The sequence below is a fragment of the Necator americanus genome, chromosome III (assembly GCF_031761385.1).
Source record: "Necator americanus strain Aroian chromosome III, whole genome shotgun sequence".
Lineage (NCBI taxonomy): Eukaryota > Metazoa > Nematoda > Chromadorea > Rhabditida > Ancylostomatidae > Necator > Necator americanus.
The window spans coordinates 5,043,983-5,105,182 of NC_087373.1; the positions used below are offsets into that span (position 1 = coordinate 5,043,983).

The 61,200-nt window shown below is 38.9% G+C and overlaps 1 protein-coding gene across 2 annotated transcripts; it reads left to right on the forward strand.

Moving 5' to 3' along the window:
* Positions 1 to 8,514: 8,514 nt before the first annotated feature.
* RB195_008654 (uncharacterized protein) lies at positions 8,515 to 16,285 on the forward strand (the record flags this gene model as incomplete). 2 transcript variants are annotated; one of them, XM_064195260.1, is made up of 11 exons in its annotated part: positions 8,515 to 8,666; positions 9,108 to 9,122; positions 9,203 to 9,266; positions 9,692 to 9,827; positions 12,644 to 12,752; positions 12,818 to 12,973; positions 13,051 to 13,165; positions 13,220 to 13,372; positions 14,188 to 14,263; positions 14,356 to 14,477; positions 16,151 to 16,285. In XM_064195260.1, the coding sequence occupies 11 exons, from the start codon at positions 8,515 to 8,517 to the stop codon at positions 16,283 to 16,285; spliced, it is 1,233 nt and encodes a 410-aa protein (XP_064046404.1). The 2 variants fall into 2 exon arrangements, with proteins under 2 accessions (XP_064046404.1, XP_064046405.1); XM_064195259.1 differs by lacking the exons at positions 8,515 to 8,666; positions 9,108 to 9,122 and having other exon boundaries at positions 9,219 to 9,266.
* Positions 16,286 to 61,200: the final 44,915 nt, after the last annotated feature.

Below are 61,200 nucleotides of genomic sequence, written 5' to 3' on the forward strand. Positions count from 1 at the left end.
GTTAAATGGATAAAACTTTAAAATGAACTCGCTCATTTCTCGTACAGTAATCTTCATCACTTGCACATAAGGAATTGTGAGCTTAAATTGTGTGCAATTGCGGACTTCACAGAATTTGTCTCCAAAGCTACTAAAGCCGTCAAGAGCGCTTTATCGATATTTTGGGCACACGGTCATTGTTTCTAACCACGCAAAAGGAATATTATGAGTGCGAATTAGAAATTGGGACCTAATATTGCCTCAAGTCACGGAATTCACTCATTTGCTCTTCTTAGACATTAATTCTTCACAAATTTCTTTCTTACTCCTATAAATCTAACAAAAATGAAAACTAACCAAAAATAATGAATAATAATAAAAATAATGATAATAAGATATAATAAAAATAGTAATAACAATAACCGCATTAATAATAATAGTCATAATAACAATAATAATTGTGATAGTAGTAATAATAGCACTAATAATAATAATAATAGTTATAATAATAATAATAATAATAATAATAATAATAATAATAATAATAATAATAATAATAGTAATAATAATAATAGTAATATTAATAATAATAATAATAATAATGATAATAGTAATAATAAAATAACAATCGTAATAATAGCATCAATAACGATAATAATACTAATGATAATAATAATAATAATAATAAAAATAATAAAAATAATAATAATAAAAATAAAAATAATAATAATAATAATAATAATAATAATAATAATAATAATAATAGCAGCTGACATCACTACGATTTCTTTGTTCATTCAAATTTCCTCGTATGATAGGTTTTTTTTGCCGTAAAATAGCAGTATGAGCATATCTTTATGGATTAATTGCGATAAAGGACCCGAAAATCACATAGTTGGGAATTTTTATGTTTTTATAATGTGTGCAACTTGCACACTTTTAAAATAGCCGTAATTTTTAATGGTTCTCTTCTCCGCCATTGTTCGCAAATGCGCGGGTTGAAAAACCACCGTCGCGGGGAAAAACGCAGAGCCGCCGCTCAAATGAACATAAATCTTAATAGTATGAACGCATAAATGAACGAATATTCATAAATATCATCAGAAAATAATAGTACGTAAATGCAGAATGACTTGAAAAGTGTACGTTAACGATAGGATGAAATATTTGTTATGCATGATTACCTTTTTTCCGTCGGTGGCTAAAAATCTCCGTAATTACAGGAATATTTCAATCGTTTACTTAATTCGTCACCATTTCATTCCTTCATTCATTTCGTTATCATTTATTCACTTATAATTCAATATTTATTCGTTTATTTACGTTAAAATGTCCATAACATTCGAAGAGATACAGGAAACGCGACAAATCCACAGTTTTTCCAAGGAAAAGAGAAAACTATTCTAGGAAAGAGCCCGGAATCCTCCAATTCACGTTCATCCAAAGAGGTCTTCCCTCCGCCTAAATATAACATCATGAAACCGGAAAAATTTTAATATTATAAAAAATTTTCACAACATTAAATAAATGATAAAATAAATTATTAGTTTTAATCCGGCTTTATCTCACTGTATAATCGCGAAAATATCAAATTTTTTGTTTTCTGTTCCATTCTTCTTCTTTTGTGGATTTGGTGAAATTGAAATAAATTTCCATTATGATAGCTCGTTATGATACCCATTATTGTGATCGTTGAACTAACACTAACAACCAACGGAACGATACGCATTATCCTGAATATGCAGAAAGGGGAAAAAAGAATTTAAATCGTCCTGTCTAGCTGTCATTCCTGCATTGAACATTTTCATATTGCGGTACATACGACCATTCACCTCAAATAGGCTTTGAATTTTGTATAAAATGTTATTTTTTGAGTGCCATGCCATTTCTATAGGTAAAAATTTCACTAACATTTATAAATTGCAGCAAAAGTTCCCGAAAGAAGAACTCTTCATATTTTTTGTCTACAATTATGTGCTACAAAAATCTGAAATTTAGTAACTCTAACTGTATTTGTATAATATTTGCATATAATTTTATATATTTATGTATACTTTATTCTGTTTTCAGTCTTTTATGTATTACATATTGTACATACTTATTGTATTATTTATGTTTTATGTATTGTATTTTATGTATATTTATCTACATTTGTTCCTTTTATATATTATAATATTTTTTTAAATTTATTTTTAATCAACTTTATTATCACTACAAATAATCCTGAAAACTTCGTGGAAGAAATCTGAAACATTGTTAAAGATGTAGAGAAGCGAGTTTCCACAATTTCTCCGTATTGTCCGTAATTGCAGAAAGAACCACCGCATTTTCCCTGCTACCGTATGCATGTTGTTCTCTTGTTTTTCATAGCTGTGTGTGGCTAAAAATTTACACCATTCACGATTAATTTCCTCAACTGATTAAGTGAAGGGAAATTGTTTTCGGACGACAAAAAAAAAAAGAAATTGCTGGTGATTTTTGACGTTCTATGTGTGTTGTTGGCCGTAAATGCACAGGGAACAGTCTATAGTTATGTAGCCACAGTTGTTTGCCAGTGACATCGTACAAATTAAATCCAATCCATTGCATGTCAAAATAAAAATAAATCTAAAAAAATTGCTATCACAAGAGAAAACGGGAATTTTCTGTGACATCTCTGCACTAATCCCACTTTCTACGGATTACTGTACCACCTTGTGCGCTTCGCATTCCTCCGAATTCCTCAAGTTTCATCCTAAACGATGCCATGGCGGTATGTTTCTTTTATGCAATTGCATTCAGTCAGTGACGTCTTTAAGCGGGTAACGTTCGGCATAATCAATTCGGTCCGTGATTCTCCTCTGGCGGCAAACAAATAAAGGACGAGAAAAATGGAATTTAAATTTGGCGCCCGATTTACTTTTGACCGTCGGCGATTTTCGAACATTTCACTACTTTTTCGAGGATTTAGAAATTTCTTCTCATCCATGCGAAGAAATGAAGAGGCGCTTACGGATTGGCGAGTCTGGATGTTTATGTGTGTGTGTGTGTGTGTGCGTTCGACGTTGAAGCGAGCCGTACATTTTCTATTAAAGCTCAATGAGCGTACAGATGACACGCCAACAGCTGGAGCTGGGCCCAAACAAAGCCTCACGGCACAACACGGTGGAAGACGTCAACTGACATCCGTCAGACGATTCTGACGATGTTTTCCGACCATCATCCACAACAACTTCCTTCATTCCTAATTTTTCTTCCGCCATTTCCTCATCGGAAAACATATCGGAATTTGAAAATTATCAAGAAAAATCAAAAAAAAAATAAACCCGGCAATCCTAGAGTTTTATATAGAATCCCTGAAATTTGAGCGATGATCTAATGGTGGATAGTAAATTTCTGGAAACTTATTTTTGCGAACAAATTTGAATCTAGAGAAGAAAAGAAGATTTAGTGGATTTTCGTTGGATTTACGACTGTAGAATTCTGGATTGGTCCAAAACTGCAAGAATTCTGACTCTTTTTTTTTCGTTTTTTCTTTTTATTTCCTCTTTTTTCTTCTTTCAATTATTTTTTTAGTCCACATATTTGGTTAATTCAAGTTCTGTGAACAAAATGAGACATTTTCTACTCAAACGATTTTCAATGCTGTGGTATTATAGGGATAATTTTTTGAGAATAAATCTGGAAAAAAAGAAGAATTACTGGAATTTCGTTCCAACTTCGACTGACTGTGATTCTGGATATGAAATCTTGCATAAAACACACCCTGGGTACCGTTATTAACTCCGTGCGCAAGGTCCCAGTTTCCCTACGGGACCTCACCTTGTAGATTCCTAGCAGAAGGACAGCAATGTCCCGCTGCGGTTTGTAGAAAATTGCTGGGACCCTTCCAAATTTTCATTGTGACCCCAAATTCACGCAAAAATGTACAAATATTCAAGAGTTCCTGGGCCACATTTCTACTTCGGATATCCATAACATCAGTATTAATCCATGAACAATATTTTATGGAAGAATTGTTTTTGCTTTGATCTCAAAAAAAAGCAGGAAAACATTGGGAGCACTTGAAAATGAGTGTTCGAAATCGAATTACTGGAATTGTGCACTTTAGGGTTTCCCACGTGGGACAATGCTTGGCATCGGGTATCCTGAAAAGGGGGGGGGGGGTAACACAGAAGGTTCCTTTCCGCTCTTCGTAATTCGAAATTGTTTCATACGGGAAAAAACCTATTTCTCAATATTTCAAGGGATTTTTCAGCTGAAACGTTACTGATTTTCACGTGAATCACCTATAAGTGATTCTAACTTCGGTTTTGGCAAAAATACTAGTGGAGAATTTTCTAATTCACCAACGTTGACCATTTTTTTCCACGAACAACTCTTTGCATCATACTTTTCGGCGAATATAAAGATGCGATAGTACTCTTCACGATTCTTTTTTATCTTGATTTTTTAGTTTTTGAAGAACTAATATCTTCTATAAAAATCTCTCAAGTTTCATTTCGAAACAGAAAAAAATCGATCCATTTCATTTTCAGATTCATTCCAGAAAATTTCCTCTTTTCATTTCATTCTATTACCACTTTTACTTCATTTCTTGGAGTAAATGAGCACACTTTTCTAGTATTTTTATGATTTTGAATTTATTTATATTCATTTCGTTAAATTTTAGATATCATTTCATTAAATTCTTTTTTTTTAAATTCTGTCTTTATTCTTTTTCTTTAAATTCTAAATCTTTTGTTTCTTTATAGGATAAGCACTCGTTTTCTCGAATCCTTGCAGTTGGTAATCGATAGCTGGGAGAAGGCTATCGTTAATGGATTCCCTGACATCCGAGCTTGAGGGACAATCGAAGAACTTGTCGGTGTCGAAAGCGAAAAAAAAGCTCGTTTAGGTGCATTGCTCATTCGTATTCGCTACGGACTCATGCTATGGGGTCTTGATGAATGCACAATGATGGAGTGTAGATCGTTGTCGGACCCTTCTCTTTTTTTCCGAACGACATCGACACGCTCCCACTCCGTTAAATAGTCATCACCCCACGAATCTGAGGTGGTACGGATTTCAAGTGAAGTATTCGTATACGGGATCGTGGATTATGGAGAGAGGAGTGATTCCGTTCATTCATTTCCTAAATGCGGTAGAAAACGGCCCGAAAGATACGGCTTCGGGCGTTCCGGCGCGCTATTTTCTATGACGAGTTCGATTGGAGCGCGCCAGCCTTGTGCGGGGCCGCATCTTCCGACCCGTTTTTTACGGGAATCAGGAAGAAATGGACGGAATCACCCCCTCTCTATAATTTACTATTCCGTATACAAATACTCCACCTGAAATCCGTACCACCCCAGATTCGTTGGGTGATGCCTTTAAGTCGCTGCACACCACACTCGGTGTTCGGCTTCGGCTGCCACGCCTACGATTGCTGCCATGTCAGTCCGGCCCGACCCGTCACCTAAGGACGTCACGTATAACGACGTGATGTACGTGTTTACGTACGTTTATCTCGTCTCCGAGATCTTAACCGCAAGATTCGCTTCCGAATGCGCAAAGATCGAAGGTTATGCCGTGGATTTCTACTAGTTGAGGGGAAGTTTGTGTCATTTCCTTAACGATCTCCTTGGATCTTCTGGATTCTTTTAAACGGGTACTTCAGTGTCCTTTTACAGAGAATTCTTCTTCTTTGGACGGTTTTTTTCCCTGAATCGGAGGATTTTACAGATTTTTTTTGCACTTTCTGAAATGGAATTTCTAATTTACCCCTCCGTTTACATGTGTTTCATTAGGATGGTACTGAGATAGTGTAAAATGCGATGAACTTGTGCGTAGAAGTCGTATGTGGCTTTCTTCTGACCGCTATGGAATCTATGAACACCTGGAATTTTTGAAATTTATGGAAATTACAAACGGAAATGGTCAAAGAACCTCACGCCACCTCTTTCTATCCTCACTGCATAGATTATTCTAACAAGTTTTCGGAATTTCTACGATGTTCGTTTGCCGATTGTTCTTTCATCTCTGACGGCCATTTCGCTTCTAGAAACTTCTGACAAAAAAGCCCACTTCCTAGCTGTTCCAGAATCCAGAGATATCCAGCTATCTTTCCCAACGAATTTTCTGCCTCTTTTTTCGCTTGAGAATTTTCAAATTCTTTCCTTGTTGTCGAACGTTCCGTTCAATATGAACCTCAGGGTAGACGCTAGTGAAGTGGAGTACTTACTTGGACCTGAAATCCTTGGATTTAAGGCATTCCTGGATGGAAACAACCATATCAACCTAAAAACACTTTTAAAAGAATCCAATATAGCTAACTAACTGGGGGGTCTAGTGTATCGGTTAGAGATTCCGCTTCCTGCATGATCGATCGGAGGTTCGAATTCGCCCTAGTGCTCACGAAGCCTTTCATCCCTCCGGGATCGATCAGTTGGTGCCAAACTTGTTCGGGAGGAAAAAAACACTGACTTAACACATCGGTAAGACACCGCATGTCATTGTATGGAGGCAGTTACACGTTCGTAAACCTCAAACGATCCTGAATTGAAGTGAACGTGGTCGCACAGGTCCCAAGCGGATTGATCAACGCCAGAAACTTTATCCTTTATCCTTTAACTGGCCTAAGCATGTCCCTTATGTCAGCTATAGGTGCTGTAGAAGTGCTCTGATGGTGATTTGTGACCCAATACTAACTCATAATCATAATTACGTCATAACTAACGATTAATGGGCTCATATTCCACTAAATAATTTATGAGTCGGCATAAAACTGAAAAAAAAAGAATAATAACTGCTTTTTAGGTTATCCGACTGATTAATGGATGTGTTTTGGGGTTTTTATTAGGATGTCTCATTCGTGTCTTTTCACGGTTTCCAGCATATTTAATTCATAGCAGCATGGGTCCCACGTCAAAAGTGTAAATAATCTATTAAATCGATGGCTACAATGAATATTGCGCTTTTCTGTTGGATGTTTTAAAGAATGAAACATCTTTTTGGTTGTATGTATAAAAAACGAAAATAATTTTTAAAAAAAGTTGGAAAGAAGCTTATGGGACAACCTAGTATTATATGTTCTATAGTTGTATTATATTGTTATTTATATTTAATTTTTACATTCTTAATATATTCTTTTACATTTTTTTTACATTCTACAATTTTTACATTTTTACATTTTACACACATACACATAAAATGTGTCACATTTTGTATCTATAATTAAATGATGTCGTATTAGTATGTTTTATATTATTTTATATTGTGTTATGTTATTATTTATATTTTATCCATTTATAGATACATTATGTTATAAATTTCTGATCAGGGAAGTGTCCAAATGTAAAAATTCTAGAAGCTGACACCTCTTTCGTTCAATGTTTTGACGGAAAAATTTTTTCTGGAAAGAATTTTTCACCTATTTTCATAAGAGTGTAGTATTCCAGTTAGGATCAAGCTCCTTCGTTAAAGGCATCACTCCACGAATCTGGAGTGGTACGGATTTCAGGTGGAGTACTCGTATACGGAATAGTAGATTATGGAGAGGAGGTGATTCCGTTCATTTCTTCCTAATTGCCGTAGAAAACGACCCGAAAGATACGGCTTCGAGCGTTCCGGCGCGTTCTTTACCACAACGGGTTTGTAGCGCGCCAGCCTTCTGCACGCGCCGCATCTTCCGAGCCGTTTTTTTACGGCGATTAAGAAGAAATGGACGGAATCACCCACCTCTCCATAATCTCCCATCCCGTATACGAATACTCCACGTGAAATCCGTACCACCTTGGATTCGTGGGGTGATGCCTTTAACTAGGCACAGTGCTTACTACGCACATATTTTCGCCGGCATCCACTAATCAGCTTTGGGCCAGTCGAACGAACGAACAACGAATGTACAGGTGAAACCATCCCGGAACATATTTCTGAGCCTAGAGATGCTTTTGCTTTTTTCATTCCCCAGCCGCCGCCGTCGTTTGGCAATATTTCGTGCGAAAAATGAATGCATTACATTCCTTTGCAACATTTGAAGTTCTTCTGCAAAATTTCGTTTCTTCAATCCATAGCTCCATTCTTTTCGTATATTGAATGAGAATTTTATATTCGCTGAAGCAAAAATCCTACATTATCTCCCATATGGGCTGAGAAATAACGCGTTGACGAAGAATAATCGCATTTCAGATGGGATTAGGGAAAATTACATTATTTCGGGAGAAAATTCTCAGAAAAGAAAGAAGAAAATCTCGGCTGGTTCGAACAGGATGGTACAATTTGTTGTTCCCTCCCTATAATTTCCAATGTCACATTATTTCGCTAACCCTCCGTATATTGTTGTAAAATTTACGAAGAGAAAATTCTAGAAAAATAAATTCTTTTTTGATATAATCACCATACCATCTTCTAGTAAATTTCTGCAGAAGAAAACCTTTCAAGTATCCGAAAAATCCGAAGTATCTGAAGGTATCCGAAAAAAAAAGAATATTGTGGTCTATTGGGGGGAAAAAATAAAATTAATTTATTTCTCAGAAATGGACAGACGCTTCTTTTCAAAGATGTCATCTGCTGCATTTTATGTACATCTGGCTTCTATTATTATTATTATTATTATTATTATTATTATTATTATTATTATTATTATTATTATTATTATTATTATTATTATTATTATTATTATTATTATTATTATATTTACTTATTTTTAATTTTTTAAACTTTTTTGGAACGTTAATGTGAAAATGACTTGACCGCGGTCGTATTTCTAAATGTTTTCGAGAAATTTCTGGAGAAAATACTTTGGCACGGGGATTAAACATTCGTAACAACACAAACAACAAACATAGAACATTTTTCTTTGACGAATAGGAAACCATTGATATCCTGAACGTTCTCATTCCTCTATTTTCTTCCCCTTTCTATCATTTATCCTCACATGGAATAAATAGAGCCTCAACCACCTTGCCCTTCATTCCATGCCCTTTCCATATTTTCCTCATATCGCTCATCGAATTTTCTCGTGTGTTGACATTTTCTCTCGGGAGGACATTTTTGTGTGTTTTTGCAGAAATAAGTCCTTAATCCACGACTGAACGTCAGTCTATTCATGGTGGAACACTGGAGAACAGCCGGCAGCCAGTAAATCGCATACATTGCATGTAAGCTGGCAGTTCTACCAACGAAATGTGAGCATTTTTTCTTTGGGAGGATTTTTAGACAAAATCTACCGTATCCTCCTCTATCTATCCTTTCACAATCCTTTTAGCGCTCTCGGCGAAATAATGGGCGCCAGCCTAACCTCTCCGATACCACATCGACCACCAACATCGGTAAGACGTTTCTGTGCAGAATTCAAGCGATTTTTTCCAGAAATTTTCTTTTTTTCACCGCAACAAATCTAAAAATGTTGGGAATCTAGTTCGATTCGATCGACTAGAAGTGTGTACCAAGGATGGAACTGAAATATTCATAAAATATTGAATTTTTGCAAATTCCCACGTCGATTTCTCACGTTGAAGTATTTCGAGTTTATAGTTCTTTAGTTAGGTTTTTTTAAGTTTTTTAATTAGTATTTTTTTAAGTTTCTATGGTTTTTTTCAATATATTTCGGATTTTTTGGACGAATTGAATAATTTGAAACTTCAAAAAAAAGAGAACTTGAAAAATTCTAGACTGTACCTTCAACTGGAATTTAAATTTTTATGTTCTCTCTAATTTGCTTCAAAGGAAAATACCTAAACAAAAATTTTTAAAGGTCTGCAATCATCTATTTTCACCGCCGGATGCCCCAATATTCGTCCCAAAGCGACAATCTGTTTTATTACAAGGTTGGCAGTGGAGTAAGAAGAACATACAACCAGTCGCCAAGAAAACGATAAGTAAAGGAACAGGTACGGATGAGGGAAATATCGGCTATGACCGCGATATTTGTAGAAAAATGCTTAAACTCTCAAAAAAAAACATTTTTGCACACTCGTTTGCACACATTTTCCCTTACTAATTACATGTTTCGAAAGAATCATTTCGAACAATGACGTCACGCGTGCTCGTCGCTACCGTATCCAACCCATACCGTATACTGTTTTCATTACTCGGGAAACCATCAAAAGCCTGCACAGCCACACAGCGATACAGCGGCAGAGAGAAGAAAACGACGCTTCAGTCGTTTTCCACAGAAAAATCGATTTCTCAGCTATTACATACGAAAAGTTAATTCTTCGCACTCTCTCCTCTTCAACTCCGTGTTTCTCCTCGTTGTTCGCTTTGATGGAACTCGTGTCCGTGGAAGAAAATCCATAAATCAATATTTCTCACGAAAAAATTCTCCTCTCATCATGCATAACACATTTTCTCACTCATTATGATTCCTGTTCCAGAAAATCCCCGATTTCTCCGCTGAATCCATACTGGATGTGTAAAAAAAAAAACGTGGACTGACAACTGACCAACAACTCTTTTTGGGACCGCGCTAGAAATTTGCTACAGTAACTTTGACCATACGATTCTGAATGGGATGTGCACATAAAATTAATTTCTTCGGAAAAACCGACGAAAAAAAAGATTGCAACACTAAATGGAACACTTGAAACTTGAAAAGTGATTAATTGTCACGAAATTTCACATTTATTCCTCACAGAAATGTCGAAAATGTTTCTGGAAGAAAAATTATGATTTTCTATTTAAAGAATCTACTAATTAAACTGGAAACATTCCATGGTTATGTATGTGCTTTTCAATTTTCTTGCACAGCATTCCTTTTCGGGAATTTTCCCGCTCCACCATCGAATTGTTTGTTTCCTTGCGTCGCTTCTTCTTCCGTTCCTGATATTTTATGTCCTGGAAATTCCGCAATGTCCCTTGATATTTTGCTTTTTTGATTATTTTCTGATGCAATCTTACGTCATAAATCCGTCAAACATCCACCATATGAAGTTGCAGAGAAAATAAAAAGTAAACAATAGTAAATACTTGATAAACAATTAGTTTCTCGATCAAAAAATCCCAATGTTGCAGTTTCCCCTGGCCTAGTGAAGGTAGAAAGCGAAAGTAATGCCAAATTACTGCATAAAAAGCACGGTCCTTTCGAGTGATACCGTACTTTTTTTTCAAATTTTTTCTCTTTCTTCCATGAAATTCGAAGGTGGAATGGTTCTGAATGCTACTTAACTATACTAATTTGGTCTAAGATTCTAGGAAGGTGCTACAAATTTTTTTCTCTCAGCATACACATATTTTCTAGAATATTCTATTATTGAGCGAGACCATACTTGATTCACATATTCGACAAAAAGAATAGATCGGGATAAAGTGAGATTTTAATAATTTTGGGATTTCTGGATTTTCACGTGCTCGCGATTTTCTTTCCTCGGTCTGTCCCAAGCGAATGTGCTTCAGGAGAAACTGGAATTCTGGACGAGTAAAAAGTTTTGCTATAGATAATAATTAGAAGACATTGGAATTTGCATAAAAACTTCTGCTTTGTAGATCATATATCAGGATTTTGTTCGAACCTGCGAGCCATTCATTCCGGCTGAGGATGAGCCGAATTTTATGATATCGATTACTCCATATGGTCAAATTGCAAAACATAAAAACATCAAAATATAAAATTTTACGGTAGTTACGGTTGTTTCAATTTTTTTTTTGTTCCCAACATTTTTATGGGCGAAACTCTTATAGTCGTGGAGATTAAATGTTCAAAGCTTCAACTAGATCCTAGATTTTCGAGAAAAAGTCAAAATCGTCACCTATTTGCTGCGCTTTCAAATAGCCAAACAGTTTTTGTTCGAGAAATTCTCTAGAAATTTTAAAAAATTTGAAGAATTTGAAGAACTGGAATTTTTGCATTCGTCTAAAAACTAACAAATATTAAATCAGCATTAAAAAGCAAAAATACTATTCTGTAGACGAATAATTATTCTTTCAAAGAACGTTCTTCACTGAATTCTTTTTTTTCGATGCGCGAGTTTAAATTTTAAAAAAAGCCACTTTTTTGCGTCAACATATCACATCATGGAGCATATTCTCATGAATTGAAGAGTCAATGTCCGTGTAATTCTTTAAGTTTGAGAAAAAAAAACTCCAAATTTCAAGAAAAAACAGCTTAACACATCAAATATATGAGAAGACATCGCGGAACTCTAATAATTTTTACTTTCATAGTGTTTTGCATGGAACAAATATTATTATATTCCAGAAGTACATGTTGTTTTTTCAAATATATAATAAATAAACAAGAATAAAACGTTGACTCATTTCGAATGAATACGATTTGGGCAGAGCAATGAATGCGAGCGTCTGTGCGAAACATTTTCACCGCAGCACATATGTACGTGCCATGAAATCGGTCCCTCGAAGATTATTGATTTTTTCGCATGCTCACACTTGCACGCGGTTTCTCCCGCGAACGTTCGCGAGCATGTCGTCCAACGCGCAATCGAAGTATGTTTACTTCGTGGGTTGAATATTTTTCAAAGTATTTATTTGAAAAATCAATAATATTTTTTCAGATGTTTTCATTTAGTTTGGAGAAATATTCGCTCAAAAATTTAATCAATCTGCAGAATTTTACGACAACAAACTTTCAAAATTTATGGGAACTTTAATATTGTTATATTACTAATTAATAGTATTGCAGTATATTACTATTATGTTTTTTATGGGATTATGGTAACTTTTTAAGAAACTTTGATCGTTATCCATTCAGATCACATCGGTTCACGTTCAACGGAAAGTATGACCACGTATAGATCACAGAGGGATCTTCCATACTCACAGATCCCTATCGCTTTGGATAACAATCAAAACTATAAACGGTATAGTTTGTCTATTGTTATTTTTTTTTCAAAATATTTCAAATATTTCATTGAATTGCTTCCAGCTATGAACCAGAAACGACAGTGATCCCAAATTTCTACAGTATCCGTGAAGAGATTAAACGTGAGTTGAGGTTGAATAAACAGGACTTCGTCAACAACAACTTGGTCAGTCCAGAAGGTCCACCGGCGCGGACACCGCTTAGTCCAACGCATACAAGGTGAGAGTATCATCCACCCGTCGAGCACATTCCCACCACTCACTTACCGTAACGGGTACTGTATTTTATCGGTTCAGAACCGCGAATGGAGGGGCTGCTGCTCAACGAGCACTCATTCCGAATGGAATCGCCAAGCCGTCCACTGAAAGTTCTGAGAAAAAACCTTTAAAAACAACCGGCATTGAAATTACTGTAAGTTTTGGAATAAACGGTTCGGTTATACTTACTGTAACTTCTCTATTTAAGACAGCCAGACGCCGTACCGTAATCCAAGCGTCCACATCGGAATTGTTACGAGGTCTTGGCCAGTTCATCGCTCAGAACAGTCATATAGCTGCTTTTGAACCTGCACATCTGGTCATGTGGCTACGTACCGTAGACAGGGCTCTTCTGCTTCAGGTTGGGCGTTTTGGTTCAAAGCCAATAATCTTGGGTCCCATTTAGATATGCGGATACAAGTCCAAGTTTTTTTCCGTCGAATAAAACTTTTATTGAAGTGACACATAGAAATCTTTCCTAAAACTATTACTCTTAAGCGTATTTCTATCTTTTCTGTCTTTTGTGGAAGAATATGATTTTGTTGACCTCGTCTTGAGAAAAAAATTTTTTGTCTCCATAAAAATCAAAAGGGGGAATTTTATTTGTTGAGAAGAACCAGCCCTAAGCTCTTCTATCACATCCAACAATATTTATTGATTCATTTATTTGTAGAAGAAATCAAAAGCTTTCAAAAAAGTTGTTCCTAGCCAATATCACTGCTTCAAATACATTTCTATGAATAAACTAAATTAAGTAGAAGAACTGCTCTCTCCAGATCGATTTCAGGAAAAGTTGTCAAAATGCGTGGAATATAAATGCCAGCTTTAGGAAATAAACGGTTTCTTCCTTTTTCTCTTGTCCAGTAGATTTCCGTAAGAAGTAGAACAAATCCCTCAAAAAACGTACTGTTGATAAGTATTTCCTGAAATCCTTCCTGAATTCGTCCATGAAGTGTTTCTTAAAAAATTGTTCTTGTTTTTCTCATTTCTCTACTGGACGCCCACATTGTTTCGCTTCGCCGCGGAAGAGGTTCGGGACCCTAATTTTTTTGTGGAGTGAGAAAAAATTATAAAATCTAAATAAATATATAAATAATCGTGTCTAGAGGAATAAAGTATCGATCGTTAATGATTTGACAGAGGAAGAAAACCTAAGAATTGTATTTTTTTTTCCAGGGTTGGCAAGATGTTGCCTTCATTAATCCGGCAAATTTGGTCTTCGTTTTTCTCATCATCAGAGAGGTGATCCCAGGTGAATGAAGAGAACTTTTCATCCCATAGAATGCATCAATTGTTTTTTTAAAACTATCGCCTAGCAATCAATATCGATCGTTTTTCTTCCAGATGAGGAATCGATTCATACTGTAGATGATTTACATGCTTGGGTGCTAACATGTCTCTACATCAGCTACTCTTACATGGGAAATGAAATCTCATACCCATTGAAGCCTTTTCTGATTGAATTGGTAAGCTGTTTCGCTATAAGCCGAACAATTTGTTCAGCGTTATTCAGAAGAATTTCATAGCTGGGAAAAATTTCTTTTTTTCTTCCGTCAGTTTTTTTTTCCTTTGGAATTCTTTCTACATACGTTTCGGTCATACACGAATGCTCTAAGTTTCTGGATATTAACCGTTTGGACTCTGTTGTCGCCGTACATGCGACATCGAAAATATTATATGTACATTAAATCGGCGACACGCTTGTTTGGCTTATTTCAACACTTTCAGATGAATAAGCAAAATTCAGATTTCATTCAGTCCTGCCGTTTTCTGGTTTATAAAATATGTGAGTTAGGATTAGGATAGGATTTGGAACGAAAAAATCCTGGAGTTGCTGATGTTCCATGTTCCTGACTAGACAGATTGGAGTATAAACGAAAAATCTATGCCACGTATGAATTTATTTCAAGCTATCAATAAGAAGAGTCAGGAAATCGGGTTGGAAAAGAATAAAATTTAAAAATTTACTGGGTATAACTAATAGTTGTGACTTCCATCGCCTACTATCCTTACTGTTATTTGCTATTCATTACCCATTATGGTATGGTTATGGTACTTTTTGAATTATTAAAGTTTTTTTTTCCCGGTTGAGAAGATATAACTATTAACTGAGGCTTGGAAAAAACAATTAATTTCCCAAAAAAAACAAACAAACTTATGCATAAAGCTACATCCAAAATTAATGTAGACAAGAGCAAATTATAAATTAGTAATAATCAATTAAGAACATAGCGAGAAAACGCGTGATCTACTTCAGAATGTAGTGCTTTTTATCTCAGTTCCTATAATCGTATCAATTTTTGAGAAAAGCTTCCACTTTGATATTTGATTTTTTGATCCTCTTCATAATTTTCCAGCGTTCTAGTAGAATCTGTCAGTCTCCTGCTAATTGCATTAAGTCTTCCTTTCCAGATAATTCCAGATGATATACAGCTCCGCATTGTCTAAAGGGTAGAACTAGAGAGAATAGAATATTTAGAGATGAGGAATGAACAAAAAACGAGATAGTATCAAAACATGACCATGCCAATATTTCTAGCTAAAATAATTTTTGAGTTTCATTAAAAAGGATAAAGTCACTTGCGTATCAATCCGGTTAGGACCTACGCCACCACGTTCACTTCAATTCAGAATCCTCTGAGGTTAACGAACGTTTAACTGGCCCACACAATGACTTGCGGGGGGCAGCCGATGATCAATTCGGTGTTTTTATCCTCCCTGACAGATCTGGTACCAATTTATCGACCCCGAAGGGATGAATGGCTTGGTGGGCACTGAAGCAGATTCGAACCATCGAACGTGTGGCTACTACGGACCTCTAACTGACTGCACCACACCCTCCCCTTGCCTTTTATTATTATTCATAAGTCTATTACTTTTATTTTTTACTTTTATCACAGATTACAGATTCTGTTACATTCCTGAGATTTGATAAGTACTCCATAGGTTAATCTGAAAATAACAGAATTAAAACAACAATAATAATAATAATAGTAACAAATAAAATTCCTTTAATTTGTTTCTATTTATTGCTAGTTTTTTAATTGTTTTAAGTTTTTGACCCTCTAATTTTTCTCTGTTTTTTAAGGCTTCCTATGAGACTGATTCAATTTATACATTCCTCAATATCCAATTTCAGGACAGAGATAAGTTCTGGGAGCGATGTGTGATGATAGTGACGAATCACAGCGAGGATATGCTCCGCCTCAATTCGTCATCCGCCTTCTTCACCGAAGTGTTCAGCGAACTTAAAACATACTCGACAGATTATTGATATGGATTCGAGACACGCATCCTCAGACTGCGTGATAATAGCCTTTCCACCTCAGCGCACCATATACAGTCCGGTGTTCCGCCTTCCTTGTTTCTCACGAGCATCTACATATTTGATGCTCGCGCGATCAATACGCACTTGTTTCACAGCATTCCGAGTTATTATTACTCTACCTTCACTGCTTTCTGATCTACGTTTTTTTGATCTCTTATTTTCGCAATGTGATCTCGCCTAACTTGCCCATGATCCGTGATCTCGGTGATTCATCTCTAGTTTCTTTGAGCTTAGAGCCACTGCTTGTGTCTGTTTAATTGAGACTCGGCTCAGCCTCCGCTAGTAGCCGAACAGAGAACCTCGCTACGCTGAACATGGTAAACAAATTCCTTGAAGAAAGGACAAAAATAATGTGGACATGAAAAATGTGAGACCTTTTCAGACATTCATATTCGTATTCTGGCCATAAATGCTTATTCCATAAGAGTAATTTCGAATACTTGCTCCGATCCACCAATAAGAGCTGGACCTAGTCACGCCTACTTACAAACTTGACCATTAACAAAGCCAGTTTTTCTTCTTTTGGTTCTCAGTTCAACACAATTTTTGAAGAAGACAAAATCAGTCATCAATCATATTCTCTTCTTCAGATTGTGCGTTAAAAATAGAGAAATGATCTTTCTTTTCTACCCAGTCACAACTGAAATGAACCACTCCCATCTGCACTGTTTTTATGTAGAGTTCATAGCTATTTATGGTATGAGAAAATTGATTTTATGTTTATTTTTTGTGTTTTGATAGGTTATTTAGTTAACTTACATCTTTACGAAAAAACAACTTTCCGAAGAACGAACGTCTTCCGAATATGATTTACCAGATAGTTCTCTGTTCGGCTATAAGCATTCATCCCTTCGAAAGTCCACACAGTGTCTCTGAGCCAATTACAGAGCTATTTGCGCCGTTTTAACTTCGTAGATTCGTACATAAATTCAAGAAAAAGAATAGACGTAAATTTTGATTTTTATGCGGGTCAATTACCCGAACATACGTCTCCCCGTCGTAGTATTTCTCTGCCCCGCCTCTACGTTCTTATCAAAAAACACCAATCAACACAGATACTAGTGTCCTTTCACCCACTTTCTGCTTCTTGCTCAAGCTGATTTTCCACCTACACCGACCCTGTAGACAGTAGTGATCCGTCAGGTTCTTTGTGCAATTTTTCTAATAGATTTTTTTTTGAGATTATGGTGCTACTTGCTTTTTCCACCGACTATCCTTACACTGGATCTGTGTTCGTTCTCATTCTCTCTCGATGTGTTTATGAAATGCTTTTGTGAGCTCACACTACCAAATATTTGATTTTTTTATTGTGCCAATGTGTATATCATCGCCAAATGAATGACTAATTCTTCTATTTTTATTTATTTGTTTACTTGAAAACATCCACAGGTGCACCATAAAAGAGAAACAAGAAAAACAGAGCTGACTAAAATTTCGCCTACGTTTCATACAACAAGGCAGTTCCTTTACGAAACATTTTGTGATATGTTGACAGGTCGTTCTCCTGCTACAGAAGGTGAGGAAACTCTTACGCGAGATCGTTTTCTCAACTAAAAAACGTTACAGTGAAATAAACAGTTACCAGGGTTTAGATGACCAACTTAACCCAGATTAGTCAAATATGTATGTATTTGCATGTGTATAAAATCTAACTTTACCGATAAACCACGCTGATCCAACCGAACCGTTAGTGTTGCAACTCGGGGCTCTGTCCCGTGATAAGGAGTTCTCTCCTGATGTTTAGTGTTCCTGTTCCTACTATCCACTTACGCAACCTAGGTATTTCTCGTCTTTTATCTGTATTTCGTGTATGCTCTGCAGCAGAAGCACTGCGTCATTGTATTTTTATTGTTTTCGCTGTTATGCCACAATACAGTATCTTGGAATAAGAGGAGAACTCATGGAACTACTCAGAAAGAAGAAAGTGCTACATATGTGGATCATATCATTCAGCACCAGCCGCGTGCCACCAAGGCTTACAGCGACGGCGTGGCTCTTCCTCTAACGTTGTTTTCCACTTGGTCTTTCTCTCTCATACCACTGCACTTTCCCAGCACGTGCTCAATATTCCCACAATCCACAATATACAACGCAGTACTACGATATGGACACGAAGCGAATATTATACGTATATAACAACCCGAAGAAGCCAAGAAAATTGTATATTACGAGATTAGAAAAGAAGAGGAGACAGAAACAGGCAGAGACTAATAAAAACGGCGCCTTTATACAGCTTAGGCTCGGGTGGGCGGGGCTTTGCGATAGGACACAGCCACCGCGGCAGATCGCTGGAAAGAGCGCGCGCATTTTGCTACCGAGCGCGGAAAAGCTATGCTCCCGGCCAGCTTCGGTCTAGAAGGGCGATGCGAATCGCGACACTCAGCAACCAGAAAGTTAGGAAACTAATCTTTATTCCTCAAGATCAATTCAAGCCAATGACTCAAAATAATAATGTAAAGTGTAAACACACGCCACAAGGAAACAGCAGCATAGAAACAATGATAAGACAGTGCTTTTCGTGGTCGTGTTCATTTACACCCAAAGAAACACGACCCCATATCAGCGGGGGACATCAGAGAACAAAACTGAACATTAACAGAGATTTTCTTGAAGGTGCAAGAGGCTTATTGAGTAGAAAGAATACTATAAAGAGACAATCAAAGGTTCGAAATAGAGAATAAGTTCTCCACAGCATCTGCGAACGCTGACACGGCATGCGCCCGAATTAACTGCCAACTCCCGCCTCTTCACAGCGTCATTGCTGTGGTAAGGCAAAATTTTTATCGTTACGCGAACGAATTTCCCTTCATAGTCATGCTAACTACAGGAACATTCCAGCATCTTGTCCTCTTTATCGATTTTCTTTCACTACTGTCCGTCTGTGTAAAAACTACCTATTCCAGTAATTTCTCTGCTTTTTTTTTTTAAACCCCTAGAAAGCATCGAGAAACTTACTTCAAAAAATAAGTTAGTCCGAGTCAAAACGATATCCAGCAGGATCAGAATGAAGTGAAGCACAGTGTAATTGAAGCGATGCGGTAGAATGTAGCCACAAGGATCGTGGTGGGATCCTTGCCACCACCACCAATCGGTACAGTTCGCGAGATAGATAAAACGGTGTCAGACTTCGATAAAACGATAAATAAACGATAAACGTCGATAAAACGACCGTAAGTAATTCCATATGCTAACACGCGTTCTTTTAGCTTAAAGGCATCACCCCACGAATCTGAGGTGGTGCTGATTTCAGGTGGAGTATTCGTATAAGGGATAGTAGATTATGAAGAAGGGGTGATTCCGTCCATTTCTTCCTAATTGCTGTAAAAAAACGGTCCGGAAGATGCGGCGCGTGCACAAGGCTGGCGCGCTCCAATCGAACTTCTTCTAGAAAATAGTGCGACAGAACGCCCGAAGCCATATCTTCCGGGCCGTTTTTTACGGCAATTAGGAAGAAATGGACGCAACCACCCTGTATCCCATAATCTACTATCCCGTATACGAATACTCCACCTGAAATCTGTACCATCTCAGATTCGTGGAGTGATGCTTTTAAACGATTCTGAATTGTAATAAACGAGGTGGTGCATCCCAAGTGGATTGATTGCCGCCAGACACTTTATCCTTTATTCTTTTATTTTCTAAAATATAAGGCGACCTGGATATCACAGCTATGTACCGCTTACTCATTCGACACCCATAAGCAGGTTGTCGATTGCTTTCTTCCAGAAGCGACAAGGGCTACGACTAGAAGTAGTCCTTTGCTTTATATAATAATCTTCAACCGTGGATCGATAGCTACGTTTCTAATTCACAAGTAACAGTTAGAGCATCGTAATTGCTTTCGATTATGTTAATGTTACTGAACTCATATAGGTGGAATATGGCATTTCTAATACTCAAGCGCTTCTCTAACATTTTAACATTTTAAATGATAATAATAATGATGAAAGACGAGGATACGGTATATGAAATAATTTTCTAAATGTCGTATCACAAATGTATAGCATTAAAAATCGCACATTGTGACTAAGACAACTATTTACTTGCACTCTAAAAGCAAAATGTATCCAGGGATAGCATGTAGGAAATCTCTCCTAATAAAAAAAACTAAAAATCAAATCTCTAAACCTCTCCGTAAACTCGACCATAGAGAAGGCTGAGCTCTTTTCTATTTCTAATTATGTATGATGATTGATGATTTGATCCAATCATGTTCACTTTCCTCCGGATTCCACAGAAACACAGTACCTCTTTCTAAATTCCAAGATTGTGGCACCTATGACCTTAGCTGAAGCAACTATTTTTGTTTTTTCTTTCACAGAATTTTCTTTTTTGAGCGATTCACAGACTTTTCTCTTCTTTTTTTTTGTGAGATTTTCTAAAACCTTCGAGATCCTGGCCCAAGCCCTAGTCTACGCCCTGAAGCCCTGGTCCACGTATTTTCCCTGCTGCTCCTTTTTTCCTCTCCTTCGCTGGCTTCTAATCGCGTTGACTCGTGTGCTGATCTGAATTGATTGATTTTCTTCTTGGCATTCATTTTTGCATGATTTTTTTTACACGATCTTCTACTATTTTTACATAACTATCACACATTACGTATTTATAATGGTTTTAAGGAGAATTACAGACATTATTAGCTTGTTTTTGTTCCTCTACTAAACTCCGAAGATGATTCTCTTCACGCTCAACCTTTTTGTTTTATGTTTGAGGGCAGCATACCAAGATTCTGAAATGGTGAGGGAATTCACGAGAAAAACAAAGAACGGGATTGTAGATTGATCCGATCCGGGCTGTTCCGTTCATCTCCCCCTGATCCTCGCTAAACAAAGGCTTGGAACCGCTTTCGTTCCTACGAGGTACGTTAGAAAGGTCCTCTATGTACACGTTGCGATCCGCTTAGAAGCATATTCTCTTGTTTTACTTGAATAGGCCGATGAGTAGCTCTCATTTATCTTCGACCGCTAGCACGTGAGCGCGGCGCGTGCGCAAAGGTGGTTCGCTGCAACTGATTTTGTACGGAAGAACGCAGTACAATGACCAGGGAGAGCTGAACGGCGGAACCACCGAACGGATTCCGCAATCTACAAACCTATCTCTAGTTTCTCCCACAGATTCCCTTACCACGTCGGATTTGTGCCTGCCTTTAATGTTTAATTCAAGTAGGCCATTGAAATGTGATGATGGAGGCGAAACGAGATCTCTGTGTACCTGATCTTATTTTTCCGAATATATCTACATTTGTTTTCGGTATGTCAGGACTACTTCCGCATCTCCATTCTATTTTTCAGTGTTTACATGTCCTCCTTCTTTTTTTTTCTTCTTCTTCTTATTACTATCAATATTCACATATCAAACCGTCATTTGTTGAAGAAAATCTTAGAAAAATGTAACCAAAAATAATTTTAAAAAATCAATTGTGACTTTTACCTTAGAAGGGCTTTACCTACTGAAGTTAATTATTCAACCAGAAAACACAAAGACATCAATCCTATTCATTTAGAATTTTTCAGAAGTTTTATTTTTTATTGTAATCCATGCGACATCAATCAACGTGACGAGTATATTTCTATTCTATTTCTGTTTTGAATGTAACACTTCTACAACTTATTTTATTCATTTAATTTTAGAATTTCAGATGAGTTTCCGAGAAGTCACGTCACAAAGGGTTTTTGCGCGGATCATCCAGGATGTGCCTTGTTCCCCGTTTAATATGCATGAGCAAGGGTAGTGTTTCCATAATCAGTGCAGAATCCTCCGAGTTGACTTCTCGTTTATGCGATCTAATAAAAAATATGGAAATGATTGACATAGTCTACACCGTTTCTATATATTTTAATTAAATATTACTTTATTTAATTTTATTTTGTACTTACTTTTATTTTATCTTGTGTTTTTTCATATATATATATATATATATATATATATAATTTTTCAAAATTGTGTATATGAAGCAAAAATATTTTTAAAGAATATAGTATTAAATTGAAATTATTCTATAAAATATTATAATATATAGTATAAAATTATTCTTAATAAAATTCAAAAAGCTTTTAAAAATTCGGACTTTAAGAGAGATTATTTTTTGAGTATCCCAATATTATTATCTTACTATATTATTCTTATTATCGTTCTAATTATTTACTAATTACTCAATATTTTTTGCGGAATTTTTTAAAATCACTTTTGATGCTCATAATATTCAACAATTTCTTAACCAGCAACATATCGTTCTAACGTAGAAAAATTAGTGAATCATCGGAGGGCTTCCAGAAAATTTTAAATTTTTTTCTGGTCATTTCCATATTGTTGTAAATTTCACTGACCTTTTTGACAAGCACTTCGCTGACAGTGAAGACAAGTGGAATATTTTCAAATCACTTTTTTACTATTCGATTTCGTGACCATACCTGGATTTTTTTTTGATATTCAGGATTTCCTATTATTTCTCTATCACTTATCTCTTGATACTGAGAATTTCTAGTTTTTCATGTACGGGATCTATTCTTCTTATGTCCTCCTATACCTCCATTAAACCTCACTTTGATGACAATTTTTCCATTGAGAGGTCACGAGAAACCGATGCACTTTCGGTACTTTTTTTTTATTCTCAGTGTATTAGAGATAATAAATGTACTTCCTTGTGTGACTTGTGTGGCTTTACGTCAAAACAATTTTTTCTGAGGAGCCAATGAAGACAATTTTCTGGAGTAACCCACATCTTGTCTTGTGACCCATCGATGAGTAGGAGCCCACAGAACCAGTGTGACTCACCGGTGCGTGAGTAATTGAGTAAATATTTTAAATAGTTTGTGACGGAGAGAAAACCTAAAAAAATGAAAATTGTTGTAAGAAAACTATTCTTACTTGAGAATTTTATAAAAATTGTCTTGCTGTTGTTAATGTCAAGTGCATATTTCTGAACTAATTGTCGGAGAGTGGGTGGGGCCTATTTTTAGACTAATTATCAGAATTCAGCACCGTTTCCCGTGCATTCTATCGGTTTTCCTAGTCATAAGCCCAGTCCAGAACAGTTAAGGGAAGGACGTGGAATATTTACGTTCTACATCTCCCATGGATCAATTTCGAGCAGTTATTTTCTTAATTCAATTTTTTGAATATTTTGATTGAGTTAAATGTTCCTCCTACTTTTTAGTTTTTGTTCCTTGTGTCAAATATTTCTGGATTAGAGAGATTAAGAATATCTTTAGTTTTTTTTTCGTTACAAATAAATCATCCCTCATTCTCGCATATTTGATTTTGCTCTATTGAACTTGACTATTTTGAGTTCCATATAATTTTTTTTCGTTTCTTAGCACTTTGACTCGGTGACTCATTGGAGGATCACGCTTTACAATATGATTTTTCCCTCTCCCTTTTAGTATTCAGTCATGAACATTTTTTACACCACTTAACAGGTAATTACCACATTAAAACTCGGGTAATTTCCATGTGAACAACGAACCCTGATCGAATTAACAGGTTCTGAAGCGAAAACGGTTTTAATTGTGACGTTAGAGAAGAGATGATTCATCGGTGGGTCACGCATTATTTCGTGTAACCGGTAATGAATGAATCAACCATCAATCAATCAATATATGTACAATATTTTCTATGGGAGACTACAGCAAAATTTTGACAAAAAAAAATGCTCTGGGGAGTTTAAAAAATTAGTATCCATGCATTTTTAATTCATTGCTATCAATGGGATAATTGAACAATTTTCAGAACTTTTTCCCTATAAGACACAAATTTTTACTTTTTTTTTCTCTGAATCTGACGCTGTTATTGGCCTCATTTAAAACGCCAATCAAATGTCAATTCAAGTTCCCTTTTTTCCCGGAAATTTGACTAAATGTCGATATCTTTCTTTTTAATTTGTTCCGATGAAAATCGGTATTCGAATTCTCTTTTCACTTTAAATTATTGAAAAAAGTAGAAAATGAAGGACGTTGCTCTTAAAGGTGATCACCAAAGTCAACGTAAATGAAGAAAAAAACCCTAGTCCAAAGAAGAAAGTACGGGAACTTCAGGGAAAAAATGATTTTAAAAAGCATGAACGTAATGAAAAGAGGCTTGAAAAGAAGGTTTAATTTTAATGGAACCTTGTCAAACACGTACGAACTTCACTTCATTAGTTTTTTTCTAATGTCGGATTTATTTATTTTTTTGTAATCTTTACATTTTTCATTTATCGAGTCCAGGGATCATCATATTCCTTAGACTTGAGTATGTCCGCATTCTAACCAAAAAACAAATGACGAGTAGCTCTGTCTTTCACGACTCTTCTAGTTGGTAATTTATAACCTCCTCATCCATTCATTCATTCATTCATTCATTCATTCATTCATTCATTCATTCATTCATTCACCATTCATTTATTCACCATTCATTTATTCATTTACTCATTCATTCAATCACGAATTCCGATCGGAAATGTTGAAAGGACGAAAATGTTCGCCTTTCAAACAAAAAAGAAATGACGCGGAACCCGTACCCGACTTCTTAATTTTAAGTTTTATTTTTTTAATGTATAAACAAAAAAGAAATGACGCGGAACCCTGTACTTCGTGACTCTTCTAGTTGTTAATTTATAATGTCCTCATTCATTCATTCATTCATTCATTCATTCATTCATTCATTCATTCATTCATTTATTCATTCAATTACGAATTCTAATAGGAAATGCTGCAATAAAAACCCCTTCATCACATTACAATTTCTCCCCATTTTAATGTATGTTTTTGTTTACTTGGCCTGTTTTTTCCCATTCCATCCTTCAGGGCACCAACTGCTCAACCAGTTCTGACAATTAATTGTGTTTTGTCGTCGTTGTGGTTGGTCGTAATGTGTTGGCGTTGACCAATTAGATTGTTACAATGTTGTAATCGTTCAAGTATTTCTGTTAGTAGTACCATTATTTATTCAAATAAAGTATTTATCACTATTTATTAGTAATTATTCAACCATTATATTATTCATTATATCATCTATTCATTGGAATTATTATTACATCATATGATATAATTAGTAATTTTTTGTTATTAATATTAATATAATAATAATATTGTTGATTACGTTAATATTGTTAATTACACTACACTAATTAATAATATTTTTATTATTACAGCCCATCCAACCTTCTATTTTGCTATTCGCTTGGCCTTTCACGCTTACACCATGAACGCGACCCCTCTTTGACATTATTTCTTTTGTCTAGGACAATTCGTGGACATCCACTGTGCCAGGCAGGTTTCCAGGCCAAACTTTCTTCACTGGCGAACGTCACATCACGTGGTCGAGAACAACATATAATTAAAAACACTAGCACACATGACAATGTACTATTGCACTAATTAATGTTTCTGCGGTTCGTCGTTGATTTCGTCGACAAACAGAATTCATAAAGACAACCTACCATAAACCCTGATGTGGTGAGGGAATCCACGGGAAAAAACTAACTACGGATGGAGTTGTATGGGGATTGCGGGATTCAGGGTGGCCCCGCTCATTTCTTTCTAGTCGTCCTAAAAAAAACAACGTGGGAACGGCGTTTTTTTCCTACGGGGTACGTTAGAACGTGGCAACGTGTACCCGCTCCGATTTCCTCAGCTCCCTGTTCGATGGTTTTAATTGAATAGGCAGTCGAGAAGAACTCACTGGCATTTGACCGCCTGCACGTGGATGCGGCGCGTGCACCAGGGCGACGATTAGCTTCGTAGGAAAAAACGTCATTTTCCACACAGTTTTTTACGACCATTAGGAATAGATAAGTGGAACTCTCTCGGATACCGCAATCTACAATCACATCTCGAGCTTTTCCCGCGGATTCCCTTACTACGTCAGATTTGTGGTATGCTGCCATTAAAGGCAGGTGGTGCGGATTTCAGGTCATTTATCCGAGATCGTAGATTATGGAGACGAGAGTGGTTCCGCTCATCTCTCCTTGTATTACTGCAAGCAGTGCCTCCAGAATGCTGTTTTGTCATCTATTGCAACTCTCCACCCTTTGCGCCGCCTCCGCCCTGCGATTCGTTGAAAATCAATTCGAACGGCCCCGATAGGCTGTAAGGGACGCTACGCTTGCAAGTGTGGCGCACTGCAATAGAAGGCATCATACAAAACAGCATTCAGGGGCCGGCTGCTTGCAGTGATTCAGGGAGAGATGAGCGGAACCACTCCAGTCTCCGTAATCGACCCCGTATACGGATACTCCACCTGAAATCCGTAGCACCCCAGATTCGTGGTAAGCTGCCTTCAAACGAGATCCACGAACTCACGAAAAATACTGTTTGCTCGCATTGATCAAGTCACGTTCTGTAAGAGGGTGCAGAAGCAGCGCTGATCCTCATGAACTAAGCTTACACGGGTTCCCATTAATCCATTGAAAATGCATTTTACACAGTGTTCCCCCAGTGCTTTCACTCAATCTTCTCTTAATCACCTTTTAAAAGTTTGTTTGCAAAAAAATGCCTACATTTTTACTATCGTTACTTTTCGTATTATATATCATCAGTCATTCTTAATGGCAAACTTTGAACGTCATGAGAGAACTTCTTCACTTATTTTTAAAGGCAGCATACCACGAATCTCAGGTGGTGTGGATCTCAGGTGGTGTGGATCTCAGGTGGAGTATTCGTATACGGGATGGGAGACTACGGAGAGTGGTGTGGTTCCGTCCATTTCTTCCTAATTGCCGTAAAAAAACGGCCCGGAAGATGCGGATCCACGCAGGGCTGGCGCGCTCCAATCGAACTATTGGTAGAAAATAGTGCGCCGAAACGCTCGAAGCCGTATCTTCCGGGCTGTTTCCTACGGAATTAGGAAGAAATGGACGAAATCACCCTTCTCCCCATAATCTACGACTTCGTATACGAATACTCCACCGGAAATCCGTACCACTCCAGATTCGTGGGGTGATGCCTTTAAAACGCGACCAATTTGAATTCGATCTACATGTAATCGTTAGCAAATCTCTAGCACTGAAGGTAACACCCCCTGAGCGCCCCTCCCCGCCACCCTCGCATCCTTCCTTCCTTTCAAAATCGTCCAATTACGGATAAATGAACTATGCTGAGCTCAAATATAGTGTAGACGGGTCAAAACGTCATGAAGCACGGTGCAGTTGCCTAAGCGGTTGCGCGCGAAGCGGCTTAGCGGAGATAGCAGTTGGAATCGAGGTGGGACCATCGCGAACTTCGCCAATGAACGGCGGTAGCAAGGGTCCTCACTTAAAGGCATAACCCCACGAATCTGGGGTGGTGGGGGCTTCAGGTGGGCTATGCCTATACGGAGTCGTAGATTATGGAGAGCGGGTGGTTCCGCTCATCTCTTCCTGAATCACTGCAAGCAGCCGTCCCCTGAATTCTGTTTTGTACGCTACCTTCTATGGCAGCGCGCCACCCTTGCACGCGTAGCGTCCCTTACTGCCCATCGGGGCAGTCCGAATTGAGTTCGAATGTTACACACAACACAAGGCACACTATAACAAACAGTCTGAATTGATTTTCGACGAATAGCAGGGCGGAGGCGGCGCAAGGGGTGGAGCGTTGCAATGATGGCGTCGTACAAAACAGCATTCTGGAGGCGACTGTTTGCAGTGATGCAGGGAGAGATGAGCGGAACCATCCCTTTCTCCATAATCTACGACCACGTTCACGGATACTCCACCTGAAATCCGCACCACCTCAGGTTCGTGGTATGCGACCTTTAATCCCGACAGCTACGCTCCGCGCAACCGCTTACGCAAGACCACCGTGCTTCATGTCGTTTTCACCTCTATAGCTGATCAGGAAGTGAGTCCATGTACTGCGAGTTTAAAAATAAATTCCTAACGACATCCCGGAGACCTTCCAGGCATAATCGTATCGCTGGAACTATGTACAGCTAATGGAACTATTGGGCGAACCCATAACAATGGATTTGGTTCAACTGTTTAATTTTTTGAGAATTTTTAAAATCAATTTTCTTTAAACTGTTTTTTGTTTTAGATGCAACAATTGCTTGAAGACTCCATCTTTTCGCATTTTTTTACACCTCTCGCACTCTCAAATTAAAAAAAAAGTAGAAATAAATAGTTAAGAGTAATTAAATTGCAAGTGAGTAAAGTAAAAGTGTATCGAAATGAACCGGAAAATCTTCCTATTTTTTTTTCGTGCTGCTGCATTTCTAAATTCTAATAGTTTCTACAACATCTTTGATAGATGATACGGATTCTCTTTTTTTGGGGCATCCTTCTATACCGTATGAATCGCGATTTATTTCATGTTTTTGTACAGTGAATGACCTCTTCGATCATCATCTCTCACATCATAAAACCTAGAGATGACACAGTGATGGAAAAGAATATCTTTCGAAAAAAAATCGAAAACAAATGAGCAATTTTTAGATTCCATACATTTTTCTCAACTGGTAATTAGAAGCGGAAGAGCGTCCTATAATGATCGCAGAAAATCTTCAAATGAAGAAAATTCTTTTCACATTTATAATAATAATTTATAATTTTCAGATTTAGAAAGATTTCATCAAGTGTCCGCTCACCTTGCGTGAATTGGGTAACACTTACAATAAAACTAGGATAATGCGTGATTTTTTGGACAATCCATTCCGACTTTTTCACCATCGCAAATTCTTGAACGCATCTTCCAAAAAATTTCATATAGCTCGGTTATTAATTACCATCGGGCGATTTCTTTCAAATTTATCAAAATTTGAAATTATTATAAAATTTCCTTTTGGGTATTAAACCACAAGAAAATGCTGGAGAACCCCTCCAACCCAAGTGAATAATCACTTCCAGCGTTGTTTTGTTGTGAGAAGCGCTCATTTTTTCATAAACCATCACGGGATTCCCTGGAATTTCTGCTCCCGTATTCTCTTTCATTTCCGGAAGAAAATTTCCCAACTCCATCGTAAAGTCTTATACCATAGAATTTTCGTGGCTGACTCATTTTCGAGCTGCCGTGTGCTATACGTATGAGGAGGTGATAGACGCAGAGAGTCCGTGAGTTGGCAGAGTGCCAGCGAAAAACCCAACGACTTTATGTGTTTGCGTATATTCCACAGGCGAATATCAATACACCGGGGAGATATGTTCGTTTCCAGTGAGAATCACCTCCTTGTGATAGCGCATACAAATTAACAACAATAAATTAAACTATTGCTTATTTTTTTTATTTTGTATGTCATTTTATTTTGTTAGTACTTTTCTAATGTGTTGTTATTTAATAACACATTTTATCCGGTCAAAATTCAAAAATTCAAATTCCACTCAAAATTCTCTCATTTTTCTACTTCTATGATTACTTACAAAGTTTCAAGCGACGGTTATCATTTTTCTGGATATGCAGTGATAAGGGAAAAACTTTACATAGTGGTGTATTCACGCAACTGCTCGAATGTAGGAGGCATGTATAGTTCCCGTCAACTGTGTTCACCCGAGCGACCGCGACGCGTTCGCAGGAACTCGCGCCCCTCCTCCGTTCACACACAGTCCCGTCCCAACAGAACGTTCAACACAGTTATCCAAGCAAACGTAAGTGCAGGTGCCTACCTGTGGGAGTGTTTGGTATCGATTAAAAATTGTAGAGAGAAAACTTAAGGAAAGAATAAATAAATAAATAAATAAATAGAAGGGTTAAATAAGCAATAAAAGAAATTTTACACGTTATTTAGTGATGCTCCTACCAAACCTTTCTAGTTTTTACTTGTGGAATATTTCAAATTTTTTCGATATTTTATGAGAAAAACTCTTATTCTTCGGCCGAAGTGAACCCCTACCATACTTCCCTCACAGCATCACTCACCTCCTGCCGTCTCAGTCTTCACCTCTTTCTCCTAAATCATTATTGCTATGCGTTTATTCTATAAGAATGACTCAGTTAATGTTCATAACGCTTTAACGACCTGCTTTTTTCCTGGTGGACGGAAGATCTCCCTCTCTCTCTCACTCATAAATTTTGTTGCTTGAACACGCCCACTTTATGGCGTCTCCGTCACCGCTTTGTAATCTAGTATATGAATTTATGGTCCCTTTTAGGTACAGTACACCTAGCAAATAAAAACACAATAGAATTTTTTGTTACTTTATCTACTTTTTGCAATTTTTATAATGTTTCTTTTTCTTTTGAAAGGTATGTCTTGTCATTAAAAATGTTAAGAGCAAGCAACATCCTCTGGAGTTTCAATCAATCAATTCTCAAAATGTTGAACTAAAAAAATTAAATATGTAAATTTGCATGTAAAAGTGTACAATTTTAACATGTAAAAATTTCGTAAAATGTAAAATTAAATTAAAAATGCATGGTGCTGAGAAATTTGGATGGTCACAAGTATTTAGTTACTAATCAATGAGACAATTTTTCTCCAAACTTCTTGGAGAATTTCGAGCATTCCGTGGCGCTATTTTCTACAACTAGTTCGATTGGAGCGCGCCAGCCTTGGGGACGCGCCACATCATCCGGGTCGTTTTTTACGGGAATTAGGAAGAAATGGACGGAATCACCTCCTCTCCATAATCTACTATTCCGTATACGAGTACTCCACCTGAAATCAGTACCATTCCAGATTCGTGCGGTGATGCCTTTAAGTCCTACTTCTTATGTACTTTGACATTTTCATTGGTCACTAATCAATAAGACCAATGATCAGTCGAAGAGGAAACGAGTGCATCTCATGGGTGACGCTATCACTAATCCGGATGTCAATCCACTTATCTTCTGCTTACGTGACAACGTCAAGCGAATGCATGACGTCAAGCATGCAGGCAATCCCGACATTTTATTTCCCGACGCGAAAAATTACGTACGGTCAAGTCAAAACGACATGAAGCGCGGTGCAGTTGCGTAGGCGGCTGCGCTCGAAGCGGCGCGCTGGAACGTAGCGGTTAGGATCGAGTGAGGACCCCTTCCACCACCGCTCACTGTTGCAGTTCCCGATGATCCCATCCCTTGATTCCAACCGCTTTCTCCGCTGCGTTATTTGGAGCGCAACCGCTTACGCATACACGCCGTTCGGGTACATGTCGCTTTGGCCCGACCGTACGTGTTTGCAAAGCTGTTGAAGTATTTTTTCAGTCTGTAATCACGTACTTCATCATTAAGAAACGTCTCCACGAAAACTGTGAAAGTAGCCATTCACTTCTATTTCTATTCTTCTTCCTTTTATTTTTATTGGTTTCATTTATATTTTTCTCAATTTTTCTACTATGAATGATTTCTTCTCGTTATAAGTGCTAACTGTATTCGAACACCTAACTGTAGATGTCTCCACTCTTGGGACGGTTATCAAACGGCGCTACGAGTCGCCCTAATAAATAATGTCATAGATTTTTAATATATCATAATAAAAAGTTATAATAAATGTAAGAAATATTTAAGTCTCCTCGGAACCCGTTAAAGTACTCCAGTATAGTCCACCAGCGGGGTGATGTGGCGTGTACGCGTCACTGGCAACTGGTGATTATCGATCACTGTGCGCTACGGCTTTGCGGCTACGACTCGATGATCATCAGTCGATAATCTGTAACTACCCAATCGACAGTCCATCTGACGTTAAAGGCATCACCCCACAAATCTGAGGTGGTACGGATTTCAGGTGGAGTATTCATATACGGGATAGTAGATTATGGAGAGGGTGATTCCGTCCATTTCTTCCTAATTCCCGTAAAAAAAGGGCCCGGAAGATGCGGCGCGTGCACAATGTTGGCGCGCTCCAGTTGAACTACTTGTAGAAAATAGTGCGCCAGAACGCCCGAAGCCGTATCTTCCTGGCCATTTTTTACGGCATTTAGGAAGAAATGAACGGGATCACCCTCCTCTCCACAATCTACTGTCCCGTATACGAATACTTCACCTGAAATCCGTACCGCCTCAGATTCGTGGAGTGATGCCTTTAAATGTTTGAATACGGTAGTTTTTGTAGCAAACTTTGCTGTAAAGTTCTCTCTGTTGTACTCCTTAAAATATTCGTGGGAGTCGTTTTTCTCTAATTTTGTCAGTTGTGTTTGTTTTTCCACCACCTACCAGGCTTTACATGCAACATTCCTGAAACCTTTTTTCCCTTCTGTTTGGGCTGCATTGTAATCTGAGTCGAGTGGGGGCGGCAGGATTCCTTCGTATAATCTTGAATTATTCCTCTTTCCCCTAGCAGTTTTTTTTTTCTTGAGTATCTCGTATAAATAGCTTTAGCAATGGGTTTATTTTACCGCGGAGTGACTGAATCAGGAGGTCTGCATTGGTTTCGATATGAGTTTTTTGGTTGGTTACTCACCTCGAAAATGACGGATGTAGCGCAGTTGATAGCAGATTCCGCTGTGGCTGCATGATCGATCACAGGTTCGAATCCGCCCTAGTGCCAACTAAGCCTTTTCGGCGTCGATAAATTAGTACTAGATGTGTCTGATAGGATAAAAACGCTAACTTAATACATGTGCTAGCCCCAACAAGTCGTTGCATAGGCTAGATTCGCATTCGTAAACATCAAAGGATTCTAAATTGAAATCGAACACACTTGCTCATCCCAAGCGGATTGATTAACGCCAGACACTTTATCCTTTACACACTTGTCCAGGTTGGGACCAAATTTGCCTGACTAGAATTCTCAACGTTCATTCTACAGCTCATGTCAGGATTTTAGTCCCCTCACCTTTTGCATAGCGACCTTCGCGCACGTCTGCATCGCTTTCGAAAGTTTATCAAACCTGCTGTTCTGTATTGTTTGGTTTATATTTCACCTATTCATTTTTTTCGTTGCATCACAGTTGTTTTTCACAGTTTTTTTTTTCTCTGTTTCTGTTCGCTGCGGTGAGTATCGTATGGTGCCTGCTGGTCTGCGTTGCGCTGATGTGCGAAGATCGTACTGCTGCAACAGAGGAACGAGCGAAAATCATGGGACGAAACAAGATATACTACATTTGAGATTACGTGTACAGGAAGCAGTACGGTAAGGCATGAAATTCCCTTATTTTTTTTAACCTCCCATTTCGATTTCCATGGAGCATTGACTCCCTTCAAAATGTTACGTCATATGTAATTGAATGTTCTTTGCAGTTTCTTAGTACTTTCACGCCGTCTGGCTGCTCATGTGACAAACAAATTTCTTTTGCCTTACGTAACATCTGTAGTTTAACTTTCTCCCCGTTTTTGTTTTTGTTTTTTTTCATATTCGACGAATGACTATGACACACTCGATGACGGCTTCCTTTGTGAATGGGACACTAGTGGATGTCGCCGTCGAGCGTGAACTGCGTTCGACTTTGCATCATCGTGCGTGTCGCGCGGCAACGCCTACCTTCTTGTTTGTTTGTGTGTATGTGTGTATTTGTAAGTGTGCATGTGTATATATATGTATGTGTGTGTGTGTGTGCGAACGAGCGCATTCCGTCTTTTTTTTCAGCGCACTCCGCTCATCGTCCTCGTCGATGTCGACGTCGTTCCCCGGCAAAGTACACACGCGACTTCTCTGCCTTTCTGCGCTTTATATATACAAATGAAATAGCTTGAGTGCTAAAGAGCAGGCGAGGCAGACAGAGAGACGAGCAAAACAACTTTTTTTTAATAGTAACGACGCATGTCCGCGTTTTCTTATGAGTTATTGCTCGTGGAAAGCACCAGTCTTTCGCTCGCCACCGATCGCTGCCGCATCGCTACGAACTCACCAGCGATTGCTTGCCTTACGGCCATATCGGACATATCGTTTGTAGCTCATAATTTATCGTTTACATGTGTGTTTATGTACGATTCATTGGTGTAAACGGAGATAACTGCGTGCGTGTGTATGTGCGCGTCGCCGTGATCATTTACCTTGTTTATAGTGCGGCTTGCGTACGTTCTACGTACGTACGTTTTCGTCGTGGCATTGCGAATGCGTTCGCAGTTTCGTTGCGTACGAACGCACGTGCTCGTGATGTTCTTTTTCAAGTGAAACGAATATGATTGTTGAGTAAGTTCCAAGTTCGACCTTCTTTGAATCTTGGCATCTTGGCGAGTTAAATTGTGTACTACTTTTTAAGCGGAACCAAGATTGTTTCTGATCTACTGAATCTGTTTGTTGTCTACCTTCAGCAATCGTTAGGATCCAGAGCATTAACAAATATTATTGATCTTTAATAGAAAATAATATTGATCTGAATCGAAACCAGCCTTTACTCACCTCATATTTCGTACGTACGTGAGTCGTGCGCCACAATTCCAATCGTTTGTTTGCTTATTTGTTACAAACGTGATAGTAAACAATGTTTATGTTTTTCTACTCTCAGAAAACATGAACTAGACCAGGTGAATCATGTCGTAAATGTGTGTAATTTCGTCATGAGACCCACTCATACGACACTATGCACGAAACGTGTCTGAAATTAGTGACGATGAGCGTAATTAACCCATGATGTTTTCACATTGTTCTTGTTAATGTACTTAGATGTTGTATGCGGATGCTTGTGGTTCTGGTTAATAATTCGAATTAGTTCTTTCCTTGAACGTTTTTTTTTGTGGACATTTCATTGTTACAGAAGCACATTCACTTCCACGCGATTTACTTAATTAATTAATTTATTAAATGGTTATCCATGTATGTCCATATGAACGGAGCATACAAGAAACAAATCACACAGATATATAACTTAGAAATTTAATTTAAAGACTTTTCTAGTAGTCTTTCATATTTCTTAATTCCTTCGTCTTTCTTTTTTTTCGATTTTTGGTGACAAGATTTTTCTCCGCTGTATCTTGACGGTGCTATCGTTCCTCAGTGGACCCGTACCAAACCAGGAGAAAGGAGGGAGAGCTTGTCAAAAAATCCCTGGATTTACTGATGTTGTTTACTGTTTGCTTGATCCTACTGAACTATTTTCCTCGGCAATACTCATATGCTATCGATTTTCTATGCGTATGTGGACTCTCTCAAGTTTGAGAACTTGTATACAAGGTTATTCGTAGATGTAGCAGTTTTTCTAACCTTTTCTTTTTCCTTTTCATTTCTGATACATTTCATAGGTTATTCGTGGATTCGATTAATTTTTTATATTTATTGTCGAAGAATTCCTCAAGGTTTTCTTTTTTCTTTTTCTTCGCCCACATCATGGTTACATTATCTCACCCACTAACGTAACCATGATGATTTTGCATTATGTGGGCTGTACAGTTTAGAGAACTTATTTTATCGACACTATAAAATTAGCTCCAAAGGATTTAGAATCCTGAAAAAATCGTTTTGTAAGAGTTACCCTAGACAAATCGGAGACGGCCTTGGCTTTGAAGCGAATGATAAAGAATCTTATAAAGTAGTTTGATATCTTCAACTTTCAAAGATTAATTGCAGCAGAGTTAGGAAATCTTGTAGCTTTCACTGGAGATCTTTAGCTAACTTAAGAGCCTCTATTTTACAACCACTTCGCAAGAAAACAATAAAAATTGTTATTCCGCCAGTTTTCACTCTAAATAATTACACAGTGACGAAATACTAGGATTACTAAGAATGAGCACTTGAAAACGGTTACGGTGAGTAAATGTGCAACCCTTACCGATGAATCATAAAAATAAAAATTCTCCGAAGTCGCGGTTTTCTTTACGCCAACCCCACTACATTACAACCTTTTGGACACTTACTCATGGAAATAACTAGCCCCTTGGGAGCGTTACGTTTTAACGAAGGGAACAGCTCGTAAGGTTTACAGTCGGGTCAAAACGAGACATGAAGCTGAGTGCAGTTGCGTATACGGCTGCGATCGAAGCGGGGCGGTGAAGGATCGAAGTGGGTCCATTACCAGCTTCACCTGAACTGCAGCAATGATTAATCCTAACGGAGGTCCCCCAACCTTTTCGTCCACTGCACCGCTTCGATCGCACCCACTTACGCATTTGCAACGAGTTTCACGTCGTTTCGACCTGACCATAGTTTCTCACACAATGAAGGATTTTGAAACGTGGACATTTGCTGGTGGTTGAGAAAAATCTGCCTAAAACTCTATTATTTCGTTAACGCCTTAGGATCCTTGCTACCAGCGTTAATTACTGCAGTTCGCGACTGTCCCACAGCTGCACCGTGCATCATACTAGTATAGTCGGGTCAATACGCCATGAAACACGAGTGTAGTTGCGGTGCATTTGCGTACGCGCTCGAAATGGCAGCAGCTGGAACCAAGTTGGGGCCGTCGCAAACTGCAGCGATGGGTGGTGCCAGCAAGAACTTCACCACACTCCTAGCCACTACGCTCCACCGAAGCGCCTCGAAAGAAGCTGCGTACGCAATTGCGTACGTGTTTCATGTCGTTTTGACCCTTACTATATGTACCGGAACCCCTGTTGGCACCATCCATCGCTGCAGTTCTCGTCCTGGTGACTTCAAATTCGTTCAGAAACGTTTCCGTCGAAAGTTAGGGAATATTTTGTTCCAGAAGTTTCCAGAAGATTCTCCTTTAGAGTAGGCCTTACAAAAAAAAACCTGGGCGGAGAACTTCGAGAAACTGCCTCAAAACAAGTTCACAAATACTTTTATGGTACATGAAGGATGTAATATGGGCTACTTGTTTTCTGCAGTCGCGGAATTCCATTAAAATTCATTTCTATTCTCTCTTTTTTTGTGAAATACCTTATGTGAATTGAAATGATCACGTGAAACAAATGGCTTTTCCCTCACATTCATCTTTTTTTTATATGGCAGTATTGGGGACCCCTTGTGGTCGCATCGACTACATCTCGGATAGACCTGGCAACGCCTATCCTTCTTCTCAATTTCTTCTTTTCTTTCATTTCTTTCTTTCTTCTCGAGGTTCAAGACTTATTATAACTAAAATAATGAGCATCGCATACCTCATTTCCAATAAACACAATCAATAGGGCCACCGGAAGCGCTAGTGAAGTGAGCTAAGTTTTTTCTTGAGTGGTACAGCAAAACGATGGCTTTTTTTTTTGTTGCGTTCTCAGACATCAGTTGTACGGAGTAGCACTCAAATTAAGGATTCTAGCAATCGGAGAATTATCGTGTGTATATTTGGGTCAAAACGAAATGAAGCTCGGTGCAGTTGTTTAAAGGCATCCCCCCACGAATCTGCGGTGGTACGGATTTCAGGTGGAGTATTCGTATACGGGATCGTAGATTAAGGAGAGGGGGTGATTCCGTCCATTTCTTCCTAATTGCCGTAAAAAACGGCCCGGAAGATGCGGCACCGCACAAGGCTGGCGCGCTCCAATCGAACTCCTTGTGGAAAGTAGTGAACGCAGAACGCCCGAAGCCGTATCTTCCGGGCCATTTTTTACGGCAAGTAGGAAGAAATGGACGGAATCACCCCCCTCTCCGTAGTCTCCCATCCCGTATGCGAATACTCCACCTGAAATCCGTACCACCTCAGATTCGTGGGGTGATGCCTTTAAGCGGCTGCGCTTGAAGCGGCGCTGTGGAGGAGGGGGTTCGGATAGAGGTGGGACCATCGCGAAGTGGTTGGTGCCAGCAAGGGTTCCTTCTCGATCCTGGCAGCTACGCTCCTCCGCACCGTTTCGAGCGGAGCTGCTTACGCGACCGAATAGAGCTTCATGTCGTTTTGACCCGACTATAGTGACCCACGATATTCCCCACATATAGTTTCGCTTATGGAATTCCGCTTCGACGCTATGGAAGATGGGTTGATATCGATAACCGTTGGGAAACGATCAGTTCGTATCCATTAATGCTGATTCTCAATGTCGAATGTTTTCTGGTCATTGCGAGACCTGCATCAACGTGCAATTCCCTACCACACATTCAGTTCCGACGTCAAATTAAGGACATAGTCCATCCTACGTTTATTTTAAATCTGTCATAACAATTGAAGTCATACTGGTGATGCTTTTTTTTCTGTCGTATGTCGCTGTTACAGTACACCAGCGAGTCCAAATTCCAAACCTTTGTTCCATCTACATGAAACTAATTTATTGTGTCATCAATTTACATCGTACGCGGTCGCGCCGATGTAGTGGCATTTGTACTATTCGTTCCGGGACCACCCTGTGATTTGGCGTCAGCTGTTCTTTTTAGAAGGCAAGTGCTTATCGAACTTTCAAATGAACAGGTTTCCTCACAGTTTTTCTAACCGCTGGGTCCCGTCGCAAGCATTCATGTAACACATTCACCCATCGAGGTGTGTTCAAATGCTTATGATCGCTTTTAAGCACTTGGACTACCGTAATCTAGTGTCACTCATCATAAACAGGACGTTGCACAAGCGCTTTAAAAACGTAACCAAAACCGGAATGAACCTTCATCACCATTATGGTCACCTAAAATCTACACGCTCTTAACCACTAGTGCACTAATGCTTTTCAAATTACCGCCATGATTGGTTACGGTAGCTGAAGTGGGTTGTGATGAATGATGTTTTATAAGTTGTTCAGTCACTTTTCTAGCTCCTTTCTACTTTAGCAGAGGTTTCTGTTTCATACTACACTTCGTACATTCTACGAGCATTAGTTGTGTATAGTAGGGTCAAAACGACATGATGAAGGGTGCAGTTGCGTAAGCGGATGCGCTCGAAGCGGTGCGGTGGAGCGTAGCGGTTAGGAACGAGTGGAGATCCATGCTAGCACCTTTCAACGCTTCACTTCGCAATGGTCCCACCTCGACTCCATCCACTATCTTCACCGCGTCGCTTGGAGCGCATTAACTTACGAGACCACATCACGGTTCATGTAGTTTTGATCCGTCTATAGTTATAGTAAAGCCAAAACGACATGAAGCACGGTGCAATTGCGTACGCTGCTTCTCTCGAGGCGGTGTGGTGGAGCGTAGCGCTTTGGGGCGCACTGGAACCTTTCCTGGCACCACCCATCGCTGCAATTTACGATGGTCCCACCTCGGTTCCAACTGCTGCCTCCACCGCGCCTTTTCGAGCGCGTACGCAAATGCACCGTGCTTCATGTCGTTTTGACCCGACTATACATCCGAACCAATGCAAGAGAGTCCGTATTTACGTACCTCGCGGACAGCTTCCAACGAGCCTACTTCCAAATAATCTCTGCAGTTTAAAACTCTATTTTGATATAATATACTTCATCTACGCCGTCATATTTGTCATATTCTTACGAGATTCTAGATTTTATTCCACGAAATATACTGATATTTCTGAGCATCGTTTTTGTGGACTTGATTGGATGAATAGGGATAATTACTTATTATCCTAGCTTCATTTACGTAGCTAGGTGATGCTTGGAATAACTACTACACGTCATTTCATTGAAAAATAAATCACCATTTAATCTTGGCCTAGCTGTTTTTTATCTCCATTCCATAATTATTAATTAATTCAGCGGAGCAAAATTTTCATGAATGTTCCATTTCAGAGATTTTTTCCAGTAATTCATTGTTGTGAAGTGCTGGGTTCTGCTCTCAAGTTCACGTATTTCGTCGAATCAGCCGGCGGAGACGCATGTCCGAAGTGTACAAGTATTATTGACAGAATATTTTCCGTTTATCTATCCTTGCGTATTTACACTTTCCCACGTTATTTTTTTCAAAAAGTTATATTCTCGTTCGTAGTGTTATTGTTGATGGAGGTTTCCAAGTATTTTCTCTTGCAATTGAGTCGAAAATTTAAGACATACGGTGCATTATCGTAATCAGACTAACATTTCACAATTGTTTTGAGGTTAAAGGCATCATTTGAGGGAGTTTCCGATTTTTCCGATTCCGATTTCCGGTGGATATTCTCCAGTACTTAACAAGGTTCGTGACATAGTTTGCAAGTATCTGCATGATGGCAGGAGAAAGATTTCTGAAAAATCCAAGAATTAAGTGGACTAGGAGCTCCAGACTAACTGGACACGGTGAAAGAGTCCCGCATATCTGTGGGATCTGAGCATTGAGGATGTCGAATGTCGACCATTGTTGAAGCTGAAAAAACGTAGTCCCATCGTAGTTTGCGAAGCAATAAGCTCTGCAGGTCCTAGGCAGACTATTTTCCAGACTGATCATTTCAGCGGACGAAGCAACTCTTTACACCTGCTCGAGTGACCATATTCAAGCGGGTGGACCAGATCAGCGACAAAATTACTTCCAAAAAAAAACAACTTTATATCCGCAAGAGCAACTGAATTAGCTTTACATCTTGCACCTTTGCACTTACTTGCATGAGTTTTCATTTTATCGCTGATACGGTGTAAAGGGTTGCTTCGTCAGACAAATTGATCACATTAGCACTTTGATTTATTTGTGCCTCGATCCCAAGTAAATGTTTTCGCTGTTTGATACTAGCAAACAACGTTCCGAATCCTATTTACTACCGGAAACAATCCTATATCGAAATTTTCGCGAACGATCCTTTCAAATAAGAAAAAGAGGAGCGTTAAGAGGAAAATTTGAAAATTTGTTGGACTATTTTTTTTTTGCTACCGTGTTTTCGTTCTAAATTGTGTTAGTCATTATTTTTAGACACACACACACACACATGTTTCTACATTTGGCGATTCCAGTTTTATTCTATTTAAAGAAAGATTTTCCTCTTTTTTTCGCCTCTTTTAGTGCCTCTTTTCGGTCACAATCGTCCGCGTCCACTCTTTCGATACCACAATATTTTTCGATCGTGATGATTTTCAACACGCTACGCATTTGAATTGTTTTTCGGTGGTAACATATAATGTATCTTATGTGATTTTAGTGTGACGTGCTTCGTCGTCGTCGTGCGTGTTGCGTTCGCGTGAATATTTTTTTTGTAGTGCGTTCGTTTACTGCGGCTAATCAATGCTTTGTCATCTGTGTGTTCTGTTCTAAAACGTTGCCGGTTCCATGTTGCAATTTGAGCAGCGACGTCAATGCGCTGATACTGTAGTCAACAGCGGCAGCGGCTGCGGCAGCAGTAGCAGTAGCAGCAGTAGCAGCAGCAGCGGCGGCAGCAGTTGTGTAAACTGAAATCTGGTTGTTGAACAGCAGCTTATCCTCATATACTCTTTCAAATCTGTCATTTACAACTCATTTTCGATTTATTAGAAGCTTTAATGATTTAATGACGATCATAGTTGTGTTAGTTTTCTCAGTTCAAATTACACCGTTCATAGTATCATGGTAATTGATTAAATTATCCCGGAAATTAATTAATTGCTTTATCATTACTCTATTATTGCTCTATTTGTTATTATTGCTTTATTATCGTGTTTCTAATGTTTTCTTGGAAAACGTATGTTATCCTGTATTTCCCCAATCGCTCACGTTTCATTCGCATACGTTACGCATCATTGATTTTATTTCACGTTTACTTTTACCTTATTGAACATGCGATCATACGTTCATCTGATAATTAATCACTTAATACCCTAAATTTTCCTAAGATTTGAGATAAAAGTCCTTCTTACCGGTTTACTTAGCCGATTTCTTATCGTTTCAACGTTTTGAGGTTGAGGTTGTTTTGCTTCTGAAGAGTTCAAGAGAAATCTACCTATTTCACCTATTTCATTTATTTTATTTTAGTTTCTCTTAAAGATGATTTTGTGAGGTTTCTGTGGAAATATTAGAGTTGACACCCTTTGAATTTTATTTTGAGCTCTACCTCTTCCTTCTAACTCACAGTTGCGTATGTGATTGCAACACTGTTAACGTCTAATATATTTTCAAGTATTATTTTAGCTTCCATTAGCATTTCGATTTTATTTTAGTATTTTTCACGCCATGCAGCATATCTAACCTCAATATAGTCGGGTCAAAACGACATGAAGCACGTACGTAATTGCGTACGCGGCTTCTCTCAAAGCGCTTCGGTGAGCGCAACGGCGTAGTGAAACCCTTGCTGGCACCACCCATCGCTGCAGTTTGCGACAGTCCCAACTCGGTTACAACTGTGCCTCAATCACGACGTTTCGAACGTGTACGCAATTGCACTGCAACTACACTCGTGATTCATGTCGTTTTGACCCGACTATACTTTTGCAAACAAACTCATTTGAGTAGGTCCTCGCTACCTGAAAGGCACCTAAACTGGTAAGAAAGAGCACAATAAGAAAAAACTGCGAAAAATTACAGGAAAATCCGTTCTGTAAGAGCCCGGTAATCAGATAAACTATGTCCACTTGAACGTTTTTCCTCACACATGTTCCTTCAGCTATGTCGCAATTGACGCACGTTGCATAGCAGACGCGAGAGGCGCGTAAGACGGGTAACTGCTCTTGATGTGGAGTCATTTCCTGCAAAGTTTGCATTTATCCAGTCTGCTTGCTCTTGTGTCGTATGTAGCCGTCTCACTTTTTTTTTTCTTTTTAAGCTCAACTACCTCTCGTCAATCGTTTCGTCTATGTCTGATCAGTCGGAAAATGTTGCGACGTTGGACGGATATGATTCTTATGAGGGCACAAATATCACAGAGTAAACTTCGGTTGTGTCGGTGTAGCTCTTATTTTATTGCTGAACTCGCGCCAGCCAGTAATGCGCCGTTTACGAGATGACTTCGGTTAAAGGCATCACCCCACGAATCTGAGATGGTACGGATTTCACGTGGAGTATTTGTATACAACATAGTAGATTATGGAGAAGGGGTGATTCCGTCCATTTCTTACTAATTGTCGTGAAAAACGGTCCGGAAGATGCGGCGCGTGCGCACGGCTGGCGCGCTCCAATCGAACTCGTTGTGGAAAATAGCGCACCGGAACGCTCGAATTCGTATCTTTCGGGCCGTTTTTACGGCAATTAGCAAGAAATGGACGGAATCACCTCCTCTATTTAATCTACGATCCCGTATACGAATACTCCACCTGAAATCCACCACCTCAGATTATACATGATTATTATCAGTTCGCAATTATATATAAATATATATATATATATCGTGATTATCCGTACCACCTCAGATTTGTGGGGTGACGCCTTTAACACGGATGTGCACACGGATGGATATAGACTTCTGTAGACCATAGGTGCGATAGAGGGGGGCTGGACCTTCTTCAGGTGACGGGGGGTCTAACTTATGGGGTACAGCCCGAGTGACGATAATGCCTTCGCCAACCGTTCAAAGGTGAAGCGGGGCCGGATCTTCGGCTCCGACTATCGCATCTACGCTGTAGACACCTTTTCGAGTTGAGCTGACCATAGATGCGATAGTCGGAACCGATGCTACAATCCCTTCCCTCTGGGACGGTTGGCGAAGGATCCCTTTCTTTTTCGGACGGTCGGCTAAGGACTCCTCATCACTTCAGCTGTACCCCATGCGCTAGACCCCCTTCTTCTGAGGGGGGTCTGGACCCGCCCTATTGCACCATGGAGCTGACGTCACAAAAAAACACGTCTCTTCTCAGCGCAGATGAATTCACATAAGATTTTAAGCAATTTTTTGTTGTTATTCAGCTTCTTTCCGGCGATCCTGAATTCTAATGAGACAAGTTCATTTTGTGTGAAATCCCCTGCATGCATTCAAAAGCATAACGATCGAAAGAGCAGATTCTATTCACTTTCATTCATTTTCGCTGCTTACGTCATAGGACGACACAAGAAGCGTTGCCATATGTGCGTCATTAATACCTTGGCACATCTCCAAATGTGCCAGCACTCATCCAACTTTGCATTCTCCCGTTATATTCGCCGTTGTGGTACCGGTGTGTATTTCACATAAAACGAGCTAATGGATCTCTATCGGGGTGGATGTAGAATCCTTCCCTCAAACATGCACGCAAGTACGCACGCATACATCCGCAAAACAATGAGTGCTTTGGTTTTTGAAGACGCCGGTCTGTACCAGTTGACCTTGACGCGCATGATCATAATTCGAAATTTGCGCCATCGTCACCGATTCGGCCGCCTTGGCCAGCACCTCCAGTCCCGACGACCTTCCGCAGTAGGTTGTGCTAGGGCATGAATGATTGTCCTCATCGCGCGCGCCGGATCGGTCATCTGTCTCAAGTGTGTTGGCTGTGTGTGTGTATGTGTTTCTCATCATTCTGACAGTTTACTCATTTTTGGTGATGGTCAGTGCCGGCCATTCACGAAAAATACGAGCCGCTGCTCCAACCCCTTCACTTTTGGACGATTCGCTCACGTATCCCCATCACTTGAATTGTACCCCATGGTCGGACCTTTCTAAGGCGAGGGGTCTAGCTCATGGGGTGCAGCTCAAGTGAAGGGGTCCTTTCGCCAACCGTTTGAAAGTGAAGGAGGTCCCTTCCCCAACCGTCCAAAAGTGAAGGGAGTCAGAGCACCGGCTCCGACTATCTCACCGCATCTATGCTGACAAGGGTCCGGCTCCTCCCTACTGCACCTATGGCCTCGGATCTAAACGTCTCCTAGTGGGCAGCTGTCACCCCCAGCTAACCGAGGCTGAATTTACGTAATCCTAACATAATCGTAATCCTGATTCAAAAACAAAAGAATCTTGATTCTGTAAAACTTCAATGGAAATCGACAAGAATTACAAAAAACTCCGAGAAAACTGCGGAATTCCCCAAAAATCAAATTCTCCGCATTCGTACACATATGGATCAGTATTTATGGGTTTGCTGCGAATACTGCAGACAGTATTTGCAGTTTCTCTTTTGATCTCTAGATTTTTTGTTTTTGCTTCTATCTTTACATGAATAGCTGCAGCGTAGTAAGGAGGCGCTGTACTGAGTAAGAAATATTCTCTTCTGCAACGCAGCGTGTTCACACGCTTGTACGCGCATCTTCCGGAGTGACATTTTTCTTAGTGTTGTTCAGTTGTTAAAACGACCGAAAACACGCTACATACTTCTCAAATGTGCTTTGAAAATTAATGTACGGTAAAAAAAAGTACGCAATGAATGAGTGCTTGTGCAGTATTACAGTGGTTATACTGACTCCTGCTACTCCCACGTCCTGCTTTACTCCTGTCATTGTCTTGTTGAACTTATTTCAGATATTTTCCTTTTCTTTTCTTCGGGATAATCCAAGCTACTAATTATTATTATAGTATTATAATGTTAATATTTATAAACTTCTGTATGAACATTTCTTTGTGAAAAAATTGTCCACCGTACCTCTTTCTTACTTTCTTGGTTTTGCAAGTTTTTTGAGAATAGTCGTAAGAGAAGATCGTACTTTTTTAAATGTAAACAGCGGATTTTATCTTCTATTATTCTATATCATTACCACTATCTATCAATTCTGTCATTTTATTTTACTTTTTTTTTAGAGTTTATTATTTATTTCATGCTTTCTATCAGAACAGAGGACTTCAGAGTTCAATCTCGTATTTTTCCCTGGGTTTCCTTCGTTTCCGTGATTTGTGTTGCGAACACTGCTTCTCTTACTGTAAAAAAAAAATGGCCAGGAAAATACGGCTTTGAGCGTTCCGGCGCGCTATTTTCTACAACAAGTTCGATCAGAGCGTGCCAGCGCCTTGTGCATGTGCCGCATCTTCTGGGCCGTTTTTACGGTAATTAGGTGACCTACTTCTAACATCCCTAATATTATTTTGTAGCATGAAATAATGATATTTACATTCTATCAATATCGATATATTGATATTTCCTCTCTAAACAACCGATTTATATGATCTTTGTGACGACATTGGATCAGCTCCGCCTATTTCCGGCATTGGTGCATATGAATGATGAATAATATCGTTTTAGCGTGTGTGTGTGTTTGTGTTTATATGTTTTAAAATGTATCAGCGTTCCCATTACGTGATTGTGAACGCGACAACGACATTATTCACATATTCTTTTGTACGTATGCTAGGCTTTGCTCTTCGGTAATCAATCCGTATCTTCATTACAGTTCAAGGCATCACCCCATGCGCGAATCTGGGGTGGTGCGGATTTCAGGTGGAAAGTTCCTATACGGGGTCGTAGATTATGGACAAGAGGGTGATTCCGTCCATTTCTTCCTAATTACCGTAAAAACGGCCCAGAAGATGCGGCACATGCACAAGGCGCTGGCGCGCTCCAATCGAATTTGTTGCAGGAAATAGCGCGCCGGAACGCTCAAAGCCCTATCTTCCGGGCTGTTTTTTACGGTAATCAGGAAGAAATAGACGGAATCACCCCATATCCCATAATCTACGACTTCGTATAGGCATAACCCACCTGAAACCCGCACCAACCCAGATTCTTTTAAGGGGGCTGATGCCTTTAAGGTACTAGAAGTGTAGACTCGAATTTATTCGATTATCGAACGTTCGAGTCTACCCGTCGAGGTTTTGCAAAACATCTAATGAACGATTTATTTATTTATTTATTTATTGCTAACATACAACCACAAGTGTGTCGTCAACATAAGCAAGAGAGTACAGGTGCTGTTCCGTTCAAACGTTATTTAGCAAATAATTGGCGGTTGCCGAATCATCTATGACGTCATTAATTTTTTTCAAGGAAAAACAAACGATACCAGAATAGGTATGATGTGAAGATTTATTTTGCATTTCGTCTGCACTCAATGCCCACGAATCACCAATTTTTGAAGGGCCACTCACGATAGCTAGTCGGTTTTATATATGGGCCACAAAATGCTCTGTATTCTTGAAACAAAAGACTATTGTTCTACATATATGTACAATGATGGAAAGTTGTTTGCCGTGTTTGCCAAGGAAAGTAAAATAAGGTGGGCCGGACACGTGATGCGCTTTAACGACAATCATTGGACCAGAGCCGTGAGCAACTAGGTCCCAACGCGATATTAAGCGCACTACAGAAAGACCATCGACCCGATGGTCACATTTCTTCACGAAGTCCTTCAAAGAAAAATATGATGCTCTTCGTGCCCCACGCGAAAGGAGGAACCACTGGGCGACTCTGGCACGCGATCGAGATCAACGGGAGTCAAGGTGATCAAGGTGACGTGTACAATGATAGGTCATACACACAATTGAAGCTGTTTCAGTATGTTTTCTTTTCCCTACAACTATTTCTTTTACAAATTCTAGATACTTCTATAAGCACTGGTGAAAGCTGCGCGAGTGTGCAACATTTTTACCCTACTTTTTCTTGCTTCATACATTTTTTCTGCAGTGATGCTACTCTAAGATAGTACACGCGTGGACCTTGTGCGGAGCGTCAGGCAGCGCTTTGAAGCTAGCGCGTCGCGGTCTTTAGCTTCAACATAAGTCTCAGCGCTGTGTAGTTGTGATGTTTATTGTTATGAAGCCTTCAGTGCTCTTTCATTTCTCGTAGAACGTGATCAGTCTCCGAATTTAATTTTTTAAATTTTTTTTAAGATCCCACTTAGTAGTAGGAGGCACCGGTGATGAAATTCACTAATGAATGCCACACATTCCTCAGGTAAACATTTCGGGTACATCTACAGTACATTGCTGTAGTGCCAAGCGGTGCCACTATTTCCAGACATGCGCTAAGTCAAAGATTAATCGCTGATGACTGTTCTCTGTCCTCGTCCTACAATTACTGTACTTTTCTACGCTCATTTAAATATAACATCGTCGTCGAGCTTTCCCCCCTCCCGGTGTTGTCGCGCTCGGACACTTCCGCTTGTCCCGATTCGCGTCCGTCATCATTTTTCTTCCCTCATCGGTCGAATAGGGCGTGGTACTGACTATTTCATTGAGCTATCCACTAGTTTAAAACGTTCGCCCGCCGCGTGGACCGGTTATCAGTGCGTGCGCGAGCTGATTTCATCAGTTGTTTGTGTTGTTTTCGCCTTGACATCAGCCGATGCTGATGGCGGCAAACTCGACTAACTGCGTAAATGTACTAGATCAGTCATCAGATTTATCAGCGAATTGTTTACCAAGTTACGGTTACGGGAAAAATACCTTCATATGCAGAAGAACGCATTGGAAATGCGCCCATTGTATTTTTTCTAGACGTTGATAGACTTTCCTCCTTAATGGGTTATTTCGGTGGAACTATTCCGTTCCTTTGGTTTCTTTCTTCCCCTTACGATTACACCTAGTGATGTACGTGGGGATCGAGAACACATCTTGATTTTTGTCTATTGAAATTGCTCTAAATTATCTCATGATCTAAATGTAATCCGCACTAGAAAAATCTCCGGTAGCGGTAACGACAAAGGATACCGTAATTATCGTCGATCGTTCTCTGAACTTTCACATTTACGAGGATTGTAGAATAGCTTTTTTGCTCACTCCAGAATAGAACCTGTTCTTTTCTTCAATCCACTATTATATAAAGCGCAAATTTCTCTGTATCTTCGTTCGACGCGAGATTCCCAGGTTTGGAACTAGTTCTTCGGTTAAAGGCATCACTCCACGAATCTAAGGTGGTACGGATTTCAGTGGAGTATTCGTACACGGGATAGTAGATTATGGAGAGGTGGGTGATTCCGTTCATTTCTTTCTAATTGTCGTAAAAAAACGGCCCGGAAGATGCTGCGCGTGCACAAGGCTGACGCGCTCCAATCGAACTCTTTGTGGAAAATAGTGTGCCGGAACGCTCGAAGCCGTTTCTTCCGGCCCGTTTTCTACGGCAATTAGGAAGAAATGAACGGAATCACCCTCCTCCCCATAATCTACGACCCCGTACACGAATACTCCACCGTACCACTCCACATTCGTGGGGTGATGCTTTTAAACCAGTGCAGATATTCTAGAAAGGATTCTGTTTTCTCTATGTAGAGTACTCCAGTCCTCATCTGCTGATAGGGTTATGAATAAATAATGATAGATTTCCTAACAACTGCATAAATAATATGAAAAACAGCCTCAGATAGGATTAGATGCTCTAAGAATGCGTATTTCGCCAAATCCAGCTGCTTCCATGAGAATATGGCTATTTTCTTTTTGAGGCTTGCATAAGTGAATAGCGATTTAAAGTTGAAAACTTTGCCTTAACCTCCTTTTCTGCGCATTTTTGCATGTATTTGAATATACAGATTTTCATCACCAGTATTTACTGACGAAATTTCAAAAAATGTCCCCCTCGTAAAACGTGTACGTATAGTCCCGGCGGTCTCATTAATTTGCCATTTCGGCTTATTTCTGCAAGCTCGAATCCATGTCAAGTGCAGTTTTTGTTGACACCGTTGTCGCCGTGTTACCGTCGCTAAGCCGATTAGCCTTTCCGTGGAATAAATTTATCAACGTATTACCTCCTCTACATTACTCAAATCCTTAGATTCGTACTCGTGCACCTGTTTCAGGAACAATAAAAATAATAAAATTGAAAATAATTGTCAAATGTTCAGAAAAAACCACGTCAAATACCACCACCTAAACATAGGAGGAGAATAGCAAACGAAAAGTTTAAATCATGCACAAGGTCTAGATTTTGCATGCTTCTTTAATTATCTAGTTTTCCTGCTTTCTAATTATTTCCTTAATTACTATTAATTATTATTAGTATATAGTATATATATAGTATATTAATTATTATTACTGGTTTGTAACTTTTCAAACGATCACGAAACTCCTCCATCTACATGTTTTAGATTGCGAACCGCATGTAGCAGCGTAAAACATGAAAAAAAAAACTTGGAAAATAATTATATAGTGACGATAGTTGTAAAAATCAATTTTTCTCCTTTCTTAGAAGTGAAACACCTAGCCCAGTGACATTCTAGAACATTGATTAAATCCGGAATCTATTTCACATTTTTTTATTTTCGAATTTTTGCTATTCGTCAAATATTCGTGTAGTTATTGCTGCCCGCGAATAAACTCCGCCTCCTTTCGCCTCTCCGTCCGTAATTGATGTTCAGTTGTTCTGTTTCAGAAATCGAATACGTCATCGTTGACCTATTAGTTGTTTAGACATATGAACATGTGTTAAACTTCGATTGTGTTCTATCTTTGTTAGAATCCATAGGTGCGCTACGGAGGAGCTGGAGCCTCCTCAGGTGGCTAGGGTCTGAGGGTCAGGGGGGTGCGGCTCAAGTGACGAGGATCCCTTCTCCAACCGTCCAAAAGTGAACAGGGTCCCATCGCCAACCGTCCAAAAGTGAAAGAGGGTCGGAGCATCGGCTCCGACTATCGCATCTGTGCTAGCATCTCATAATTGTTAGATTCACTCGAAAAAAAAAGATTAGTCTTCAATCTTTGTCCCTAACTTAAAAAGGAATTTCGTAGAAATCGAAAACTTTCAGAGTGCAGTGGGGAATCTGAGAAGACTTCGCGGTCAAAAAATGAAACAATTGTTTTTTTCAAGTACACGTCTCCATTTTTCGAGACGGTACCTTGTTCGTCTGTAGGTGAAGAAATGCGCTTACTCTATTTCTATTATTATTTACTACTTACCATTACTTTCTTTGATACTATGCTATTCGATTACTTATTTTGTCTTCTTTTATTTGCTTTTCTATTTCTATTGCTTACTACTATTTCCTTCTCTGGTTATTCCATGTATCGCTTGTAGCTTTCTTTGCCACCGTTTAGCTGCGCACGTGTTCCGAAACAATAGTGTTCGCTCGACGTTGGTTGGCCATTCGGGTGTTTTATTACACGAACACCGCACACATAGGCCGTGAAACGTGCAAAACGTGCGCTTCGGCAGCGTCTGGAAGACGAAAAGTGTTTGGAAAAAAAAGGACTCTGAGAGAATCCTAAGAGCGCGAGATTCTCGCGCGGATTCTCCCTGCATTCTTGCAACCGCCCCGGTTCTCCTGTTCCCCGTTCCCATTCCCGAACCTCTACAACATATGCGTTCATTTTCCTGCACATCCGGCACATCCAGAGTTCAAATGTGGGTCAAAGACGAAAACAAACGGTTGAAGTGCGCGCACTTCCGCGCCTCGTTGCCTATGCGACGATCAAACAGTTGTTTCTCACACAGACGTAATTATAAGTCGTAAGATTCACTACACATTGCAACACGCAGACACACAGACACACAGTGCAGACATGGTGCGTACACACATAGAACTTGTTGTTATTATTGCGAATTTCTTTGCGTTACGCGCAAACAGTAAGGACAACACATGCGGCGGCGCCGATGTTGCCCCGAGAAAAGTCGCCGCCTACATTCGTCGTCTGTGCTGTAACGATTTGATGAACGGTCAACTTCCGTGCGGTTAATTGCGCGCCGCCACTTCCGGGCCTTTTTTTACGGAAACTAGTAAGAAATGGACGGAATCACCCCCTCTCCATAATCTGCTATGCTGTATACGAATACTCCACCTGAAATCTGCACCACCTCAGTTTCGTGGGGTGATGCCTTTAAGGTCCCAGCCTAGCCGGGTTGCAAGGAAATGATATCTGATGCAGATTTTTTCACCCAACATACATTAATCGGGTGGAGAGGGAATGACGTTATGGTATTAGCACTGGAAAAGTCGGTGGTAACCGGAAATCCATTGATTAAAGAGTTCCAGACGAAGGTCGTTGTAAAACCAACGTTTAGGATAAGTTTAGAAATAGTGGGATTAATGATTGTACGATCTCATAGAAATCTGATTTGGCTGTCAGCTGCCATAATTATATCAAATAATGAACAAAAAAAATAATAGAAATATCAAATAAAGATAAATAGATGAAGTAAAGTAAACAGTAAGTAAGTAAAAAGACATTATTTTAATTTTATCAATCTTATCACATTAATTTTATTATCATTTTATTATTATTACATTATTTTTATTTTATTACTGTCAAAATTTAGCATAAGCTGAATTATTCTCACCTCTCTTTGAATTTCATTTTCACCTCTCTCTTTTTCTACAAGTTCACCTATTTTCGGTACTTTTTTCACCTCTCTCCAGAGCGCTAGTCACTTCAGGGATGTACGAAGATTCATTAATTGAAACACAGTAGCTAATCGTGATTTCATAATTTAATCATTGAAATTTTTCTCGTGTTTTTAGTTTTTTTTTTTTTTTTCTCTTTACTTTCGCCCACATTTTTAACGCTGCTTTTGAAACTCTGAAAAATTTGAAAAAGCTGCAAAAAAAACGTTGTAATACCTCTCATGCACCCTCGCACCATATTGGATACTTTTATTTTCGCTCGCTTTTAGCTCAAACAATACAATTTTCCGATATTTCTCCTCACTCCCTCCCTCCTTTCGTTGTTATGTTTCTGAATGCATTCTGGATGCATGCCAAAAGCACTCAAACGCTTCGAAAAAGAGAATGTCCTCGATCACGCGCCAGCCAGCTCCCGGCTCTGTGCAGTTTTTTTGATCTGCGCTCGGCTGCTTTACTCTTTCCCTCTCTCTCACATTCTCTTTCTTTGCCGCTTTCGTTGATTGATTTACGATCGCTACTAGCGTCCTCAGTTATGTGAACGGAACGCATACGTGGTAGGGTTTGGCTACGTTTGCGGCTATACTCTCCTTTGATAACGGTGATCAAATACGAACGGATGGGTGGTGGTTGTAAACGATGTTGACCGTAGATGCCCCACTTGGTGAAGGAACTGATTCTTGTATGCTACTTCGTCTCTCACTTCTTGCACCAAATATTTAGGAGAGGAAACGATGAAAAGAAAAGAAGGAAGAAGTCGTATATCATCACTATTTTTAGAACTCAAAGTTTCTTCAGGATTAAAAAAAAATAAATCAATAGAAATTTCGTATTTTTCTGCTGCATTTTGCATCACATTGATCACTTTGACTCCCGTTGATCTTCGAACTGGTCGAGCGGACGCCAGTAATTTGCATGTGCAGAAAAACGAAAAAAAAAACCCGGAGTTTGTCACAATCTTTAAAAACTCGAAATCTCTCTAGTAGTAGGAAAAAATTGATACAATGAAAACTGCGTATTTTTTCTGCTCTTTTTTTTTGCATGTGCAATAAGGGAGAAATGAAGATAGAAGAAAATTCCGCCATTTTTTTTTTGCAACCTATAAATGTGCGAGGATTCTACGAGAGTACTTAAACCGCTTGTGTTTTCCACCTCTTCAAGATTAATTTGGTGTTAGTGAGTAATTTTTCACTTATTTTTAGTTTGAAATCGCATATCTTTCTTTTTTTTTTGAACTTACCTTCCTTAGACATTTTAGTATCCTTTGATATGAGATTCTGGAAGATTCCTGCGACTTCAGATGTAAAATAATTGATGGGTGAAAATTTTCGATGGTATGTTGTTCACAAGGTGTGGTGTGTGGAAGGAATTTCGATAGGAAAGCTAAGCATCGCTGGGTAGCTGGTGAGCAAAAAAAAATTGGGTGAGGTGTTAGCGAGAGGTGGGGAGGTTCCCAGACCGTGAATTCTCTACCAAAAAAATTAAAGCTAGAAGAATTTCTGGTCCTCCGACTGTGTTGGAGTGAAGAAAACTTTATCTACAGTAATCCGCAGACCTTCATATTTTACGTTTAGTTGGTTCCATCTCTAGACTTTATGCACTTATTTTTCTACTAAAATTTTTCTTCTGTTTGGTAGGAAACAAATATTCTAATAAAACAGCTACTCGTATTTTCTCGCTTTGTTCTATTTTTTTTTAAATTTGTGACGTCTCCTTTCTAGATTCTATTTTAGATTTCTGGTACGTGATTTTGACTTCTCAAACCATATACAATACAATTTCTTTTATTTTTTTTTTCAGGAGTTAGTTATCGTAAATTTCGTGTTACTCGAGCGACAAAAAATTTTTTTGGATCTGTCATGTTGTCGTTTTGTATGTCGTCGTAAAGAAAAACAAAAACCCCTTCCTCTGGCGTCATAGACTCTTTATTAACCGTGGTAAGCATTCCAGGATCGCAAGGTATTTCCAGAAAATCACCATTACTGTTAAAAATAATACTGACAGCTGTCTTATGTTTTCTTGAGTTTTTTTTCACTCAAGCTATTAGTTGTAGTGTTTTAAGAGATGTTCTATTATTAACCACGGACTCGATGTATGTATCATTAGTCATCCTCTCCCTATCTGAATCTTTTCCCGCTGCTACATTTTAATTTCGGAGTTTTTTCTTCTTGTTTTCGCTTCATATTTTAAACTTCATATCATATTTCACCGCTTTGTAACTTATTTATTATTTGGAAACAAAAGAAACTACCATTTAGGAACACGTACGATATGATAGATGGTTTTTTTTTTGAAGAGGATTTCCATGAAATAAATGAATATATTTCTATTATTTTCCCCGGCAAAGAAAAAATCTGTAGTACTTTTTTTTAATTTACTATACTTTACTTTAATTTGACCTACTTGCTTCATCATCTGAGAGGGTGATAAACACGATTCACAACTTTACGAATCAGTTACTTGTCCTCTAAGTTAATGCGACCTAAGAAAATAGTGTTTGTCGTGAGGAAAGTATAAATAAAAGTATAAATATAGTACAAATAATATTAAGAAAAAAATAATAAATAAAGAAATAAAATAAAAATAAATAAATCCTAACAAACTCCTTCTTTTAATATTATTTACCTTACAATTTTTATCTGTCTTCCGGATAAGTAACCAAGTCCAGACCCGATTCACGTAACCGTAATCGAAACGCTCAAACTTTCCCTATCGCCAACGGAACTGATAATGCGCCGACAATTGCTCGTCGGACGCACACACAGACACATCTAATTCTTGGCTCAGTGCCGACTAGCGCGTTGTTGTTTTTTTTGTTTTTTTTAGCTTCGATGTCTGCATTTCGCCATTGCAGAGAAGAAAAAAAAACGCGTTTTTCCCCCTCTTCCACTTTCCCTTAGCGTTGTCGTAAAGTCGTGTATAAGCGCATGTGTGTGTGTGAGTGCTGCAGAATCAACGGCGGCACGCAGCCGCCGTTGATCGTTCTTTGTAGTTCTCAGAAACACACACACACACACATACATACACACAAACATACATACACATTCACATACGCAGCACCGACGACGATCGACTGAATGCCCCGAAACGCACCAACGGCGTAAGAAAAAACCATAGCCATCCGTTGTGAGCGACTGACGGCGAAAAAACGCCCGGCCGGCCCGTCTCGCACGCTCCGCCCTCCCGCTGCACTATAAACAGGTCGTTCCTTCTCGATGTTTTCATGTGTTTTTTTTTCTTCTTCGTAATGTTTTCAAGAATGGAATAGCTAATCGGTGTGTCGGCAAGTGAAGCCGTATATTGCCTCGTGTTGAAGTCGTATCACTCTTATTAAAGGTCTCATTGTGTACTTAGTGTTATTAGTAATAATTGTGTCATTGTCATCACTAATGTATGCTAATCAGTTCACATTTTGTACTAGACTGACAAAATATAATGGGTGGTCTTATTTATGTGATCTTTTTATCCTCCTTTCTACTATCCTTTACATATCATTAACCTGGAATGAGTGAGATCGCAGTGGAAAAGAGTTTTGTGTTTAGTTTTCTTTTGTTTTTTTTGTCCTTTGTTCTTTTGTTTCTGTATTTTTGTTCTTTGCTGACAAAGATTTTTTTCAGGTTTTTTTTTTGCGGGGGGGGGAAATTTCTTGCTTTTTTTCAATGTGTTATGGACACAAATAGAATTTAAATCACAGAACCGACACAAGGTAGTTTTCTGCCACATCAACGCACACCATATATATCCAACCATAATCTCAAATAATTCCGTGATTCCTTCATCCTTAACCTCTTTTCCATTCTCTTCTTCTCCATCATCTTGAATGAAAAGAGAAAGAATCTTCAAGAAACAATAATGTTCTTTATGAAAAATAATTTTTAATCATTTCTCGTGCTTGGCGCAGATTCATAGAGGAAGACCGTAATGTTTGATGTTCGTTCCCGTCTGATGCGTACATACATCAACTGTAATCGCGAAATACGTCGTTGATGCGAAATTTCGTCGAAATCATGATGCAAAAATTTGTGTCGAATAGGCGGCTTTCCCGCTGTGATCAATTTTCTTGTTGAATTTCTTTGACGTTTCATAAAATGTCATCGTTTTGCAATTTTCTTACATTTGCAGAGCTGAGTAGAAATGTATACAACGGTTTCGAAAAGTGTTACGATTAAAATTATCCGCTCTGATAATTTTGGCCATGATTTTAGTGTATTTTAAGAGATCCAGAGTTGCAGAAAAACTCTAAATTTTCGACTGGTAGTCTTATCTATATTTCCTAGTCTGAAAGGAGTGTATCAGGAAATTGACGATATTGGGAACGCACCACGAATATCATGAGGATGGGAAAAGTTCACGAATATGTATGGTCATGCTCAGCTCCCTCCTAGTGATCCAGAAAAAGCGCGGGCGAAACAGCCTCCTGTGATCTATATTCCCAACGATGCAACTTATTACGGGCAATAGAACGAAGGCACTCTGCAATGTGTCCACGATTGTGCGGGCGGCTAACAGCTGCTGCTGCTTCTTTGAGCTTTATTCGTTGAATCGCAGATGTTGGGCGAAGATGGAGCTGCCAGCATTCTATCGCGTAATAGGTTGTATCGTTGTGGAGACGGGACCACACAGTACTGTTTCACTTACCTTTTTCTCACGTAACTAGGTGGAATATTGAGCGCTGTCATCCGCAAACTCCCGGACTACACTCCAAGTCTATCTACCTGTATTGAGGTCGCAAATAAATAAAGTAATAAAGTAAAATAATAAATTAGAACATAAAATACATCATATGACCTGTATATCATCTAATGAATATTTGAACGTTTACGTACGTATCATCTTCATAGATTACAAGGAGGCAATAATAAATCTTTGCACGTTCCCCTTTAATATCGGACTGTATCGAGAGTGCTGAAGAGTTCTTTGAGGGACGTAGAGCGACTCTCTACGTGTGACTTTCAATATTTTCATGTGCTATCTGCTACAAACCAAAGAAAGAACGGCAGAAAATACGCGTTCTCTGAATAGAACGTCCCTTCTAGTCATGTCCCATAAATTACGCATGAACTATGGCGAGGTTTGCTTGAATACGTAGTGGGTTATGAATTCTATAACTTTTTTCATATAGATAATAAATCAGGTTTTCGTATGTATTGACTGCTTGTAGTGCGTTTATATCCACTTGTGCTTTTTTCTTTCTTTTTTTTTCTCTTATTATTATTACTATTATTACAACTGCTTATTGTTGCCAGTGAGTGTTACGTCAAAAATATAGATTGTATATAGAAATATGAAATAGAAACGCTAGTAGATACTTGCTCAATGGTAGTTAGCACAGGTGCAAAAGAAGAGCACAAATAACAACAAAAACAAATAAACAAATAACGACAGCAACCAACAAGAACAAACTTTAGTATAAAAGTTGCAACAATACTCCTAATAAAGACTTTTAGTGAATTTTTATTCAGGAACTCTATTTTTCAAATAGTAATAATAGGAATAGTAACAGGAGTAATAAATTATTGATAACTAGGACTCAAGAATAGTTAAGGGATAAGGAGCTAAGTCAAGCTTAAGCCTAAGGAGGCAAATTTGATAATTTCCAGATTTTTTTTTATCTAAAACTGGTGAAGAACTAGTGATTTTTCTGAGATCAGTTTTGTTTTCCCTTTTTATCTGCAGAAATTTTTAATTTTTTATTAAATATTAATTTTCATGTTTATGATTTGGAACTTATCAAAAACTTACAGTTTCTCAATGTGGAATTTAGTAGCTTTATCCCGGATCTTGGATGGGTGTAGTGTAGCGGTTAGAGGTTCCGCTTCCTGCACGATCGATTGGAAGTTCGAACCCGCCTCAGCGCTCAACAAACCTTTTATTCATCCGGGGTCGATGAACTCATACCAGACTTCTCCGGGAGGTTAAAAACACTGACGTGACATATCGGCTAGTCACCGCAAGTCATTGTATGGGGCCAGTTACACGTTCGTGAACCTCAAACGATTCTGAATTGGAGTGAACACCGTGGCGGGTCCCAAGCAGATTGATTAACGCCAGACACCTTATCCTCTATCCCTGACCTTAGTAGCTCTAACCTCAGGCCTCTCTGTTCCGAAGACTTTTCGGGCCTCAAATCTCCGACCTTAGTAACCTTGGTATGGGCTTAGTCGCGATAGCCTTGGCTTAGTATCGCTAGCTTTGGCTTAGTAGCTTTAGCTATATGATTTGGGCTAAAGCTATTAAAACCCGTTCACCGGGCCGCATCCCTCCCCACCCCCAACAAAACTACTAGAATATAACTAAGAATAGGGAATAATTAATGAGAGTGGAGCAAAATATTATTGTCACTACTGTCATCAATCATTGATATACGTTGCAATATATTTGTAGGCATCAAGGTGGAATTTAGCAAATAGGTGAGAAATAATGACATAGATAATAAATAGAAATAATGACATATGTAATAGATAATAATTAACAAAAAATAATGACCTAACCAAAATCGATTGCTAATAATTGCTCATATTTTTTGTTCTCGGAAATTCTAGTTAAGATATGTTTCTGGATGAAAGTGCTGCAACAACAATCACTGCAAAAGATGTTAAGCAACAAAAATCACCGAGAAAAATCAATAATCAGCAGCAAAATCATCCGAATTAATCATCGCTTTTTGGAGCATTTCATTATCTCTTTCTTTTCACATGATTTTACATTTTCGCATGATTTCCACATGATTTCACACTTCATTTTCTCTTTCTGAGCAAATACAATGCCTACATAAACAACAACAACATAAACATAACAGTCAAAACACAACAACAATTGAGAATACGCGGTTATGAAAGTTCGGAGATTATCGTATGCAAAATTAATAAGAGCAATAATCACTGCTGAGACAAAAATTCGCCAAGCAAAGCAACTTGGAAAAAATTTGACATTCATTCGGAGTTCTCATTTGTATTAACTCTTAGAGACTCTCTAGTCATTTCAATATATTTCAATTTTTGTCGCATTTTTTTCCCATGTCCCAACGTCTCAGCGGACGATTTTTTTTTCTCACTCGTGACTAATCACTAGCCAAAGTACGAAATTTTTTCTTCATATTTTGTCACGAGAAAAAAAAAACGCACACACACACCGATTTTGGCCTTCGCCTTCGTAGCAGCGTGCTGGGATGGTTGTCGATTAAAAGCATCACCTCACGAATCTGAGGTGGTACGGATTTCAGGTGGAGTATTCGTAAACAGGATCGTAGATTATGGAGAGAAGAGTGATTCCGTCCATTTTTTCCTAATTCCCGTAAAAAAACGGCATGTAAGATACGGCTTCGGGCGTTCCGGCGCACTATTTTCCACAAGGAGTTCGATTGGAGCGCGCCAGCCTTGTGCGCGCGCTGCATCTTCCGGACCGTTTTTTACGGCAACTAGGAAGAAATGGACGGAATCACCTCCCTCCGTAGTCTACTATCCCGTGTACGAATACTTCACCTGAAAACCGTACCACCTCAGATTCGTGGGGTGATGCAACCTTCAAGGTGTATGATGAACAAATAGAATTGATATAAAAGGAGGCGACGACTTGAACGACGTATTTTTTTTATCGGTGGGGTAGGCGCGCTCCTATTCTTCTTCTGCTACGTCACTCTAATGGAATAGGACTGAGTGTGTGTGTGTGGAGAGAGAGGCTAACGCTGCGGTGGCGGTGGTGGCGATCCGGGAAAGATTGCGAACACATTTCTGTGTTTAATGGTATTTTATTTCTTTTTTTCTTCTTTTTTTTTGGACATCATGTGAAATTTGATCACATCACCACACCCAGATATGAAACTGCTATATGACTATGTGTTTGCTCGCTTCTTTTCCAGCATAATCGTTCGTTGTTTCGATTGTTTTCCGGACGAGAGCGATGAGTCAGTCACGAGTGACGATGATATACCGCCGTCGCTCATTTTCTGTGTGTGTGTGTGTTCTTCCAACGATGATATTGAAGCAATTACGTAGCACGTCGTAATTCTTCAAAACGACGACGACGACGACGATGAATCGCTTCTCGTTTCTCTCTGAACTACTACTAATAGTTGGATTGTTCTCTTTGTTCGAAGAAGCAGGCGAATACCCCCTATACTACTAGAAGTAGTACAGTTTTTGTAAAATTCACTATTTCTACTCTTTTTTCCTCCTCTCCTACTCATCAGTCTACATTAAGCCTCCATATCCTATATACGCTTTGTAATTGTCGCTATATTTGATCCACTTCCAATCATAAAACTAGACCAGTGTCCTTATTCGAAAATTACTTTCTCTACCGTCCAGCTTGCTGCAAATCCATTGTAATTGACTCCTGACACAATGCGCACCATTTTCTCCAAATATTTCCGGTGTTTCTAGTTTTGGCTTTTTTTTTTTCTAAACATATCTACAACTAGCTTGTTTCGTGGGGGAACTAATTGGTCCTTAGCATAGCTCAAATCCGGCCAAAAAAAAAAAAAGAAAAAGTCTTCGGATTCCGGGTCCTAGTTCTGTATGATTCAGTCAGGTAGTGTTTGTCTCCGATGCCGGAGATTCTCAATCATGCGTGTTTAAGCAGCCTCTGCTACTTATGTTCACTCGAGCAACCGCGACGCACATTGCACTTTCGGACAACTCAAGGAAGAGGACGCGAATGCGGACGCGTCGTGGTCGCTTAGGGAGACCTGGTTTTTGGTGACAATGCGTGCTCTTTTTCTCTCATGATCGTGAAATCTCATGATCTTTCCTAACTGGCGAGAATTGTAGGAAAGAGAAGAATACAGGGCATGAGGCTTTCTTTGTTTCTCGATGACTCTTTTCAAGTAAGCGTAGCTTTACGGTCATTAAGATCTAACTGAACATAACTATCTTAAGAGTATTTCTACCGACTTTGCGGGGGGTATTGAAGATCCTTAAAAGTTCTTACACTCATATCACAGAAAAAAAAGTCCCAGATTCCTGCACCCTATACGAATGGACCCATTAAGTGACTCTATGTTCGATATGATACTTTTTTGCACTTGCGCCCAAGAAAACAGTGTACTGTATCGGTTTGTTTTGTCCTGCTTTGAAACACATTCCATTGTGGATCTTTTCCTCGCTCATTTTCAACAATTCTGCTCTCCCAACTATTTTCTACTAATATTTTCGTGTCTTTAGTCGTGCACGGGACTGATCCCTGGTCGTTGCGCTCTTTTACTGTCTTTTTACTACATTTTTACTGTACCTATGTGTACTGCTTTGATGTTTGTATCTGTATACTGTTTTCACCGTATTTCTTTGTGTATATGTGTATCCGTCCTTAAAGTAGAATCAAAACGA